This window comes from Oreochromis aureus, linkage group 6 (genome assembly GCF_013358895.1).
Source record: "Oreochromis aureus strain Israel breed Guangdong linkage group 6, ZZ_aureus, whole genome shotgun sequence".
Taxonomy (NCBI): Eukaryota; Metazoa; Chordata; class Actinopteri; order Cichliformes; family Cichlidae; genus Oreochromis; species Oreochromis aureus.
The window spans coordinates 34,339,554-34,394,662 of NC_052947.1; the positions used below are offsets into that span (position 1 = coordinate 34,339,554).

Sequence of the window (55,109 nt, forward strand, 5' to 3'; positions counted from 1 at the left end):
TCAACCCATTGCAGAAACCTTGTAAGTAAGAGTGTCTCACATCGCTTGTTCCTCCAGCCTTTTGAGGATTCTCCTCCATCTCCTGTTCCCTTTCTTCCTCCTAGGGCCTACCAGTCTTTCAGTCCTAACTGCTCTCCAGGATCACCAGCCAGCCAGTCATGATGAATGTGGGACAGGGTCTAGCCCAGGCTCCTGCCATTACCCTGTGACAATTTATTACCCTTTATCTGTAGGCGCAATTAACCCAGGCCCAGGAAATAGGGACTTATCAGTCCTTCATTACTAGGGCCTGCCCATGTCCCCATCCTTCTCTGTCACCTGACACACACACAGAGACACGCTCACACACACATACACACACACACACACACACATGCACCTGCACCTCTCAGCCTGTGTGGGATTTAAGTTTCCCTTTTTAGTATGACTGGATTTTTCTTGTACAATCTCTATTACTGCCATAGACTCTGTCTCTCTCACACTCCCTTAAACCCTGCATCTTTTACATGTCCTTTGTTTTCTATAACTCCCACACACTGACATTTTCTTTCTTTTTTTTTTAGATTTTATTTATTTTTTCGAAGAAACATAATGAGTGCCCGGAGTGATATTGCAGAGCTGGTATTCTGATCTTTGTTTTCTAATCCATTACAAATGTGAACTCGCATTTGGCATGAAACAGAAGAGAAAAAGAAAAAGGCTCTACTGTGGACAGTTTACTACTGAGGCAAAAGAGTCTGTGAAAGTAAGTGATGGTGTGTAGTGAGAATTATCCGGAATAATGGAGACATTGTTTCTGAAAACAGATGTCCCTGTGGATTCTTTTATCCAATGTGGTGAGCATTAGAAATGAAACTCGCTTCAGTTGTACTGTAAGGGCAGAAATGTCCAAATAAGATATTTGCATGTCTAGATACCATTAGAAGTACAGCCAGAAGCAAAAGAGTTTCATTTTGCATTTATGAGATGGCCTAATTTATGTTTTTAAAGCTAAGCTCAAGTAAAGCTGTGGTGGAAGCTGTGAACACTAAATTGATATAAAATGGCTAAAACAGTGACTTATAGCTAACACACAGTTCCTTTTTTCTAGATCCAGTACATACAAAATAACATTTACAGACAACCAGAACAATGAGGCCAAAGATCCTATAGGCTGCTGATAAGAATGAAAAATATAATTCGGTATGCGTTCATCAGTGCAAGAAAGCACCTCTTTGTATTACATATTTTAACTGTTGTCATCATAAACATACTAATCGGATCTACTTCATCAGGACCGTGGGTTTAGTTTAGCTGGCAGTGAAATCAACTTTAGAAAACCCCTCCTGTCACCAGAATCTCACTCAGACATCTCTACATCTTGACTTGTGCAAGGAAAAATGTGATGTCACCTTTTTGCAACAGAGCTCCACCCGCTCCAAACCAATCTGCGCTTAAACAAAAGGACAAATATACAAATCTCTCATATAAAATCAACACTTTGTCAGAAAAATAGCTGATAAATGAAGCCAGTGAAGGAGTGCCAAAAAGCTAATGTTCCTCTACCAGTCACTCGAGGGTTGCTCATAAATTAAATCAGTCTCTGCAGACACCCATGTTAAAATGCCCAATTATACAGTGGAAATAAACATGTTTACAGCCTTTTACAAAAGAAAGATTTTAGTATTTCTTACCAATCTCAGTAATCATGATAATAGTTTATATAATTCACTCATTTAAATTGTATTACCTTAAAGTTATCTGTGATTAAAGAAGTGGCTGCTTAGAGTGACAAAGCAGGTTCTGACCTAGATGGTTGCAGCCTCTACTTATTGGAGCACTTGTAAAAATCCTCTGACAAAAAAGTTATTTGCATGAGAAATTGCATAACCATGAGAAAAGTCTGCTTTCTTAGGGAGTGTAATTCTTGCTTTACTGTAATACATTAGCACTATTTGGCAGGTATTCCCTGGGTGTACCTTGCTAACCAAACTTGCTTGCATTAACCAATAAATTAGCATTTACCTTCCAGTACAAAGATCATCTCTCTTCTGGCTTAAAAAAACTGCTTTAATGGCTTAGATTTAAAGCTGTGCCCAGAAGCCAGGTGCAGTTTATTGTTTATTGTGTATGCATTACACAGAAAGAAGTTGAAATATGCATACATGGCTTTTAAGGTGATAAAAAAAAAAGAATACCCTACATCATGACATTTTAAAAAGCATAATTAGCATGTCGCAAAAGTGATATTACATCAGCGAATTACCACATAGCAGAAGCATAACCTACAACAGCCCCTTTGCATGATTGATAGGGCTAGTCCGCTCGCATTAACCATGCATGTCAAGGTGATATCATCCTAGTGCGCATCCAGGCATTAGACAATAGCCTGCTACAGTTTGTACAGCACAAACCAGGTTGTTATTCTGGCTGACTCAAAGCTAATCAGTGCCAGCGTATGAGTGACTGCTGCTGGCACCAATAACTGAGCACTACTGACATTTTAGACTGCACTGCCGCACTGCAAAATGGAGGGACGTATAAAAAGCCACAGTCAATCAGTTCGGAGATGAGCCAGCTCTCCTGCAGACCAGAGCAGGCTTCGCTGGAAGCTCGGGGCCTCTGTAGACACATAAACTATTGCTTGTAAATATTATATAAGAGCATGAAGTAACTAATGAATGTGGGTCCTGTCCAGTTTGCCAGGAGCGGGAGGATGATGACAGCAAGGCTTAACAATACGGCCATTTAGGAGAGCTGTTATGCATTGGCGTGTGTGGGTGAGAGCTTGGGAGGTGTTCTTCATTTGCAGCTTTAAGCGCCTATAAAGTGGACAAAACTAAATTTATGCGTTACATAAACAAGTTATAGTTAATGATTTATAAATCCACCTCTCCTCTGGTTCCTGACTCAAAATGTCTCCTGGTCCTTTTTAAAATTTCCAGCAGCTCCATTAGAAAGCATTGGGGTTGACTGTGTGCATGTGTGTGCATTGACTTATATCAGAGCCACAATGATATGTTCTGAGATTGATAACTTTCCCTCTAACACAGGGCAGGGAGGGGGTGATAGAAAAGCTGGATCCATCCAAAAGCTGGGAGCTGTGGGAGCTGAGTCAGAAAACACAGATTTATTTGAAGCAAAGAAGGATCAGAAAAGCCAACACTCCAGCTGCCAAATCATAATAACATACACATAGTCCTAGATGTACACCCTCTGCATCTTATATTCAAGTGCTTGGTATACAAAATGAAGATTTCAGAGAACAGATTCTCCAAAAACGGTAAAATGCATCCACCTGTAGTCTCAAATTAAACAGAACTGCTGCCTTAAAGGAATCTTTTCAATAAGCCTCCTACTCTCTGTGGGCTGCAGTCAGAGGCAGAGAAGGATCTAAGAGAGCAGTCAGTCAGTCACTTTGGGATGAAAGGATGATTTCAGCAAGAAAAAATAGTGAACCCCAAAAGGATCTGGAGCAGCAGCAGCAGCTTGTTATTCTAATAGAGATGTTTCCTCAAAGATGTACTTTGCGAGATGTAACTTCAGAAAAATATCTCAAATGTCATCATGAAATGAGCGGAATCAATACATGAAACTCCTCTTGTGGAAACAGCTTTCATAACAGAACACTCTTCCTTTCTAAGAGCTTTGAAAATCTGGTAAATTGACAAACACATGAAGAGAACAAGAGCTCAAGCCTCCTTCTCCCAGAGGCACACAGCTAAAGCTGCAACAACACATGTGTTCCTGATGGTAGCAGCCATCGAGGCATGCTGGAGGTAACATGCCCAAACGATGTCCGCTGGCAGCCACTGCATCCTTTATAACTTACAAGCTGCATCTTTAAGCAAAGATTATCTTAAGGATTATGGGGCTGAAGGCTTTTAGCTCCACAAGAGTGCTCGATCTCTTTCCTCTGAGAGTTATCCTCCCTCGCTTTTCACTCATCCTTTATACTCATTAAACAGAAAAGAAATGTGTGATCGAGCAAGATGGCAGGGAAGGAGAGAAAGACAGAGGGAGAGGGTGAAAGAGAGAGAATTAGATTCTCTGACACCCCGCTAATTGAGCGATCTCCTCTGTGCTCGGCCCATCCTGCCAAGTTTTAATTAGCAACTAATCAAATCAATATGGAGGCTGCCAAGCGAAGGGGAAGGCACCTAGATGGAGGGATGGCTGCATGGATCACAGCTGCATCTGACCTTTGCACCTGGGTTTAGTTTGCAAGGCTGCAAATGATGGAAGGGGGTGGTAGTGGTACTGATACTGGTGTCATCTCTGTGAGAGAAGGGTGGAGCAGTTCAGAGACAGGCAAAATTACAATGTCTGGCATTACCCAGCTGCTTAAGATAATTGAAAAGAAGGATAAAAGCCGGTGTTCACAATGATATGTTGTCTTACATGAGAGGAAATTCGTGGAGTCAGAGTCCCCGTTTGATTGTAGCTGTGTTAGTCGTAACGTAGTTGTAGTTGTAATGAAAGCACAAATACTATTTTTACATCTGCTCTACAAATTTGCAAATTCATTAGGCAATTTTCACATGAACTGATCACACATAGATGCACCTCCTGCCTTCCTTTGGGCACACCTGCCCTTCAACAAACTCTTGAAAAGTGTTAATTACAGAGAAACTTGATGTGATGTGTTGTGCCATCTTCAGAGACATCTACATAAGCTGGAGATGAGAGGCAGAGCCACTTCTGCTCTCTCATCTGCCTCAGGAAGCTGTCAACACATCCTGACCTCCCCTGGAGGCGGCCAGCTGGGTCTGACGTCTTCTGGAGCCCGGGGGGCCCCTTGGCTCCTCCAGCTGCTACCTCTCTCTTTCTCTTTCTGTCAAACACACACTAAATACATAAACACACACATAAAAACACAAACATTCACATGTTTAGAGCATCACCAATGCCCTTCCGGTTTTAAGTTACGTGCAGTGGGCCCTCAAACCACGAGCGTTCTTGAGTAGCAATCAAAGTCAAAGTAGACATTGGCTTTTACTGGCCAGCAACATCTATATATTTATTTTTCTGCAAGGAAGGAATAATGTAAGTGGGAAGTGAGATCATTTCCCAAGGTCCTTGGTATTGAGAAGTCATTAATGGCAAGCCAGAACCACATTAAACAACCATCATTGCAAAAATAACCAGAAATAGCCTCTGAAAGCTGTGCTCTGAGTGGTTAAAGACAGAGTACGTTAAACTAAAGTTAAAAAACAGTATTTGCATATTACTTTTGATGAATATATATTTCATTATAACTGTTCTTGAATGCTAAAACTGCACAATATCTAAACAATATGCTGAAACTTGAAAAAAAAACATATTTATTAATTTCACTGCCTTTCTAAATAAGGTAAGGACTTTATTCCCTAAATTCTTAAATCTCCAGATTGCTTGGAAGAATGTTGAGAGCATTAAGATATTTGGCAAAAATTCTTGGCTTCCACAAGGCTCTGTTTTTTTCAATAGGTATTCCAGTAATCTTTGCAAAGTACATACTCATGTTCAGGGGGCATGAGGGGAAAAAAAAGATTTTGTTTGTGAAATGTCGAATACACAACCTCAAACAAAATGATTCACCACCTCTGAATAATAAACCTACTGAGATGTTGGAGCCCGCAGCAGTGACGACACAGAAAATGCCCATCAAGTATATGATGTACAAAGAATATGGGGATTTTTTTACAAAACAGAAATAATACGCCAATCTTCTGTTACAATTTCATGGTTATAAATTCAAGTATTGCGTGAAATACTGAAATAGAGACAAGATGGGTTGTGAAATGAGTGTTTGCAGCTACCGAAAGGACATGCAAGAAATATGTTGCGGATGTTCATGTTTGTCATGCTAGCAAATGCTGTAAATTAGTGAACTTTTTCTGTAGTGCAGTCATCAGGTCAAAAAGTCTGTTTGACACCAAGAACGTTTTGGCAAAGTTAAAGACTTTCACTTTATTTTTTGCCTTTTCTCATCTACAAATACTTATCAAAGCAAAAAAGATTTACATAGTCTGTAGATAATTTATGGTGATGTTCATGTGGACACCTGGGTCCACTGTACTTTTTGCTTAGTGCTAATGACATATTATCAAAATCCATTTAATCTAATAATAGTCACGAGCTTTTCTTTTTTTTTATCAGTGTGCTTTGCAACTTAGCAAATGTTAGCAAGCTAACACCCAGATTTTAAACATTATAACAGTTAAAAAATGTGCATACATGACATAAAGATGGATTAAATAAATCTCTGTATTCTTTATTTTTATTGTGTCTTTAAGTATTGATTGAGTGATGATTTCAGTGCACATAAAACCCTCTTTGTTCTAAAATACAAGTTAGCTAACAGTTCTCAAAATGGCACACTTGTAACATCACTTAAACTGAGTTAAATGTTTGCCAGTTGGCAAACATGTAGCTGTGTTAAAGTGATAACCAGTTGTGTGCGGGTTAAAAGTTATAATGACATCAAAGTGTTGTGTGCAAATTAAAACTGTAGCTATGCGTGGTCATGCTAGGCTAACAGACTTTTTTGCTAGCAGGTAAAATTAACTTCAGCGTTACAGCAATGCTAATAAAGTACAAACAGCTCGTTTTGGGAGCTTAATGGATGAAGAACTGATTAAAATGTTCAGTGGTTAAAATGTTTTCTGTATGTGATGTTATTAAGTTAATAGGAGCTCACTCGAGTGGTATTAGGGTTGTAATTCAGGTATACTTGGTCATGGCTCAGTCATCTTTTTTAACTCAATAAAGCTCCTTTGTTACTTTGTGTAAAATGTATTAAAATGTGAGAACTGGCCTCACTTTTTAAATTATCTGGGTCTTTCTACTTGCCTGATGCCCACAAATCCATTTTTTGGGGTCCAGTGACACTCGGTTATAAGAAAAGTTGTTATTCAAAAGATCTGTGTGACTAAATATCAAAGCAAAGGAGATTTACATGGTCTGTACATAATTTATCAAGGTGCTCGTGTGGACATGACAATTTATAGCAAGCACTTCACAGCGCATCGGGCTTTATTTCACTCATTTGCTGTGCAATAGCATAAGTCACAAATTAATTAGCAACTTAACATGTGAGGGCTGGCTCCCTGACTTTAGTATTTGCCCCTAAACACTAGTGTTCACACAAGAGGTTGCAATAGTTAACAAACACAGATATGTTGCTGAAATGTTCATTGTATGGTTCAGGTACAAGAACATGAACATTCATGGACATTCAGGTTTAATTCATTGTGCTTCTGTTTCCATTCATTTTCTGCAAATGCAATAACATCTATCACACTGTACTTTACAGTAAGCTGCTTCCTTGGTTAAGGAAGCAGAATAAATCACCCTACATCTATAATGTATAACCTCTGTAAACACTTTCCTACTAGTTTTATCATATCAGTTGCTACTTTCTCTTTTTTTTACAGAATGATGTACACTTATGGTCCCATTTAAAATAAAATAGCTGAAGAAGAAGGGTGAGGGCGGGGCTACGTTGTAGGTAGTTTTTCAGTCAGATTCACTCCTAACTCAGACCAAAATGCAAAAAATCAAGGCTTTAAGATGGGACTTTATTACTTTAACCTGGTGGCAAATAAGAATCAATAGCAATATAACACCTTCAGTATTTTAAAAAAGCAGTTTCTCAATAAAAAAGGTTAAATGAAAGAACAATTAAGATTAACTTAAAACAACATTAAAAAATACAAATACACAAAATCTTTCTTCTTTTTTAATTCTTTAAAAAAATAAATAACCTGCTCATAAAGGCGCATTACAAAAGCTACAGACACTTTTGTTTTTGTTTAGCTTTTAGTCCTTGCCCAGTAAAGTAATATAATAAGTATGCCTTAAGTTACATTACACTCTCACTGACTGTTAATTAATCAGGTCTAAAGAGTAATCGTTCTTATGTGATGATTTATTGCAGGGCATACCGAAGTCTACATCAGTCACATAAGAGGCCAACTGCACTGTAATGCTCAAGGTGATCTATATAGCGGACAAATGAGAGGCCTAATTAATAAAGGCAGCCAGCTCACCGGCACCTCTTGGCCTCCCTGCTATTATATGTACATTAACAGCTTGTGCTCATTGCCTACTAATTAACTATTGCTCAACATGCAGCGAGGGAGGGGTAAAGGCTGCCGTATCGTTTACCTGGACAACCCTGGTGTTCCCCACAGCAGCGACGGCAGCAGCAGTGGGATCCCTAGTGATACGCCCAAGATGGGACCAGGAGGAGCACGTGCCCTTGAGGACAGCCAGGGACTGCAGGACAGAATGGATGGCTGCATCACAGCCATAAATTCACTGCTTCCTAACTATCTCATTCATCATATGCACACCAGACTCCTCGGCACCGTGAATACACCAACACACACCTCCCACCCACCACTCCTACCTCCCTGGTTCGCCCTAGTAAATAAGGCATACAGGCTGAGATAGAGCAGAGCGGGAAAAACATGAGATAAGTGTATCAGTGAGATGACCATATGACAATGCACAGCCCTCTATTTCACCTTGGAATGCATGAATTCATTCAAATTTGGGGAGACAACAGTCCTCCTTTCTCTGTCTCTCTCTCTCTCTTTCTCCATACAAGATACATTTTCATATCTTCTTCTCAGCTGGTCACCATTTATTCCAGAATTTCCTCGTGTCTTTGTAGATACGGCATCAGCCTGAGCTGTGTCGGGTGGTGGAATAAATCACATGGCTGGGAGTAGAAGTGCAATACAGAATATGATCTCATGCAACACCAGTATGGTAATGTGTTTGTGATGGTGCAGGAGACACATTGCCTGAGAATGTGTAACCTTATAAACTGAAATCACTTTAATGTTGTTGTTTACTCCGATGCAAAGGGTATTGTCTGCTTTTGATTTTTGGCCTCTGATTCTAATTTTCTTTTTTTTTTCTTTTTTCCCCGCTATAAATGCAGATGGAGGATGTTGTTTCAACTTTGCAACACCCTTTTTTATTAGATTTTTAGCTGAAACAATCCAACTGGGCTTCACTGCGTCTTAGAGGAACTCTGATTTAATATCCAGCAGACTTTGCTTCCCACATTGTGTTTGAATCTCGATCCCAAAAGGTATATACAAAATGTATAAATTCATAAAAGTGTCTTAATTGAGTTTTGCACATCCATTTTTCCTTTCTAATCATCTTTGTTTTTCTCCCTCATTTCACTGTGACCAGCAAAGTGATTTATGGCAGCAGAAGACATTGTAGGGCTGAGTAAAAAGAAATTTATCTCTTTTGACTGAATCCACATTTCATACTTTTAACTGCTATTTCAATATTAATTCTCTTATCTCTGAATCAATCATAATTAGTCTTGCTGCTTGCCAACCAGCTTGGCCTGAATGTAGTATGAGGACCATGACCGGAGGAGGAACGCACCGCATGAGACATATTTCTACTGCCCCCAAGTGTTCAGGAAGAAAACTGAAAGCACAAAGGAGGCAGAAGCCCAGCTGGTATTAAACACACTGACACCATCCATTACCCGCAGCATGGCCGGGGTCTCTGAAAACTGATGCTATAGCAAGCAGCTAATAAGTTTCCAGACTCCAGTGGTTAGTCTCTCATTTTGCTGTGATAATGGATGTGATGTTTGCACAAGAAGCTGTGTCCACTGTAAAAGCCTTCGCTCTTGCCAGGAATTTGCAGCAATGAATTGCTGCGCTCGACCTCTATCGCCATCGCACTCGGAAAGAACACTGAGGGACCAGATCATTTCACTTCACAGTAGTCTCATTTCTCGGCCCAAGTCGCAGAGAGAATTACTTGAGGCGATGGAGACTTTGTCTACATAATGATAGAGGTTAGCGAGGAGCACAAAAATCAATATGGACAGAACAGCACACAACCCCATTGAACTCCTTGAGAAAATGTAGGCTGTTAGAATTCTTGCCATTACACTAATGTTATTATTTCACACGTGGGTTTGGTTTCACGCAGAAACTGTAGAGCAACATGCTTTGTTTTGATGCCCCGTCCTTTCAGACTTTATAATGATCCCACACAGTATTTCTGTCCTGATGCTCTGATATGTGATCTACCCCTATGTTTTCTTTTTATAACTTCCTCATTTTGTTTGTCATTTTTTCAAATTTTAAAAAAAGGTGATTAGGAACGACCAAACTCATTTTGTATCATAATGTTAAGGTGTTATGGCTTTCCTTTGGCTTATCTATATGTAAATCCCTTTGCACCATTTTACAGTACAGTTGTTTCATTTTCTATTTTCCAGCAGCTCTTGCTGATATGGTGCTTTCCTTTCAATTTAAAAAGGTGATTAGGAACGACCAAACTCTTTGTAATATCATCTATCCCGCTGCACTTTACAGTACAGTTGTTTCACTTCGCAGCTCTTGCTGGTGCTTCCTTTCAATCGGATTGGTGCAACAGGTCATTAAGGTCTGTGTTTTAGATATTTAGATTTGTGCATGAATTTGTTTTAGAAATGCAGATTACAAGGTGAAAAAATCTGATGTTAAGTTACTAATATATTTACTTTTTTTAGGTATGAAGCCAGAGTATTCAGCTATTAAACAAAAAATACTGTTGTTTTTTTCATATCTGCCATTTATTTGTTAGAAAGTTTAAAAAAAAAATCTAATAAACATTCTGTAAATGCGATAATATTATATAAATAAATATAAAGAAAGTGATTTTTTTAAAAGAAATCTCCAAATGAAAATCATCTACAAGAGGCTTAAATTTCAAACAACTCTCACTTTGTCCTGGATTAGCTGCTTTACTGTTTTTAATCCAAAGAGCAGACTAGTGAGCGCTGAAATTCACCACTGACTCTACAGGAAACTCTGGCAACTGTTGAATTCTGCATCACATCAAAGAGCACTTAAAGATAAGACGACATCCAAAAGTTGAAGCTGAATCAGAAGCAGGCCTCTTAGCAGTTTAACAGACTGTAGCACACTGGTGAATCCACCAAGGAGTGTCTCAGAAAGAAATAATGAAATGGCCTAGTTAAGAAAAGGAGCCTACATTTTTAATCCCAGGGAAATATTGTGGGGGGATTTCAGATGGCCAGAAACTCCTCCTATGTGCTGCGAAACATCTCTGTGGTGGAGACACACACACACACACATAAGGACTTGTTTGTGCTAAAGGTGTGCAATGTTAGCCTCCACAGAACAACATTACAACTGTACAACATTTTTGTTCAATTGAATTTTCTTTGTGGTGTTATTCAATATAGCAGCTTTAAACGCGAGAACTGCAATAATGATAATCAGCTGTAGACTCACTCTGGGTCGTACTTATTTTTCACTGTTGTGACTCCATTTACTCATATTTTACTTTGGTCTAACAGCAGGTAAAATGGTTTAACCAAGTTTATTTTTTTAATTTTACACAGTTTCTATAGTAAGAAGTTTAAGGGGAAATCCTCAGTACATAAGCATGTCATCACGCTTTCACAAAAACAATATTTTGTATCTAATACATTCAACAAAGGCTCACAGAGACACAACCTAGTTGCACTCACATTGCCTCTGGCTCTTTCTATCAAAGCAGGCCAAACAGCAGACTTTTTATTACGGTATTAATGTATTCTATTTGTTTAGAGAGCTGCACATCTTCACTTCTCCTCTGCTGCAGTGCTCTAAACCCTTTGGGGACATCTCAGGGATCCAGCTGACATATGGTGAAGACAGGAGAAACATGTTGGAGGCTGCCAGGATGTGGACCCCAATCCCCAGATGTACAGTGACATATTGTCTTCAAACAGACTCTGTCTCTGTGGCAGAAACACTGAGAAAGACGGCTTTTCTAACCGCAGGTGTTTTCTCCCCCAAGCCATTTTCAGTTTGAAAGAGCCCAGGCACTTTATTCTCTTCTTGCTGTTTCAAGGGGTTGCAGCTACTCCTACGGATCATCTGAGGGGTTAAAACGGGTTTATAATTACCATGAAATATTAGTAAATTGCTTAGTTATGTTAAAAATACAGGATGCCATACTCGCATTACAACAAACCAGCAAACTGACTCAGCAGAAAGAATCTGGGCTTTGTCATTGACTTTTTAAAGACAAATGAATAATCTGCCATAATCTTTACAGCCTGTAGTTAGATTTTACAGCGAGGGGGCTACAAAAAGTAACACACTGTGGGGGTTTTATAGGCTAATTGCAGTATTTGGTGAAACCATGTAAGAGGGGGTCCTAAAAGTAGCCCCAAGAGATTACTATGTAACGTCTCGACATAGAAATGACCAAGCCTGAACTGGTTATGACCACTTGGCTTTAGTGTATTAATTTTAGATCCCGCAAAAAACTGGGGTTTATAGGAAAGGGTGTTTAAATAGCACATAACACGTAATTAGTTTATCATCCTTTTCTAAAAATATGCAGATCCCAACAAAGTGTACTAAGTAATAAACTATTTTTGCTTGCAAATATTATTTAAATGTTAACACAAGTTGTTAAGTATAATTAAAATGTGCAGATAGTTCTTACAGAGCTTTTCTGAAAGCGAAACAGGTTTTACTTCATTTTGAATTACTTTTGTAACTTTCTGGGAAACGATTGTAATTCTTATGGTGTTTTGTTTTTTATTATTTTGTATTAAATTTAACTTTATTATCCATTTGCATATTACAAGTGCATGGCCAATGAAATACAGTAGCTTATACCTGTAGCCAAAAAAAGGGAAAAACAGCATTTATTGCTGATTCTTTTGAACGGGTATGTAAATGCCAAAAATCCATAGTGAGCTAGGAATTGGTTTTCAAATTTTTACCAAGTCTGTTCCCAGGGGAGCAAATTTCCCTGAAGCCCTGATGATTTGTTGAAGTGCTCTTTTAGAAATTGCTTTAAATGTATTTCTGCATGATTAGAAAGTTGTGTTTAAGTAGCAGAGATGGGAGAGGAAGGCATCTGAGGTGGCAAAGCTCTCAGACTGAATTCATAATTGCAACATGACCAGTGTCTTTCATCAGCTCACACTGGATGCTGCCCTGTGGCATAATTGGTTCTGCCTTTGAGTCCGTGTGTAATATCAAATTTTTTGCAAGCCATCCAAACAGTTTAACTTCTTCCTGACAAGTCCATTTGTTTTAATGTCAAAACACCAACTCCTAACACAACTTTAAAGTCGTACCTTTCCAGCTCATCTTTGCACATTTCGCCTGATGTCCCCAACCTTTAAAACATGGGCCAGCTCAAGTTTGTTTTTTTCCCCCGTTTTACAAGATAGCAGTTAAGTGCTGTGAACCCATGAGAGGCATTCAGTTTGTGTGCTCTTTGCACACAAGGAGCACTTGAACAGAACTGTTGCATTAGCAGGCCTGTTACCTTGTCTCTTCAGAGTCTTATGCAAGGTCAGCAGCCAGACTCAAAGAGGATGGGGACGAGACCAAATACACAAAGGATTCTTGGGAAAAGTCTCAGTGGTAAGACGTGTGCAAAGGCAAAAGGAGGAGGGCTGTTTTTTCCCCTCCAAACAAGCTGTTATCTCTATAGCAAAGATTCAGCAGCTTCTAATAGCCACTGGGGGGAGGGGGGCACAACATCTACGGCACAGATGTACTTATTTGAGGTTTTTCCTGAGCCCAAACTCAATATCTACCCACTGTCAGCGTATAGCTTTATGGATGTAGTCCTCTAGGGTCTGTTCCCAGGTCACAACAAAATCCGACCACTTGTACTTTGTGTAAATGGTTCCTAGTTGTCTCAATAGGCAGCCACATGCTTTCAGATGATGCCTGTGGGCAGACTGATCAATAGATCATCACTTTCTCAATTCTCAAACCAATTGGAGCTTTGACCGAGGAACAAACTGGTTGAAAAATTACTTTGTCTTGTCTGCACTGCATTTATAGCAGTTACTGGTTTCTTTGCAGACTTTCAGGCTTAGCTGTTATCTCAAGCCGCTTTACTATACATCTCCAATTTATGGAGTTGATGTGGTTTGTGTCAGATCATACTTCTTCATGCGGTAGTTCAAACCTTTGAATGTGATTCATGTTCTTGTCTTGCTCATTGAAGCTACTTTTGTACAATTATGATTAAGTAACATTAGTTGTAGTGCCACAATGACACTTTTGCATTGTCAAGTTATCAAAGAAATCAAACCATTAACCGCCAACATCACACACTTCAAGTAGCGGCTCAAACACTTCTCTGCACGTAAGAAATCACAGTAGCCTGCCAGCTTTCCTCTGGTTGGTTTTTTATTTGCAGTTCTTTACATTTTAGAAAAAGAATCCAAGGATTTTGCCTCCTGTGTGTTTTCGTCTGGCCTCTTCATGATCCATGATGCCAGCTGAGGTGGTCAGCACAATGTATCTATGGAAACAAGAGTCAAACAGAGCATTAAAATGTGCAGCATTAAAATGTACTGCATCTTCCAAAATATTAAGTGAAACTGCTGCCAGCTATGGGAGTGTTTAACAAGAAAAGTACCAGCTTCTATATAGAACCCCCAAAATTAGATAAAGCACAGAAGGGTAAAATATAAACAGAAGCTGCAAAACATTCAAATAAAGCTATTTAAAAAAAAACAAAAAAAACAAAAAAAAAACAACCCCACATTGAAATATTAACCCATACTTTAATAGCGACTCAGTGACTGATGCAAACTGGGCCCAATATGTCTGCAGGTTACTATGGATTTCATGCTCCAAATGCAACCACATTTAACACATCAAAACTTAACTACAACTCTCACAACAATCTCGATCCTATTCACGCTCATTTTGGCATTTCCATTCAAAAACAAAAGGATCTCCAAAAAGAAAGACCTTTATCTACCAAATTAAAAGCTTGGGCTCGATTCAGTGTCCACATATGAAAATATTCTAATCAAAATTTACCAAATATTTCTTTGTAAAAACAAGTTGTGTCTGCGTATAGTTTGCAGTAAAATATGGGAGACTGAGGTGCTGCTGTTAATGTTGCATTTCCAGCAAAGTATAAAAATATCTTGCTTCACAGTTATTAGCCATAGTTGTCCCAAAAGCTTTATGAGCACAGGTCTTTAAAAGTTAAACAGACTTTCGTTCACCTCAGAGCTGGTTGAAATTTTGTGAAGTGCTACAGTGTGTTTGCGTTGCTGGAGTTTAGTGCTAAAGTCTGCTAAAATTAATCCGTTGTTGAGATTTTATGGCGTAGAAAGAAAATACTTCGTTCTTTCCTAATTAAGTCCAAATACACCCAAGAGAGCCGACAACATTAATATGTACAAGCTGTACACCATCCAGGGCACGCACCATGCCCTTTATTTCCAACGGCAACCACTCGAACCCCTACAAAGGAGCGGAGTTACATTGGTAAGTATGTAGACAATCGGTGCAGTGTTAATTTGTTCAAACATAGCTCCTGTTTAATTCCTTACTGTCCAATAACATAGGTGTAAAACACCCACATTTTAATACTGATGTGCTTTTACAATGTGTACTCTCCTGTCATGCTTGACAGAGCATAATAATCACAAGTATATTTGCCACATTTATTGACATTGTCGCTAAAAGCAATTATACTGTCTGCAAAAGATGTAACAACATCATACATCTACATGTTCAACATACATGTCTGAAGTAGTTAAGTATGCTTGGCTGCTTTAGCGAAGTGTGTGCTCTCGAGTCTGATGCTGATGGAATTTGTCAAAGCAAAATGTTAAATGATGCCTTAACCTCAGGATAAGGTAACACACTGCATCATGTCTCAATGCATGCTCAATCATCCAGGTAAATAAATCCCAAAAGGTTGATCCTCCCACTGAAAACACTACGTCCAGATGAACAGACTCAACCTTTTGGGACATTCCATTCCATTCATTCGCTTCCACTTATCCTTTTCAGGGTCGCGGGGGGCGCTGGAGCCTATCCCAGCTGTCATAGGGCGAGAGGCGGGGTACACCCTGGACAGGTCGCCAGTCTGTCGCAGGGCTAACACACAGGAATAGACAACCATTCGCACTCACATTCACTCGCACATTTACACCTAGTGGCAATTTGGATTATCCAATTAACCTATCCCCACAAGCTGCATGTCTTTGGACGGTGGGAGGAAGCCGGAGTACCCGGAGAGAACCCACGCAAACACGGGGAGAACATGCAAACTCCACACAGAAAGAGCCCGGCCTGATGGTAGAATTGAACTCAGGACCTTCTTGCTGTGCGGCAACAGTGCTAACCACCGTGCCACCGTGCTGCCCCCTTTTTTGACACTGCATCATATTTACCATTAAAAAAAAAAAAAAAAAAGCTGTAATTATTAGTTTTGGACATGTAATTCTTTAAATGTAGTCTTTAGAGAAGCTGCTGCCTCATCAGTGGACAGCAGACAGACACCAAAAAAGCCAACTCATTCTCAGTTGCTTCATTAAAAACATCAACAGTGATGAGATGTCACTCAAATTGCAGGTGTGAGTGAGCTGCAAAACGTATTAAGGAGCATGTGTGGGAATCAAAATTGTTATAAAAATTCAGCCAAAGTTGTTTCTGTTCTTTTCCAGCAACACATATGATAACAGCTGCAGCCTCCCTCTCTGTCACAGACAGAGTCGAGGAGTCAAGGTGGGTAATGTTAAAAAAAAAAAAAAAAAAAAATTCTATAATTAAAAAAGTTTTTATTGCTTTGCTTTCTGAAGCCATTTCTTTGATCTGTACAGTCAAAAAAGAAAAATTAATTTAAAAGTGGCTGGTAATGCTGTTATCTAGTCGCGAGTTAGGCCTTAGAGATGTTCTTAATGATCAAGCTGGTGTCGCAAGGACAAATTTCTGGCCTGCTACCAATGCAGGGCTGAGGGTGAGGGTGCAGACAAAGGAGACGACACAGCCAAAAGTACATTTGGATACCTCACAGGACCACCATGGGGGAGAACAGCTCAACTATCAGCTAAAGCTGAAGGCCAACTGTCATTCGCTACTGAAAGCAACACCAACAACATCAGTGACCCTGAGCAATTTGGAATCAAAGGAAACTTAAGGATCCTTTGACACGTTCACCCACAGAAACCTTGTTTTACTTCACCCAGCTAGATCTTCACAACTGAAACTTTTCTTTTAGTCATCTTGATTAGAGTGAGACTAAACTGTGAGTGACAGAGTAAAATAAATGTACACAAGTGATTTATAAAACATGGGGAAAGGAAGCAATAATGAATGTAAATAATAAAGTAGTCATTTTATCCTGTTTTCATAGCCACTGGAGACAAAATTGTAAATAAAATTAATTAAATTATAGCCCTACTGTAAGCACAAACTACATCAAAACCTTTGAGTAAAAAGACAATTAGTGTACTTTATCACACCACCTGCACAAGAACCATTAAACGTGTGTGTTTAATGCTTCTTAAAGCTGTTTTTTTTATGAAGACACTTCAATCAGCTGCATATCTTCAAACTCAGCTACAGGCTGAGACAGCAGCAATGTCCTCTCTGCCCTCTAGATCACGACTGTAACAGATCATAAAATGATCTTTCGGACAGATCATCCAACCAACAGGGAAACGCATTAACAATGTAATGTGTGCAGCACTACAGAAACAGTGATAGCCACCTGATCAATGGACCTAGTATAGTTCTGCACTAGTCACATACACATCTGTCTGAAAAACTATTAAGAGTGCAATTTAAAAAAAAAAAAAAAAAAAAAAAATCCACTTGTGGCTGCCTTATACAAAATAAATCTTTGTCCAGTTCCATTGTGCCCAAAACAGCGACAAACAACGATAATTAAGCTACAGTTACTCATAACAAATCGAGACACATGGATCCACACAGTTAACCACCTAAAACACTAACCAACTACACCATTTTGTCAGGCAGGGCCAACAAAGAGAAGGCATCAGAGGAGCAAATTGTGCACCTTTCAAACCAGAGCCTCACTCATCATATAGAGACATTTATGGGCCAAAATGCACCTAAAAATGTCTGGTTGCTCATTTCCAGTTGGTTTTTGCATACATTAAAAGTGTGATAACATTTCATAAATAAATGTGATGACAATAAATAGTTCTCACCCAAACTGTCTTGAGGGCAGCAGGTTGTTCTGCCACTTCTCCAGGTCCTTGAGCTGGAGATCAAAACGTGGACTAATCACGCCACACTGACAAGAGAGAAAGAGTGGTTTAGACTCCATTCACAAACCAGTTAAAGCTACACACAAGCAAGGCTAGACAGTGATAAGAGTTAAACAAAGTTTAACATATCTGAAATGAAAAAAATGACCACTGACTTATTTGTACATAACTTTAAAGACTGTATAGAAACAGCTTCTCTGTCGCCATTATGACTAGAAACCCTTTCAGATCCAAGTTAACTTAAACGGCACTAACATAAAATTATATTTCCTTTAGTAATTCATAGCAAAAGAAACAAAGCATGTGTTTAAAACTATCAAAGCAGTGACATGAATAACTGCACAGGTTGGTCATATTTACCTTGTTCAGCCTGCCTGTGAGATTGACAACAATTTTTCCGGCTCTGTGGTCATCAATGATCTCAAACTCACCAATATAACCTGCAAGACACAAATGACAAAAACCAGTAAGTTAAACACGTTATTAATGTGCATAATTATTATATACATTAAGTTAAACACATCAGGGTGCTTCTCTTTGTAAACCAGAGGTCTCAAATTAAACTCAAGTTATACTTTTACCAACTGTACACACAAACAAACCAGTCAGACCGTCAAGATGCCTTACAACTGCACATAGTACATAAAGTATCAACTTGGAACACACACACCTTTAACATAATGACACTCACCGTGCTTCATCATGACGGTTAGGAAGCGCACAATAACCTTGGAGCAGGGCCTGATGAGGACCTGACGTTTCCCACGCTTCTCAGCATTGTTGATGCTTTTGAGAGCATCTGCGAGAACGTTCATGCGCACCATGATGCCTGTGGACACAAAAAAAGACTTTTAGCATTAGATCCAAAGGCCTGGACAAAGAGGAAATTAGTGAATATCATCACCATCGATGCTCTACAGACTACAATAGAACACTGATGGTGAAACGTTACAAAAAAAACTCAGTCAATTTGACAAAAATGCTCACTACACTACAAAGAAGGACTTAAGTAAAAGAAAGCCTAGTTAGCAAAACCTTGCTAACACGAATCATGGCGAGCTTTTTCTTTCCTTCTACAATTATGAGCCACCTGGCTAAAATTTTCCAGAGATCGCAGGTTAAATACTGCTCACACTTTACTCTTGACAAGTAATGCTGTGGCTTCAGTTACACTAAGAGAAGAAAAGCGGAGCCTTCCACTGAAGCATGGTCATTCATGAGCACTCAGAGTAGCTACTTAGCTTATCCGCCTGCAAACGCCACAGTAGTCTCCTTAGTTCTGCAGTTATAACGGTCAATATAATATCGACAATATGTACCACATACAGACCTGTACGGACAGCTAAAATGCCTTATTTGTTGGACATTTGAAACTCGCATAACTGAGAGCGAAGCTAACAGCTATCAAGCTATCAAGCCGCCCTGAACGCACCAATTCCCGGGGCCAGGCAGTGCCGCTAACAGAGGACAAAAATTATGAATCCGCTACACTAATGGAAACCATAATCAGCCCAAATCATTACTACCAACTTTGACTTCGAAATGGACTCAATTATGGATTATTTCACAATATGATGCTTTAGATACTTAAAAGATTGAAGGTGACGATGTAAAAAGACATCTTACCGGTTCTGCAATATGGCGGAAAGAGGAAGTACGAAGTTCCTGCAGTGCATTATGGGAAAAAAGGTCGAGACTTTTTCAAGCCGAGATGGCCCACAGCGCCAAAGCCCAAACTCCTCCAACAATGCCCACATACCGAAAAATTCACGTTTATTTTGTCCCTGAAAACTGCAAGCCGCGGAGAGTAGTCTGACATTTACAAGTAACTAATATTTTATTTTGTTCGGCAGGTTTAGAAAAATCGTCTTATTTTGTATAGCTGTGGGCTTAAATGGACCACTTTCTTCGACCTCAAACGAAGATTAAATTAAATAAAAATAAATAATTTTGCTGTCAAGTGTCCCTAAGCGCTTTGTATAAATATGAAATTTAAAGCAGTGTCCCCAAGTGATGATGAGTGTCCTGCATTAATATCCAGGAGCTTAACTATGAGTGCTTTTAAAAGTGAAAATATATGAATTTGAAAATATACATGTATGTACACTAGATTATTATTATTTCCAGTCGTAAACCTGGCTAAGGGCATCCAGCATATAATAAAACATGCATCCATCTGATCTGGCCACCCTTTAGGAAATACGAGAGGAGCCAAAATTATATTTTTGTTTGTTTGTTTGTTTGTTTTGGCCAGGGAAAACATTGAAGTTCAGAATAGATATTGTAACCCAAATTGAAAACTTTGTAAAGGCAATTAACTCTCAATGTCATGTCTCAGTGAATATGTCTGGTCATGGTTGTATGTTGACAAATTTGTGAATATTCACACAAACTAAAAAAGACGCCATTTCCTGTTCTTGTGTTTACTTAGTAAGATTTGTTGACCCCGTTGCAAATAAAATTTCAAATTTCAAGGAACACTTTTTTGGTCATTAAATAAGACTCTGATTTTTGTTTTTTAAATATTATCAGAAATGAGGACTCAGAGATCATCTTAGCCTGGAATTTGAAGGACAGTACAGTCAGTGTGCTACCTTGGTGGTGAGTATAGAAAAGGGGCCTGTCTGAGCTCAGATCTGATGGAGGGGTCTTCATGTTAAAAGGGAGTTTTTTCTTCCCACTTTTGCCAAAGCACTTGCTCACAGGGGGTCATCTGATTGTTGGGGGTTTCTCTGTATTATTGTAGGTTCTTTACCTTACAATAAATCCTTACAATTTAAAGCTACAAATAAAACTGAACTGAATTGAACTGAACTGAATTAAACACCATTATTTATGTAATTATTTCATGTTGTTTCTGCTGTTCTCACATTTGCTAACAGTCTCTATGGGCTTGGTGCTCCTTATAGAAGGAAACTGTGAAATATACTTTCACAAGTTATTTAATATTCTCATTGTGTATTCTGACTCAGACCCTGTGAAGAGTATAATAAAACAGATTACAAAGTGCAAACTCTCAGATCCACATCATATTTTTTATTCCACATTTTGACACGTGCAACACCCTTATTGCAGTACCTAAATGAAATTAAAACATACAGCTACAGCACTGTCTGTAAATGCAAAAATAGCACAACATTATGAAAAATCATGCTTTAGCAACAATGAAGGACTGCAATATTAAGCCCTATGCAATACTAGTTGCATTATGTCTGTGTATGTAACTAGACATAGATTGTCACAACTGTGCAGTGAGTAACTGCAGCGTTTTTCTTTATATTAATAATTTCACATGTCAAAAATTTTTGTTTTTTCCTTGAATAAACTCACAAATTATTGTGGTAGGTCACTGATCACCTTTCTCTGCCCTACGCAGAAATATTACAAAAACGAGTCACATTTCTATTTTGCATGCATAGAAAGTATGTATAGATACTATGTAATATATGTATATATATATAAATATATGTATGTCAGCATAGCATCAAAATCTAAACACTCGAACTAAGTCGCCAAAAATCGGTAGTGTCTTTGGAACTAAGTGCACCAAAAATTATTGAGTAAGAGTGAATGAAACTTTTTGATATGTTTTCTCCAAAACAGTTGAACACTTAGCTGATTTGTGTATTATTATGTAGTAATCTGATTACTAGAAATTTGACAGATTCTGTATCTTTCAATGATGCATATTGGAAATCAGTGAATAACTAAAAAAGACTGTAGATAAAGAGTATAAAGCAAGTTTAACTGCTAAAAGCTGCATGAACACAAAAGCATTTCTATCTTGTTTGAGCAAAATGTTTGTGTTTCCGTCAGCTTTCAGCTACTTTCTATTCATTACCATTATAACTCTACTACCATGCTCTGATGTTACATGTTCCTGTGGAGTGATCAGGCTGAAAGTGTGTTGTAGGAGGTTATGCACAGCCATCTGCTAAACACTGAGCTTGTCGATCAGTACAGCTGCAACACCTCTTTCCACTGGTGTCCAGTAGAGGGCCCACTAAACCATTCAAACCCAGATGCAGTGACATACCCTCCAGCCAAGTCTCAAAGTGAACAGTCATGTGGAGCATAATGGAATGCTGAGTAGCACAAGACATAGTAACCAGATTTCTACAGCATTTCTATGGTTACGTTAAATTTTCAACACATTTGTTTTCATCTATTTATTTAACTTTTCATGTACCCTAAATTTTCACACTTAGCCACCATTCCTGACCATGCTGACAAGAGAATCTGCATCTCCCTGGGGATCCAGGCCCAGCCTCTGGAGGTCCAGACCCATGGCTACCAGCATCTGGAGCAAGGTAAGCTCCTGCTGGGTGGTCTTATCCACCAAAGCTGGGCAGGTGGGGTTACACTGTGGCCACTGACAGGTATCCAAGAGGTGAAAAGGACATCCTTTAGCCGGGGTCCTGTTGTTACGTATTGCTTCCAGACTCCTGTCCCAGCATTGAAGGGCACGTGGCAGAGACGTGCCTCTAACTTGAAAATTTGTCCAGTTACTTTAGGAACAACAAGACGGAGAAGTTATGAATTAGAAATAAAGAAAGAAAAATGGGAAGGTTGTCAGAGTTAGTAATTAAGGACCAGGAAAGGGCAAATGGCAGGAGACTGTTTTACTTTAAGTTTTGCAACTGCAAGTGTTGCAACATACAAAGCTACAAAAGACCTTGAACTTTCAGCTCCTGACTTTGATTACACCCCCTTCAGCATAACTAAGTATACTTATATAAGACTGCAATGACCCATCAATGTCCATGTGAACAACTAAATAATCTCTATGTTAAAGTGGTACTGGGACGCTAGAGAAAGTGTGAAGTGGCATTTGGTGACAATATGGTTTGATGAACAAGCAAAACAAAAACAGCAGCATGAGCTCACTGGGTAGAGGTGACTACTGGGGAGAAAAAACAAGGGTGCCAGGTGTAAAAGTATGTTGACACCAACTTGAATATCAATTCTTACCTTTTGGTAATTAGTGTGTGGGAGAGGCAGGATGGAGCAAATACAGCCCTAAAAGACACACAAAGAGAGAGCATTTGTTTCTGGGAGATGTTAAAATCCATCTTGATTTATTTTTCAACTAGCTACAATAAGATTTGAATCTAGTCACTGCGTGATGACGATTTTTCACAGGAATGCATAGACGGCACAGAGAACTTCGAGGAACTGTTGGATGTTAACACAGAATTTGATTTTCTGCTGTTTTAAATGGCTGGCAGTTCACTCAACAGTTACAGGCTTTGACATGTAAATGCTACTCCTGTGAAATGTACAAATGGATAGTGGATAGCAGCTCACCACCCTGCTCTGCAAGCTCTAAGTACATTTTGTTAAAGTCACCAATTCCATTTTAAAATCTTCTCTTATAATTATAAATTGTAGCTTGAATAGATTTCCTAATCTATTAAAATGAATGGTTGTATTTGCCACTATCAATGGTCAAGAATATAAAAAGAAAACACTAAAAAGCAGTTCCACTTTGTCCCAAGGGCTTCATTTCAATTTCAGGTCCATTTGAACGAAGATGTTACGGCTTGTAATGGCTGGAAATCAATGAGTGCTAAACATACAGTTTTTATGTTCTGTTAATGTTAGTAATGATTTGGACATCAATATATGATAAGTTCTACAGAACTTACGTGACATCTCTCAGGGAGTTTTTGAGCTCCAAGCCCAGGTTCTGGATGTACTGCCACTGCTCCTCAGACATGCTCTGTCCCCCTATATAGATGTTTTCCACCCTCAGCTGTTCCTCATCAAACAGCCACTGTACAATAAACACAGGGGCTATAGGGAAAATAACATTTAGTTGATCAAATCAGTAAATTCAATCAAGTCTATTAGTCACTTCCTGCCAGTTATTAAGCTGTATCCACATACACACACACACACACACACACACACACACACACACACACACACACACACACACACACACACACACACACACACACACACACACACACACACACACACACACACATATGTACTCCCCTGGATGAGTAAGGGTCAAACAAAGTTAGGAACTACCTGAAGAGCTACATAGGTTCTTGTGGGTTTACGTTCACCACCATGTTCATGATCTTTTTTTTTCTGTGTGTACAATTTCATAAGATCTGCAGTTTTTTGTGCTGGCCTCAGTTGGTGATTAAATTTGTTATTTAGACCAGTCTCTAAAAAGTTTTTATATTCAACAGCCAAAATGAAAACTCCACCAGTTAAACATACTGTTACTAGCCACACTGGCCCCCTTTTCAATGATTACAGTGAATACAACTCAGGATGTCATGATCTAAAAGTTTATGCACCAGCGTGGCAGTTAGAGTTTCAAGATTTACATAGAAAATTTCTTTTCTTTAATTTCAGACCCTGATTTTGAGATTTTGACTAAATATGTGCTTTTATATGCTTTGCTGATTTTGCAACTTTAAAATTCCATATATGTGACAATAAAGATCTTAAAAGTTTGCAACGAGGGCTGTAACATTCAGAAGGCTTCTATAAAATAGCTGCTGTCCAGTTCAATCCAGTCCAGATGAACACTGGGTTTATCATGTCTTCAGCGTGGGAGTCAGTCTGCTCACTTTCAGAGTGAATGAAATTCACAGTTCTAATATGTCGGTGCTCATTATTTCTGAACTGCTCAAGTCAGTTATATGGTGTGCATTTAAATTGAAAACATCATCATAAACAAAGACACCAGTCAACACTCACAGGTCAAAGTAGAGTATAGTCTATGACCAAAGAAGCACTTCCACTCTTCCCCTCTTTTAAAGAGCTGCCGACATCTGTCAGGAACAACCCCGTTCCACAGCCTGAGATAATAATGCACAGTTAATCAATAAAATTCACGAATGATATGATTTTCAAATCCTACATCGGGCATAGGAAGAGATCTAAATATTGTCTTCACCTGAGTCCAATCTTGATAGCATCCTCAGGTGAGCAGGAAACTGTCTCAGGGCAGTTTGGTGATCTTTGCTGCTTGCTCTCCAGAAACCAGCCTGAGTCCACGAGGCCTCGGACCTGAGCTTCTGCACCAAGCTGCTGGAGCTGACTGGCCACCCTCTCAATGTTGAGCAAAACACCTGTTCCACCAGCGCTGCAGGGGAGCCAAGAAAATTAATAAATAGTTTGGCTTTGAGGGTGACATTTTTGTTTAGGATATCAAACTGACAGCGCATGCCAGCTCATAGCGGGGAAGTAAACATTTAGCAGGTTTCACATTCAGTTGATCCTGTTTTAGGGCCCGGGGACGTCTCAAGAACCATCCTGCTAACCTGGGAGGAATGTTCACCATTACAGGGCAAGGCCCTTTAATAAACATTATGTCACTGATCACAGTTGACTGTAAACATCTTCATTGTTGACAAGAGGATGCACCCAAAATAGGACTTTAATGGTTGATATGGAGACGATCCAGATGGTACAGAGACTCTTGTCCATCAGAGCACAATAAAACAAACTCACCTGCTACCAGACAGCATGACAACCTTGGCCTGCTTGATTCCTTTAGGGATGAGATCTTTGATGACCTCACGGATGATTAGGGATCCCATGAAGTTATATTCAGCTGATAATAAAGACAAGTATGAAGTGACTTTTATTCTCTAATTAACTGAACATTTAGAGAATACATGTTTTCTTATATCCAAAGGAGCAACAGTTACCTTATTGTAAAAGATTTGAGGAAACTTACTTGCATTTGTATTCCTATCTCTGACTTTGTCCCTGCCTTGTCGCGGCCTGGAAGGGGGTGTTGGTGGAGGCCCAGTGCCGCTCCACACGTCACTGGAACAGTAAGGGATGAATCTGCCATAAAGAAGACAATCACATTTGTTAGACTAAAGCTGGAGGCCCTGAAGTTGGTTTCTTCCCTCCCCCATAAAGATCACCTCAGGCTGGAGCTGACAACTTCTGTCATATATCAGAAAGTGGCAAATCTCTATTTTGATCACACAGCCTGCATGTTACTGAATTTCAGAAATGAAACTCTATCATTAAAGATTAAAATTGCTTGCATGGATGAAAGCAGAAAGTTAAAAATATCACCCAAAACACTAGACGCCTATGCAGCCCTAAGATGCAGCCTGTTCACCACGCAGTATATATCCTGCTGTGCCACCAGACTTTTCAGACGTTTCTTTCCTCAGGCTGTGCGATCACTAAAGTCATCTTCGACATTTCAAAATAAAAAACAATCTTCAAAAGAAAGAAAGGAAGAAAGGAAAAAGAAAACAAAATAAATTATTTATTCGTCATTAATCGGTGATACAGTTTTGTTGTTGTGCTGCATAATTAAGTTATCTTGTCTGACATAAAAAGGGTCACTGACAGTGTTGCACGCACAAAGAATTGTGTTTTCAATCCTTTTTATCTTATTTAAGGTCAAGCATATTTCCAGCTGCATTAAGAAGATATGTTTGCTGAATGCCTGATTATGCAACCTTTTTGCTGTTGTTGTTGTTTTTCAATACAGTCATTTTAAGAACTGTAACATTAGACAATTTGTCCAATGTTTCACACACAAAAAAAATCACCTAAAACAGCTTTAGGAAGCGACCTTACAGCTAAAAACAGGTTTTATTTATAGCATTTTTCAGATTAGTGCACAGAGAAAAATGCACATTTATCTGTTAATTTAAGTTAATTTAATTTAATATAATTTCTTTCAGTTTTGGCACGGATGTTTATGGAAATTTGTGAATATTTATGGAGCATATTTTTTCTTAATGTAAGTAATGAACTGGAGAAGTTTTATGACATCCAATAAAAATATCTACAACTTTACTCCTTTAAAGAATGAGTAAAGAATCCATAGAAAATACACATACTCAGTAGCACTTACACGTAGAAAACCTTATAGTTCTAGTCCAATTTTTTAATTTTGAAGGTTTTTACAAAGACATTCTTCATAAATGTTACCAATCATATCTTGATTTACTGAATATTCTTTCCTAAAAAAATATTTTTCTGTCAAGAGGGTTTTAATATATACAAAGTGATAAAAGATCTTGATGTAAAAACATTTCATTCTGATGTACACTATTTAGTAAGATAACACTTCATTTACATATTCTAACATCAAAGTTCAGAAAATGTACAATACAAAAAAATAATAGTCTTCATATTTGTAAGTTGAATGTTTTATCCTACTCCCCTGCAGTGTCTCCCATTATGTACAAACATTAATTAATACAACAACTATGGGAACAAAGAAAAAAGTTGTTTTTATATGTCATATGACACCTTCAGTAACCGCAAAAATACAAAGTGCATCTATGCAGGTACTTACACAATATTTGCATTATGCCAGTGTGGGTTTTCCTCAGCTTGAGAAGATAATATTCCACTTCCTGTAAATCCAACAATCACTCATTAAACAGATGTCCACTTGCCTCACTAGTCAAAGAAAGCAACTCTGTGGAAACGTGTAGGAAAGGCATTCTGAAACACTGTCGGCTGACTAACCTCTTTTGGTTTCAGGCCACCCCGATGAGCTCATTAGTCGGGGGATATTTTGGTACCTGTAATCACAGGTCTCTCTGCTGTAGCAGCACCAGCCACCTAAATATAATAGACACTAATATTAGACAGTCACATCCAAGATAGGGACACCCTTGTTATCCCATCACACAGGCCTGTGAGGAATGGTGAAAGCAATGGTTGCACCTGTAGGCTGGTACACTAACATGACCATAGTATGCATTAACTGTATTATTATAGAGGCTTTACCTTACATTATAAAGCACCTTGAGGCAACTGTTGTTGCGATTTGGTGCTATATAAATAAAATTAAAATAATAATAATAATTCACAGTTGAGCAAAAGACTAGAATGATCTCTTTAATTTACAAACTCTCAGCATGCAGATAGCTCATTTTTGCTGATTTGTCACTCAATAACATGCAGGAAAATTATTTGTGTTCGATATCAGAGTACAAGTAAATTTGGAAGACACTCCACCGGTGTTAACCTCATTTTAAGTCTGTGACACACAGCAACCAAAAAAGCTGACAGGACAAGATGACATCCACATTAAAATTCCAATGGGCGGGTGTCACGCTAAAACAATCTGACCTTAGGGGACTAAATTAACCATATGGGGTTTTAAATACTCACCTTCCAGAAATAACAACCATCGGCGGCTTCCTCTGAATTCCTTTAGGTAAAACCTGTAGAACAAATGAATGAGAATAAGGAGAAAGGGAAGATAAACCATCTTTGTAAAATCACTGACTCAATCAGCAAGCAGACATTAAAGAGCAAAAACAACCAGAACTTCTCACCCAGCTGCTGTCCCATCATTACATGTAACTTGTGTGTTTGTGAGGTAGTGCAGCCTCATATCATCTGTCTGGTGTCCAGCTCCACGAGTCCCTGCACCACCTTCCTGTCTTGATTCGGCTGAGCCTCCGGTGTTTCTGGAGGTGCTTCCAGTTCTTCCAGTACTTCCTGAAGTGACATCAGCTGCAGAGGCAGACTGGCCAGCATCACCTTGTTGGCTCCCACTAGACTTCTTTGTGGACTTTCCAGTAGCTTTAGCATTACGGTTGTTCTGACACCACAGTCCCCCAAGCAAAAGCAAGAAAACAAATGGACCCAGTATCTTCATATCTAAAGCAACATAAAAAATTAGGGACATGCAGATTAATTCATCCAAAACATGAGAAATATTCAAAAACTTTCCAACTTGCAAAGACTTTACCTTTCGAAGAAGAATCGGTTTTGAAGATTGCTGCAATGAACCCCTCACCCCAAGGGTCAGGCTGATAACTGGTTCTGCTGGAGAGAGAGACTGGTGAGACATTCAGTGCGCTGTGACAAGGTGCGAGAGGAGGGTCCCAGTCATGAGTAAGTGATGAAGTCTTGACCAGGTTTTGATGAAGGCTGCAAATCAGCGACGACCTTTATAGTGCCACCATATGGATCAGATTTCCTCCCATTTTCTCTTGCAGCTCCTCTCAGGCCCTGAGATCATCTGCTGACGACACACCGCAAGGGGAGGTACTGGATGGTTAGTGGTGAGGAGAAAAGATAACACACGCATCTCTTCAACATGTTTCAATTCTTTGCACACACCCACCTTCAAGCACTTTCCCAGCTGACCGTACTTCATGCTCAAGCTCTTTTTTACTCCTAACCTCTTTCTTCTCCCCCCTCCATCCACTACTGATTGCCATTTTTTTCTTATTTAAACATCTACATGGTCAGCATGACCGCAGTCACTTTGCACGGAATGTGACCCAGAGGTCATTCAAGCGCCCACCTCAAACATTTTCTGACATGGGAATCAGTCGTACCGTAAGGTTCCCGCATGGTCAACAGTCTCAAAGCACAGGTGGAGGACACTCTTCTTGGTTGTAGCACCATACGCATTATGCGCTGCCTCATTCTTTTAAGTACGTTCAGTTTTACAAGAAAAACAGAAATGTAACAATTCATTTACTGGGATAAAGTCATTACATAACTAATATAAAGTATAGGAGTGTGGTTTAGTCCTTTTCAAAGGCACATTAACAGAAAACCATATTATAATTAAAAAATAATAGCTTCTGTTCCTTTACTTTATTTAATAAAAAAGTGTTATTAAAGAACTTAAGATAAAAGGTCAGGCCTTTGTGGCACACAAATTATTCTTTGTACCTGCACTTGTTTTATTTTAAAAAATGGGGGGGGAAAGTTGAAATCTCTACAAATAGAGGGATTAAGGCCTTCTACTTATCAAAATCTCCATTAAGGTCATTCTTTGGAGCTTATTATGTCATTAGACAATCTGACTATTTAAGCATATTGTTTTTATTAACTCAAATGCAGGAAGATTTGTAAAGTCCTTGCACAATTTTCAGTTCAGTTTAACTTTCAAGCACTTCTTTATGCAGATGATACCACTTAACACTTAACAGCTCCACCGTAAGACCTAACTTTAACTATTCTGCCATATTTCTGTGATCTACAGACGCTGATTACAATTAAAGGAGGACTGCTGAAGCAGTTTTATATACTCTAACCCCCTTTTGGTTCTTGTCTTGGGCTAATCACTCAAGCTAAAAAAGTTCAGCGATTTCTATCCTGCAGAATTAAAGGTTTTGTGCAGTGATGGTAACTTTACCCACAGCTTTGCAGACTTCTGTTTGTCAGGTTAAGTTAGTTTGCCTTTGGTGATGAAAGCGACAGAGTATTTGAAACTGATCTGTAGCTGTCGCCCCTGGGATGGCTGTAGGGTGACGTACCACCGATCACTAAGGATCACGAGCCCCAGAGCTCTAAAATTCTCATCAATGAAATGCACACCATCCCAGAGTGTCAATCAAAGCAAATAATGATCGCTTGGAAGGCCAGTGGCTACACAAAGCAGTGCAGGGCTGTATAGGGTAGTCTGGGCTGAAAAGACTGCAGGGTGCACATTTCAGAATGATAAAGCAAAGAAGAGAAAAATAAATACATTATGCCAAAGGCAAATTGACATCTCTATTGGAAAACTGTACAAACAGAAACTTAGAATCAATGTAAAAGCATCAACTAGATGCTTTTGGAATGATTTAAATCTTAAAGGTGCATCCTTTCTATCAACATTTCTATCAGGATACAGCCAAATGTCTGAATGCATTCTGGGTGTACAGAAGAAAAATCAGGTAATATAATATGTTGTCTGCAATAATCACCCAACCATTTAAAGACTTACAAACAAGGCAGACAGTTTTTCTTGGGTTTGTCTTATTGCTTTGGCATGAAAAATGGTATTTTTGTCTCATTTTCAAGCACCTCGTGCTATTTTATCTACTTTCAACTATGGCCAGAAACAAAACAAAGCTACTCAAAAATATGTCTGAGATCGTATGTGCCTACACGCAATAAAAATGTAGCCTAAGGCCTATACCGAATTTGATCTACCGAGCTGAACAATTCTTCATTCCTTCAGTTGTCTTGAAGCATGCACACCACCATCTGTCTTCCCAGAAATCAATGCAACAATCTGTTTAACAGATACCTCAAATAGCTGAAAAACGAAAGAAGTTGCTGTAAATCTATCACCATTTCGCGAGAATGTCACGAACAGAGAGATGGCATTGCTGCTATTTTGTTATTCTTTCATATGGGATTGGACAGAATGATACGTTTTTTAGTACAGGCCTCAGATCAGCGGATCAAAATGAATTTGTGCTCTAGATCTTGACTGATTCAACTCCCAGAGCTTGTCAGTCTTGTCCCTTTGTAGCTTCTGCAGCAGACACTACCAGACCACCACAATCACACACTATTAGTGAGACCAGACATGCTTCTGGAGCCTATCACATGTGTATTTTTCCTTTGAAAGACAAACATTGTAGATAACACATAAGGGGCTTGTGTGACATGCTGAACTTCACCCTGACCGGGACAACAACTTGACCCCTTGTGCAGCATAGAAGGCATTCTTTCTCCCCTTGTGTTGTTATGTTTCACAGCGAGCCTCCAAGGTCAGGATACCTCAGGCTTCGGGTGGTCCGGGCACTTTGTCTGCTGTGCATGTGTGTCATCACCAACCACAAGAGCTGAGGGCTCAGCCATGAGCGAGAATATTTGACGGCTGATAGCTTCAAAGAACAACGATCCAGGGACGGCTGTCATGATCTAAATTCCATTGCTTACACTAAAGCACAGAAAGGTTGCGACCCATGCGTAACAAGTATAAAATCCAGCCCTCCAACTTTTACAGTAAACCTTTTTCTTTAGAATAATTAGAACTCTCATGGGCTGCATCGATAAACCAACAAAACTTTAAATAAGCTTATGATCCAAACCTAATCGTAGCTTGAAGCCTCCCTTTCATGTTGCATGTAATCTGAAAATCTGCAAGAGCATCACTTTGAATCTGTGTTGTCACCAGCAGTGGAGGCCATAGCTGGACATCGAGGGCCGTGATTAATAGGTGATAAGAGTGGCATCTTTACAAGCGACATGAAAACGAGCCTCAGGCAAGAGATATGAGACTTGGCCAGAGCACTACTGCCAGAGCTCTCCGTTCAATCAGTGAGGATGACAGAAAGAGCCTTAGCGGGATCGGTGTAAAGCGCTGAGCCACTGCAGGAGGCTAGCAGGTGGGGTGGGAAAAACTATTCCTTAAACCAGGTGTTAAGAGGCCTTGCATGGTAACCTTCTGCAAGCTGCTTATGCATCACAGTAAATTGAGGAGGGGTCAGCAGCAGCAATACAAGGTGTTGAATTCTGGGGGATGGGGGTGTAATGTAACATACAGAAAAGGATAGATGACTAATGAATAAGTCTTGTTTGCTTTGACACACTGCAGCTCATTCTGCTGATCCCTTCACAGCCTACTCTGTTCTGTGTGCACTTTATTCCGATTTCAGACACAACTTCATCCAAGTATGTTCCTTGAATTCCACAAGGAAAATTTTGATGTGCAAAGGGCAAACAGAGATCAGAACACTAAAAGCCTCACATCATGAAAGCATGTGCAGATTTGTATTACTGAAGTTCATACTGATGTTGCACAACTTGCACACATTCTGTTTTCCCCCAAACAATTTAAATCAGTGGAGGTACAATTTGGAAACGACACTGGGAGAGAGGAACCTTTTTTATTATTTTTATGGACTTTTACACTTTCTATATATTCTTTTAGATTTGCATTAATTGCTGAAGATGTTTTAAATATTATATACAAAGTAAATACTAAAATAAAGCGACGTGCTGCTAAGTTCATACCCAAGCAGCAATTCCAGGGCTGAAAAATTAAGTCAATATAGACATCACAAAAAGAATAGACAGTTAACAGTTCCTAGAATGACCACTTAAGGTTAGCTGCAAGAGCAACCCGTCCCCATCACCCCCTCGTAAAATTCAAAAACTGTATATGAAAGTCCGATGTAGACTCTAGGTCTAAAACCCAAAAGTTTAACCTGTTCTTTTCTAAAAGCCGGCAAAAGCAGACCCTTCTGGTTCAATGCAGACTGTGGCGATGGCTGTGAGAAAATGATCATTTTGTAATTATGATTTCTGATTTTAGTCAAAAAGGACAATAAAGAAGGTCATGCTTTATGGTTTGTCTTTTGTAAGGTAGCGATTAACCAGACCTTATGCATTCACACTTTTGTTCATCACATTCTGTTTCACTAATACCAAGACTATGAGAGCCAAAAGTGGACCTGCTGGTGGTGGAGTGATTAGCATGTTGACTGACAGAAAGAAGGTTCTGGGTTTGAACTCTTACCTCGACCTTTCTTTAAGCCTTTCAGTGCAAAGATATGTATGCATGTTAATTGGTGATTGTCTGTTCTTGGCAATAAATTGCAAATTGCTGTATGAATTTACACTTTATATATAACTTGTAATCTACAGCCCTTTGAATGGTCAGTAACACTAATAAAGTATCATAGAAATGTGAGTATCCATAACATATAGATACAGTCTATAGTTACACATATTTACAGACTTTTTTAAGCTATGTTCTCCTTTTATAAAACCAGGTTTTATAACTCCTGGATTTGAAAACTATAAAGGCTAAAATTGCGCATTATCAAGGTTGTAGCCTGTCTGAGTGACAGGTGGTTGCAGGTTAAACCCGATTAGCCTGGTTGTCTGTTACCACCACAGCTGATTTGAAACAGGTTTGGTTTGGTGACTTTTGGCGGATTAATACTTTGGGTTTAGCACTAATTAGCAGCTGTGAATGCACCTTTCTAAATAAGATAGCTAGCATTAGCTGTTCACTTAGCACCGCTCTCTCATCCAAATATGGTCACCTCTGGTGACAGGGAAGACATGACGAAAAAGCTCTAATGCAAATTTCAATTATTGAAAATGGATTTTCAATTTTCACAGTGGCTACGCCCATTTATATTTATATACAATTGTTTATAGCTTTAATTACTGACTTTACACTATGCAGTTCAATGGCTTTGCTCGTGTCTTACCTAAGTGGGGCACTGGTTCTGATAGATGGATGGTTGTGTTGGTGCGGGACAGGGAGGGTGTCAAGCTGCGCTACAGTCAATAGCTTTAAGCATCTTTGGAGCTCATGACATAGTGGAGCAGCAGCGTGGCCTTGGAGTCATGCTGGATGAGCCACCATGCCTGTCAGTATATTGATTGATACCAGTGGAGGGGTCACGCCATGCTCAACTCCGGCACTCAACAATAAGTCCTTCACATAAGTCCTACAACTTTATCAACAAACTATCACACTACCCCAAGTGTAGGTCCCATCTGAAAAGAAGATGGGACCTAGATGTCCATTTTGATGTCCATTTTCCATTGATTCAAATACATTTTCGTTAAATAAAAATAGTTCTACCTTTATTAAAGAAATCATATATTTTATACCACAATGAAAAGGGATCATTCGGTGCATCCCTAATTAAAATTCCCAAAGAATTCATCTACTATAGATTCTCTGTGGATACTAAAGAGAAAAGGAGACATGTAAAAATGGTCTAAAGGTATGTGCCCCAGAAATCAGTTTTCCAGCTGAGGATTTTGGCTTTATTTGCAAAGATCATGATGAAACAGTTAAATCACAAAAGCAGCATAGTATTATGTTCATACTGATACTACAGCCATGCATATACGCACAAAATATTCTGCCAATTCATGAATCATATGCACTTAGCAAGGTTGCTGGAAATGCTATAGGGATGTCAAAACAATCCATTTCATTTTTGTTGAAGGGTCTCTTACATTTTACATGAAACATTGCTTGATAGCGAGTTTTCATACTTTTACTGTCTGATTCAGTGGATTTGACAGAACAAAAGATTTGTTGCACTCACAGACACAAATAGATCTATACTCCAGATTTAACTTCACCTAAACGTTCTTTGATGTTGCAGTTCTATATATTGAAAATCATTCTGAAATTGCTAAAATAAAATGTTTCTAATATATGTGGTTGAATATGGATAACAGTTTTTCATAATGAATTAGAAATTTTTAGGTTTTGCACAGTTTAACCTTCCTAGAAGACTGACCTTGATGTGTTTTTCTCTCACCAAAGCCGTTGGTGGTTGGCACTGCACAACAGGCCATAAATCAGAAATTCCAGCTTCCAGTGATGTCAGTCCTTTGCATCTTGTGTTGTCACTTCACAGTGTGAAGATGTGAACACGTGGTCACTCTTTCACGCCACACACCCCTCAGTAACCCAAAAGATTTCCAATATGTTTAGGCATTTCGATGCATTTGTACATACACATATGCACAGGGCACACTACACTCATTTACATGTCGTTAAAAGGGTGGAAAAAAATGAATGTGTTACAGCTCAAACTAAAATTGACATAAGTTAGTCCCTCAATGCAGAACAGAGATCTAAAGCATATAGTAACATCACACCACAGGTATTTACTGTATGTGCAGACATACCGCAGAACAGTAAAATGTTTACTGTTTGCTATTTATAGAGCATGGCTGTTGACCTGGAAAACCAGATGTAGATGAAAAGCTCCACTGAGTCCTCTTGATTTATAAAGCCCCCCAAAACTTCAGGTGGATATAAATTTAAAATATATAAACAGAATCCAATGACTTGCAAATTATTTAAATCCTATATTTATGTAAAAATAGTACAAAGGCACGACATTAAATGCTAAAAAATTAGATTTTATTTTTAGATATTAATGCAGCATTTTGAATTTGATGTAGCAACACATTTAAATAAAAAGTTATAACAAAAAACACATGAAACATGGTGAAACATCTCACATTTAACTAGTTTAATCGGTAACAGGTTAGTAACCTCACTGAATATTGAATAGAGCATCTTCAGAGAGTCTTTCATAGCATATACATATATGTATATCACCTCTTGAAAAAAAAGTGATTGTATTTGAATGTAAAAGAAAGAACACATGTTGAAAGCTGCCAGACATTCATTAAATCATATCAAACTACTAGCAAAATTCTGTCTACTTAATTCCTTGTGCTCTCAGTTCTAGAGAAGTATTTTTTTGCTATTAGTTACCATAAACCCCAGAAAGGCCTTATTACTGGCAAACACCAACTATTAAAGCCAAGAAGTAATAAAATCTGTATCCGAAAGATTTTATGACTTATAGGGATTTGTATTTTTCGTGCTGCTGAAGATTTACAACTGCAATTATTCATGGTAGCAAGACAATCCCAGTTTAGTAAAGTTTTATTGCTCTCTTCAAATTCTTGTTGCCAATTTCTGAGTCTGTGTTTCAGCAAATTCCTTTTGATACTGAGAAAAGAACCTAAACAATGCACATGATCTCCTGATGGTTTTAAATGATTGAAGAATTGACCAGAATGTGCAGACATTGTTATCTCTCTCTGTCTCTCATATATATATATATATATATATATATATATATATATATAGCACACCATCTGTGTTTACATATGGTAGATAATTTAGATGTAGTCTATAAGGTTAAAGGTTATTAACACCAGAACTGTGACTAAGTCATCACTCGTCTTTTTATATACCAGTAATTTCATCAGCTAACATTACACTATAAAAGGAGCTTTACATATGTTGCTTTATTTAAACAGTTACACCTTGCGATAAAACTGTCAGCACTATTAATCGGGTTCAAAGATAATGTATGATGATCTACCTTTGATTTGCAAAGCTGCCTACTGTCTCGTGTTTCTGATCTATAGTGGGTGACCTGTGATTATGAAAGTGAATGTCATGCGTTTCCATCCTATCCTGAGATCGTGAGAATACTCCAGGCTTTGCTCACAGTAATTACTACTTGGTCACGAAAATCAAATAACATGCAGTCAATAAAGGCAAGCAGGTACAGGTAAAATGGAAAAAGAATTAGTTATAAATACAGTTCACCCTATGTATAAAGTGGCTGTAGCGAGCATTCATCCACTGTGAGCCAATTCCTTTCTTTTCTGGAGCATCGAATTAGCTTTTTTTGGTGATTCTTTGCCAGATTTAACTGTATTCGTATGAGAGGATGAAGTGCTTAGCTTGGTTCACAAAGCGCATCCAACCAGGACTCGAATGTGATGCATTCAAAGGTCTTGAAAGCTGCAGTTCCTCAAGCAGCCACTTGAGGCTGGTTTCAAAATATGATCCTCACCCATAGACTACCAAACTAAAATGACTACCAAGAGTCAAAGAAAAAGGCACAAAGTTATACTGGTGCTTTCCTTTTACCTCGGACGTTGGAGCTGGAAATGACGTCATACCCGAGTTGACAGCGTTCCAGTAGCAGTAGTCAGAAAAACTGGCATTCAGTTTTCACTGGAATATAACACAAACACTTTTTTCCCCTCCCCCCGTTAAAAACACTGCTGTAGCGCATTCATGAATACACCCTGGTTTAGTTTCTGTAAGGCTTATTTAGTGAGTCACAAACACCTAACAGTGATAATGCAGACTACAAATTATTTAACATTATTTAACTTGATCTTTTACTGATGGACATTAAACGATTCTTTTTTTAAGGAATGAAGGATAAAACTGCATATTAACTCCTGAAGTCAGGTCTATTATTACAAAAAACAAAAACTCCTCTGACCTTATGCTAAGGTAAATGGATCTCCACACAGGGCTGCAATAGCATGAAGCAAATGTAAAGATTGACCTGCAGTCAGGCACCCACCATTAAAAAGCAGCTGAAAGTGAAATCTGCATATTTCAATATCTAATCTAACATGTGCAGGCTGAACCTCTTATGATGGCACAATCAAACTGAATATTTTACTATGACTCTGTCTGTTGTTTTTATTTTTTTATATTTATCAATTCACATACAATGAATAAATATCAGATTTTCAGTTTTTTAAATAACATTATTATCTGCTCAACCAACAAGATGATTAATACCCCCCACTACTGGCCATGAGTCAGCATGTATCATATGCTCATGCTCAGAAAATGCTAAAACTAGGAGAAATCAGGTTTGGGTCACAACTGAATGGACATATGGACAGAATGATACTGAGTCAGGGGGGAATGAACATTTGGCTCAAGCTGCACAACCTGATGAATATTAGGGGCCCCTGGACAAGCCTTCTTGCTCAGTGACCTAATGTACCCAGAACAGCTGTGTGAGGCTGCTTAGCAGTTAGGCCTGGATGACAAGTCATTGCTCAGCTTGATATATGAACTATTACATGTGAAACAGGAGTTGAATGGTATGGTGGTGGTAGTGGTGGTTGTGTGTGTGTGTGTGTCTGTACTTGGATTAATATGTTCTTATCAAGTGTGTTTAGGGAGTCTAGCTTTTGGTCAAAGGCAGCTAAAAGTTAATAAAATATTGGTCTTTGCAGCTCTTGCCGATAAGAGAAACACTGAAGCAACTTAAGGCACAATTATATGAAAAATATGTTATGTATGTGGGGGTCACTGGATACATGTACACATGGAAATATCTCAAGTCCATGAGTATCTTTATTTCACCAGTTTCTCACTTTCTCATCAACACTCTGACACTTTTCAGACAGGCAGACTGACCTTCCTGCAGCAAGCACAAAAGTAACACAACACAAAAGTAAAAATGTGCCTTCAGAAAACAGAAGCAAGACCTGACATTTATTATAGAAATGTTTGCCTCCCAGAGCCTGTGTATGTACTGTAAACAACACCCAAAGTAGGTAACACCAAGTGTCTCTATTTTAACAGATATGATCAGGTACATTGTGTTGAAGTACTTCATTTACATTTACAAAGATGCAGAGTGAGAACACAAGTCCAAATTAAGTCATTTACAAAATTGAGTCAGAATAACAAAACAATTCAGTTGCTTTAAGAACAGCGTTAGATACGTTGGGAAATGTATATTGCAGCTTTGCAACCTAACTGTATTGCATTTTTTAATAGCCAGTATCCAGGTACCTAAAACACAAGAGGAAAAACACACACACACACACAAAACACACATTTAGGCAGCAGTACTTTCAACAACTTAAAAATTGTAAAGACAGCTAAATACTCTAATGAAGCAATATTTATTTATTGTGTGGAGTCATTTTTCTAATTGATATAAAAGTTATCAGTGCTGTCAACAAAGCAAAGGTGGCTATTTTAAGGAATCTAAAAAATAAGACATGTAAGAGTTATTTATCATTTTTTTCTTTGCTACATAATTCCATATATCTTGCTTCATATATTTGATGTCTTCAGCATATATCAGGGTTCGTACACTTTTTTCAGGGTCAAATTCAAGCACTTTTTAAGCACTTTCAAGGCCCCTTTTTAAGCCCCCCCCCGCCAAAAAATAAAAAAGAAAGCATGTTTCAATTTGCATCACCTCAGTAAGACCATGTGAAAAGACACCATAGCTCCCCTTTTGTTAGGACATAGAAAAACGTGAAGTCCTAAATGATCACTTTTAAAGTGTTTGTGCTAATAACATCATGTCAGACAGGCATGGAGAACAGCACTGACTGTTTAAGTAGTTTAATGCGTAGGTGGCGATAAACACATTTTGAATGAAAGCCGGGGAACTTTGGTAGCACAGAAACAAGTGGCTTTGTGAACATATGGATCACTCATATTACCATTATTTCACCCAAAGGCACCAAGTTAATACTCAAAAAGCTGTAGCAATACACACAAATATAAACAGTACTTGGTGACAACTTTGCTTTTAGCCGTTAACCCTCTGGGGTCCAGGGTATAATTCGCCATTTTCGACTACTTTTGATTTGGCCTCTATATTTCACCTTTAAAAACTGTTTATCTTGCCAATCTGTTATTTACTCATTTTGTCATAATGTGTCAGCACAATTTATCTAAATTCAGACAAAATTTAAAATACAAGCAGAAAGTGAGGATTTTTTACCGTAAAACCCACAAGCATGTTTAACGAATCATTTTCATAACTTGAAATGGAAATAGAAATTGGACATTTAAAAAAAAAATATGAACAAGTTTTGCAAACAACAACGTTACATGGTGCTATTTACCTGTCAATGGAAAATTGTACTTAGTAGTCAGTATAAGCTTTTAATGATATAAGTTTGCATATGATAGAATACTGTATGTTGACCTTTTGATGACTTAGACTGTTGTCCACTACAAGACTGTTTTATAAATTCTTTCTCACAGCGATAATAGCTGAACAAGCAGCAGGAAGAGGAGAGCTGGATACTTTTATCTGCGCTCTCTAACAAGAAGAAGGGCTGCGTCCTTCTGAATCTCTCACAACACACACACATACACCTCAACCACTCTTATCTTCACTCCCACGCACTAACATTCCTCTGCCTATGAATAGACGTATTCACTGTTGTCACCAGTGACTATAAATGCACGAATAAAGAAGTACACTGTGTGACTCTCTTCTGAGACGTTCACCCATGTACATGTGATTGATTATATTGTCTCACTGTGTCTCTGTTTTACTTTGGCAGCCTTCTATTTGGGAGATTTCCCCCGACATTACCTAAAAATGCATCCAAGGCTCAGACGTTTTTTATATAACCATTTCAAACTATCTACAGAACAATCAGCTGTGCTGCATCAAATAAGAAGGCACACACACAAATTATTTATGCAACTCCAAAACATAGTTTGTGTCACTATAACACAGATGAGAACAGCACAGGGATAAACCTGCAGGTCTGACAGCAGGTGTGTCACTCGGCGTTTACACTGCAATCTGCCTTTGGTGGCTTTAAGGCAGCAACTGTGACGTTCACTAGTAGAACTGACACACAAAACAAAACAACTACACCACACACTAACTACACAAGACAACACACTAACTTGAGACTCCAAACAGGGTAAACGTCACAAATCTCTCACGTATCAAAACACTCTCTCTCTCTTTCGCTCACTCGCTCTCTCTCTTCCCTTTCTTCCCAACAACCAAATACCACATGTTGGCGTATCATTTTTAAGTGGTCGACATGGTACATTTTTCCACCAATAGGGAAGGAGTGTTTTTCTTTTTCCCCAAGCAAAGCGTGTTTGCTAGCGCTCTCCATAAAAAACGCAGTTTTACCGTTTCTTCCCAGAGTAAACGCCACTGTTTTATTCAGAACCCCCAAACAAAAACATCGGTTTTACGTGACCTATCAACACAATTTAAAAATTGGTATACAGTTTGAAGTCCGCACGTTTGACCCAAGTTGAAATGGAGACTCTGGGTCCGTCGACCCCAGAGGGTTAATCAGAAAGCCTTAAGTTAGCTAGTTATGTATCGGGCTAATGTTTAAAGCGTTCACTTGAGTAAATTAACTCATATTACTGCTAAGTAATGTTAGCTAAGTTCACAGCATATTCCGTAATAGCGCTGCCATACTGCATCACACTCAGTGCATTTCAATCATTTCTCCAGCGAGTTTGATAGCTAGCAAAATAATAACCATAATTTAAAAAAAAAAAATAGCATGTGTAACGTATACGTACTGGAAAATTATTTACTAGGACTTACCTATCATGCTACTGGAGAAGCATAAACTCCGCCATTGTTGTTTTCCATCAAACACTCATTAAAACAGCAACCTACAGGTATGTTAGCGCACTCATCCCCGACTGTCCGAGGGAGGGCGGGGTCTATATTGGAACAGACGCAAGGCAGCCCAGGCGGGGACATTTTGCTTTTACATTTTGTGACTCATTTTATTTCTCTATCTGATAAGAAAACTATTCAATCATAGTTATTTATTGTGAATGAAATACAGTTACATTCTCAAGCACTTTTAAGCACCACATCTGAAATTCAAGCACTTTCCAAACCTTGAAAAACGACATTAGAATTCAAGCATTTTCAAGGATTTCAAGCACCCGTACGAACCCTGATATATCTATAATGTAGAAAGTAATAAAAATAAAGAAAAAAAACATTGAATGAGAAGGTGTGTCCAAAGTTTTGACTGGCAGTGTGTATATATTACATTTAAAGACATAAAATACACTTACATTTTCAGCATCGTGCTCCAGTCCTGTATCATGATGTTCCATCTCATCATCTCTAAATTCCTTTATCACCTGTTAAAAATATGCATGATAAAACAAATTAATTAAATACATTAATTAATTAAATTTCACTGCACAAAATTCTCAAGTTATTTGGTCTTGAGTTGGTTACATTAAACCCATTTTCTTTTCAAAGTAACTGCAAATAAATCAGTCATGAAAAGTTTTATATACCATGGTCAGAAAATGTGTATCTAATAAGATCTGCTTTGTGCTGAAAAGTGCTTTGTCCCCATCTGGAAAACATCCAGAGAGTCAGTCTTGAGCTCTTGACAGTATATATGAAAAAGCCACTGGTGAAATGCCAATTTTATTCCATGTTCTATGATCTGTGAAGCTGCATTGGTGTGTGGAACTTGTCCAAATTAGAAGTTAAATAAACTTCGACCTGCATCAGTGCCCAGTAACAAATGTCAGTAGCCATTAAGTGATGTAATTGTGTAATGGCGAAAGCACTGAAGTCAAAAATGTCAAAAATCATGCTGCATAGCCTTGGAGAAATTGCCTATAAAACTGTAAAACTCTCCAAGTAAACCTGAACTGTACTGAACTGCTTAAATAAACAGAAAAAATTCCACCCACGAATAGATTTAACACTGAAAGTCAACAGTGATCCAGGAAGAGAACGAGGCTGTGCCAGAGGTTTGACTGTGGCTGGCTTACATGCAAAAAAGAAAAAAAAAGAAAATGATCCAGCTGCTAGGATTACACTTAAAAATAAATGAGTGAGGTAATCAACAAATACAGTTGTAATTTTTTAATAAATGCAATTAGAAATATGCACAAGCTAACTATAAAAGAACGAGACCATTTCAGACTCATATTGGGATTAATGGGATACAGACATCATTGAATTAAATTTTCCTCAAAGTTTGGTCAAACACAAATTAACGTGGCTTCATTTATTTGCTGGTCAGATAACTCTTACTTAAATGTAGTAATGTTAGTAACAGGCGATTAGTGAATAGGCACAAAGCTGTATTAACTTGCTTGACACTGAGTTTAACTGATTAATTATTATTTAGCGTGGCTTGTAACAATCACCATAATCAAAAACATTCAACATTTATTTCCATTTTGGTATGCTAGACTCTAATCCCTTTTTTTGGGAGTGGCAGGTGCCTAATATTATCGCATTTGGCACCTCTTTAGACTCAGCTGTTGCCACAATCTCATAATGAACAATATGAATTTCATGCACAGTAAAGGGCAACCACAGGGCAGAGCTACAGAGATAAGAGACTCACTTGTAACAGTTCAGTGTATCTCTCTGGGTCCTTCTCCATCAGAGTTCTTATCTGGTTGTTATAGTGTTCAGTGATACTCTCTTCCACTGCCACAGTACAGGCCATGGCCCCTTCTTTTCCCAGTAATGCAGATGATGCCCCTTCAAAAGAGAGAGATGCATGCTGTTAACATTTAATGAAGAGATTTCCTACTGCTTACTGTTTATACACTTGTTAATGACACGTCAGGGAGCCATTGTGAAATTCAATAATCATTACCCTTTGATGCATTTGTTTATCTTCTCAGCAAAATTGTGTCTTTATGTGCTGTACTGACCTAATACAAACCCAGCAATATTCCAGAAAGGTAACAGTGCTGTGGGGCGAACTCTGTTCTCAGCAAGAATTTCATTGAATTTCTCAAGGTGTTTCTTTTCTTGATCCCACATTTCCTGTAGGGAAAAAAGCACACAGTGTCAACATTTATGGACATATACTCATGATGAAAACATACGAACACTTTTAACATTTTTATAACTTTATTTATATGGAGAGGACCAAGTACGTACGCATGATTGGTTGTTATACAAGAAAGGTAATACGTTTGTGTTGATAGAAATGCATTAGATTTCTTGTTATGTCTGATCTTTCTATAAGCATATACAATTTTATAACACTGCTAAGGCACTTCTTTAGGCTTTTCCTAAACCTGGTAACAACAAAGAACATGTTTGATTTACTCAAAGCCTTCTGTCACTGACATTTTTGCAGTGCATTCCATTAAAAAAAAAAAAAAAACGGGGTGGGGGGGAGTGTACAGCTGTCTACAACTTTTGAGGTGTGGAGATATGAATGTCACTTTCATTTATATTAAATGACAAATCAGGACCATGAGGCTAAAGCGCAATCTGCACACAGAAACAGCTATCCAATGCAGCAGCTAACATGAGATAAGTTCTTTCAGTGATGAGCAATAAGGCCTCTGTTAGTTTAGCCTTGATTTCTAACCATTCCTAGTTCTATATGCCATGTCTAGAGAACTGACTGTGAAGGAAAGATCTTGTGTATGTCCTCGTTAGGATAAAGATCTGTGGCAGTCAGTGGGAATTTAGACTTTTTATATGGTTAACTGGTAATCATGTGACAATTCTTCTCAGGTTGTAGAACCAGGATGTAATTTGCAGGGGAGTCTATATGTCCCTGCCTGGGCTAAATAAGTTTTATTAAAGTTTTTTTTAACTAAATAAACGAGAAATGAACTGGATTCAGAATGTTGGGAGACTCAGAAAACCCCTAGAAATTCTATTTATCAACCGTGTGCCTGAGAATTAACATCAAACAACGGTGAGATCTGACTGCTGTCTGCAAGATCCTGCAGAAATCACGGGCACGGTTTACTGGCTTTACGTGATGGTGCTGCAGCTGCTGTGACAGGCTGATGGAGAGGATCAACCCTAATACGGGCATCTTTCACTGCATCATTTGGCTTACTTCATTTTAAATATTGTATTTAAGAGGAAGGAAGAAGAAGGAAGATTTAAATGGATTGTTACGTTCGACTGGATCGCATTTGTCCAAAGAGGCAAACATGACACTAGGAATACTGTGCATAATCATTTAATTAAAAGTAGATTTGAGTATTCTTGTAAAAGCTGTGGTTATGTTTAAATTTATAATAATTCAATAAACTTACCCACAGCAACAACTGGGGGCTGAACCCCCCTGTTATTTTATTTTTTTTAATAAATGATAATCTTGACGTGACACAGAAGTAATGAAATTATCAGTTTATATCAGTTTATTTGGTTAATACCTGAATGAATGGCCCAGTCTTCGATCTACCCAACACTGCCATCTGGCCGGCGTAGATGCGGTTGGCTCCATATTCTCCAGCATGGTCCACGCGCAGCATCCGGTGCACCATCTCCTTCTCCTCACTGTCGCGCGGGGGCGGAATTACACCGTAAGCGCGAGAGCTCTGCTGCAGAGTTAGTGCTAAAACAAAGTAAAAGACGTATGTAAAGCTCCTTCAGTCAACCGCCTTGAAGCTGAAACATTTATAATTACACGACTCTTAAGTTCCCACTATGAAGGTCACGCATTTACTTCACTTACAAACTAAGTAAATGTCAAGAGTTTGAGTTGAGAAAACTGACAATGACGAGTAATCTATCAAACGTTTGATTTAGGCTACATTACGTTTACAAGTGTAGACCCAGTCTAGTGTAACACTGGGTAACACTAGTATGCACTGATAGACGTTACATACTGTGAGGGTTAGATAAGTGTTTTTAGCATGTAGCACTGTAGCTCCCAGGTGTCGCTGCTTACCTCTGCATTTTAAACACTGACGAATCATCGCTGTGCTGTTACTCTGAGACCAGTGGCAAAAAACTCTAAGTGCGGCTGTCTGCATGATAGTCCGGTAATGGTTTAACTAGATGTGTAATTTTAAAAAACATGCATCAAACTGACATTGAACGCCAGTAACTGCACGTAACGGACGTCTGCTCTTCTTCTTCGTTTATTTAATTGCGGGCGCCAACTAGCGTTTAGGATGTGTTACCACCACCCACCGAGTTACTGGTTATTCTAATGTATGAAGCACAGAGATAAATTTATAGGTTTTGCTATAATTGGTTGGGTGTATTGCACAAACTAATTAGTAAAATAAACTGAGAAGTAAAAGAGGTTTCTGAACAGCCACGTTCGGGATAAAATAACATTGTTTCACTACAATGTGTCCAATAATCTTTGAGGAGTAGTGATTCTTGTGAGTTGTCTCCTCACCTCAGCCTTCGTATGACTGTTGCTCTCTAAAGAGGACTGCTGTGGTTAAAAAATAAAAATGAAAGTTCTGAAAATTCTTCCAAATGGCATTGAAACGAGCTTGGGTGTTTCAGGCTGTTTTTGCTGTGCGTGTTATACTAAAAGAGTATGGAATACTAATATGCAGTAAATGAAAGTAGCAATACAACAGTGTTAAAATACAAGTTAAAGTCCTGCATCCCAGCCTATCTAAGCCTATCCTAGCTGATCGCCACTCCAACTCAGGGCAAATATATAGAGACAGAAAAACACTTAAATGAGCATGTCTTTGAACTGCCAGAGAAAACTGGAGTACCCGATGGAAACCTACGCAGGCACATGGAGAACATGGAAAATTCATTTAAATTCAATTTTATTTATATAGTGACAAATCACAGTAACACTGCCACCTCAAGACAGTTTATATTGTAAGGTAAAGACCCTATAATAGTACAGAGGAAACCTCAACAATCTGATGACCCCCTATGAGCAAGCACTTGGCAACAGTGGTAAGGAAAAACTCCTTTGTAACAGGAAGATACCTCTGGAAGAACTGACAGAAAAGGGGCAGCCACTCCACACAGAAAGGCCCCAGTTAACCAGAGGACTCAAACTCAAGATCTTTATGTTATGTGGTGACAATGCTAACCACTCGACCATGTGCTGCCCAGACTCAAACTTCTGTTTATCTGTACTAAATACTAGTTAATGCCTCAAGAAGGAAAACTTCATTATCAGAATGGCTAATTTCAGGATTTTACATGTTGTACTACAAGATATTTATTGTTGATTCATTGAGAAGTACATCTCTTTACATTCCCCAGCTTGTTTAGCTATTTTATCCCCTTGTGATTTACTCCCCATATAAGCCTGACCTATAGTTCTATAAGATGTAGTTGCACTATTGTTTAGTGTGTTTAACAGAGTGTATCTGGGCTGTTTAGGTAGCCAGTTTGAAAATAATATGTCCCTGTGTAGTTTATTTTGTTCAATCCACTGCAATACTGTTACAATGCATTTAATTTTGGAAACAAAGAACACCTTAAAAATAAGGTTTCCTTTGATCTGTCAATCATAATCTATATCTGCCTTATTTCCTTTTGAAAAATAGTTTCTATAACTGAAATAAAACCTAATTTTCTTTCAAATAAAGACCAGAGAGAAGAACATGTCAGAATAACCACTAGAAAATGAGCTAAAGACCTCTGTGTTTCCTTATGTAACACTATTTCTTTTACTATTTAGTCACTTCCCAAACAATTCTTTCCCTCCTGCCCCCGTCCAAAATTATAGTGCATGTATTTTTGCATATCCAAACATGTCTCTTTGTTTGCACACAGATCAAAATATCCTTAAAGGTTCGTCACAGGATGGCATGCTTTTTAACAATCATTTTATTAAAACAATAGCGAGAACCTTAAAGAGAACTGATTTATATTAAAATTTTCTGTAATTATTTTTGTCAGTACTGGAAATCAGAAATTCTCTTGACTTTAATAAAGGTCTGGAAGCAGTGGATCATCAATGAAGCTACCTTGTCTTAAGGTTTGGTTTGTTGATTTTGAATGTGAGGCTTGCAGTCAGCATGAGCAGTTTAGAATATTTTTATTAAAATATTGCTTAGCTTACAAAGATACCAGCTCATATTAAGAAAACACACTGAGCTTTGAAGTACTTTATTAAAAATCATTATACCTAAAATATTCAGCACAAAGCTGCAGGCAGTTCTTTGGTGCAAGAAGAAAGTTGCTTCGGTATGACCAGGAAGGACTCAAAGTGATCTGTTGTATAATCCTCCACTGAGTCACTAGCTGCTTATTGCTGTGCAGGTTCACAGGGTCAGCATCCTGGGCAACTAGTCACTAGCCTGTCGCAGGATTATATCACAACACAAACAAATCCACACTAAACACGTAATTTAGAGTTCAACCAGTTCACTCGGCCTACGTATCTTTGCCCTGTGGGAGGAAAACAAGTATTTAAAGAAAAAAGTAAATAGAGAAGAGAAAATTACCTTCTGGTCGCACATGCTCATTTTTTCTGCGTCAAACAAATCATGAGTTTGCCTTTTGTTTAGGCTTGTTATATAAGGGAGCAGCCGAAAGTGACACAGAATTTAAGACTAAACATTCAAGCGACAATAATTAGGGGTTTTCAGGAGCAACTAGAGATGTTGTTGATAGTCAACAGATGGCAGTGTTGCACAGATTAAGACATTTAAGCAATCTCTGTCCTCTCCAGCTGGTCCCAGATTTTATTGGCAGTTTCAACTTGTTGATATGCACTTCAGTGAGGCCTTCCCCGCATTTTTTTTTTTTTAATTTTATTTTAAATTAAAAAAAATAAAATTGCGAAAGTCACCGCCTTAAATCATAATAGCTGGTCTTGGCCTAACCCACCACCTGTCAATGTTATTCCCTTTCAGGATATTACTTCATACTTTTATTTAGTAAAATGTTTCCTGCTTTTGATGAGTAAAAAAGAACTACTTTGACAAAGCACATAAAATAGTTGGGACAGAGGAATCTGTGGAATGATGAGGTCGGCTGCTGCATAGCTGCGATGGTCATGAGTAAACAAGGCCAGGATAGTGAATGGTGGGGTGTGTCGGTTTTGTCTGTGTGTGTGTTTGTGGTGAGACGCCCGGTTATGTGTTTCCCTATCTGTCTGTCTGACTGTGGGTGGCTACATATGTGTGGCTGCACGTCGGTAAATGTGGTTTGCCTTTGTCCTTTCTGCTGGTGTGTCGGCCATAGGTGTGAGCGAGGCTAGATTAAAGTGAGCAACTTTCCCAGGAATACAAACCCAAACAGGTCCTGGGTTGATTCTGTCATTTCTTTTTTTTTAATAGTTGAAATATAATTGTCTATATTTCTTTGTGAATTTACACTATAGCCTAAATCTGTCCTGCATTAGTATAATTTTGTGCTGATCCTTTGGAGTTGGTTACTAAGGATACAAGTTAATATCTTGTTTTATCTCGATAATGTGGGAGGGCTGATAAATAAAGCAGGTTTAGAACTGCTAGGAATGACTTCTGAAGCTGCCTCCAAAGCCAAGTCAACTACCATAGACACCCATGTTAAAATGCCCAAAGTTTTTAATTTTATGACTTTTATGGAGGGGTGAATTTTTATAGAAATTCACGAGTTTAAATTATATTGAGGTTTAAACTTCTGCTTAATTATGTGGCCGTTTTATATCATTTTATATATCCATTTTATATCAGGTGGGTGGTATTTACTCATGTTCAGCATTCAGCTGTGTTAAAAGACAGTATATGGAGCTTTGGGGTTTATCCAGTAAATAGTTTTCTGTTAGCCCAAACTAATTCTTCCATCCACCTTCTCCCACTTATCCAGTTCAAGGTTTGGGGGCAGTGGAGGCTACCCCAGTTACTATATCGTGAGAGGTGGGGCACCCTGAACACGTTGCCAGTCTGTCGCAGGGATAACACCAAGTGATACCCATTAACACATATGGCCAATTTAGAATCACCAGTTAAACCCTATGCATGTCTTTGGACTGTAGGAGGAAGGAGGAGTACCCAAAGTGAACCCACACAAACTCAGGGAGAACATGCAAACACACAGCCCCAAGCTGTGAAGTAAAGGTGTGCTGCACTGTTGTGCAATTTTCCAAATTTAGCTTCCCTTTAATATCACAATATCATATTAATAACGAAGCTACATTCAGCTGATAAGTTCCATCGTCAACTACGGTCAAGTTCAGCTAAAAGACCTTTTATGAATCTACAGAAGGACGTAGCTACCATCTATCTGCATATGGACTATTGTTTTAGTTTGCTTGTTTATTTTCTTTGTGGCCTCTTAGGGAAAATACAAGTTGTATATTAATATGGCAACAAGACGTTACCATCTCTTGCCTGCTGGTCAATGCAAGTCAGACATTTAACTCATTTTTGCTCTATTTTTTGGTATCTTACAAATTCTGAAGCTATATTTATCTTATAGGCTCCTAAATGCACAGCACTAAAACAGCTGCCCGCTATAGTTGAAAACAACACACTACACATAGCAATCAGAGTAATCTAAAACAGCATAGCTGTGGGCCAGAGAGGTAAACAGAAGAAGTTCTTTTCATATTGCCACGTTGTTCTCACATCATGAAAATGATTTGATCCTTTATGAACACTGTTTCTTATAATTTATTATACTTATTATTACATCTTGTTAAACAGCTCTTTGGTGGAGAGTAGTACTAAAGTGCTGCAGACAATGAAGACCATAATTATTTTAGTCTAACTTTTCTGACATCTTGCACACACCTAATAAAACTGGTTTCAATCAAAGTTATACATAAAACTATATACATCAACTAAACTGTACTTCATTGTTATTACAGCATGTAAGTGATATTTGTATTCTGGTTTTCTGGGCTAGAAAACCCAGGCCAAATGTTTGCCTGGGGCAATGTAACAGAGGTGTGAGGCATCACAGGATAAATCAAGTGGCTTTTAGATCATCTTTAAGCAAATGTCTGACAGATGTACATTATTATGAAGGCATAAACATTTTGTTTCACTTAACAGTGCATACATGAACTAATTAACTTTCAGTTCAAAACTTCAGCTGCACAAAAGAAAGTACAGACCAATAGAAAGTTTTAAATCCCCAGGTGTGACCGATGAGGGGACTGAAAAACAAACCACAGAGCAGCAAAAGAGTAAAACTGTCTTTTATGTGCACCTGTATGTATGTGTGTCTCTTTGCGTAGTGTGTACATGCATCCAAGGATGTGTGTGAGTCTGCACACCCTCGCTCCGAGGCTCTGGTCAGACGGTGCATAACTGTGGTTGGACGCAGGCTAAGCGCCTCTAGACTACAGTGAGTCAACAATGTCTGCTCTCAGCGAGAGGAGACATGATAGGTTTTGTCTCATTTGGTCCCTCACTCGTGTGGTGGGACTCCCAAAATGTGTGTGTGTGTACGCACGACTTTAAAGTAAAATTAGCTATTTACTCAGATGTAGAATATATGACAGCAGAATGCGTCAGTGTCTGTGTTTACATAAGTTATGTTGTACATGATGCCCCTTTAAAAAAAGATGAATTTGGACAAAGGTTTTTAGAGAAGGGCCAAGTTAAGGAAAATTCTGAAGCCAAAGCATTAACTGTTCCCTTTCCTTTATGAACCCTCTCCTCAGTAGGTAGTATAATACCTTGAACCTTCTTTCTTATGCTTTTTCCTGGTTGGTAGCCCATTTTAAGCACAGCTTCTGCCCAATTCTCAATGTCTCAATCTCAGTGTGATATCCTATCACAGCTAGACACCCTATGACCCATAACTGGGCAACTATAAGAAAATGGACAGATGGATGGATAGATGGAATTCATTAATTAACTTAACCTAACCCTAACCTTAATTGTCACCTAAATTAAAGAGCAAGTTTATCTGTTGGGGCAGATATTGTGTACTGTAAAAGATGCTGCTTAATTTGATGTGATATGTGTCAAGGGGTTCCATCATATTGTGGTGGATTTTTGTGTGATATGTATAACTATGTAACTATATACACTATATATCTATGTGCACTGAACATATATATTTTAACTTTCATATAGAGTCTTAAGCACAAGACATTTTTGCTTCATCGAGGTTTATTAAGTTGGTACAGTAACAGGGCAGTTAATGCTGTTGAGAGTTCGCCTGAATAACTCACTCTCCAGCTCTGGTAACTAACCTCCTCCAATACACACTCAACGTCTTTCATGCAGCACAACCAAAACAGTAACATTGTAACAGAGATCCTGAACACATCACAATAAAATATCATACGATATAAACACACACACACACACACACACACACACACACACACACACACACACACACACACACACACACACACACACACACACACACACGCACACAATAAATGTTACATGGTAGCAGAGATACTGAAAACAACATAATGAGATCACTGTCATGTACACACACACACTATAAACCTACACTGGAGTGTTTATTTTTATGTAATGCATTTAACTCATATATTTGATGTAGTTAGGCCAAGTATTATTCACATTAATATCATAAGATTATCACAAAAACTATGCTATTTGCTGTACTAATGTGTGACCTTTGACCATGTTGTGACCTATTGTCAGAGGGTAAAGCAAAGGGTTAACCTATTGGTGTCACTTTGGACCGGGCCCTCAGCCAGCGCCAGGTGTGAACTCTGGCCGGTATTTGACCCTGCACCTGCTGTTCCTGGGTGCGTGGGAAAGTTACCCAGCAGCAGGGGGCGGGGATACTGGTCCCTATATTAGGGGACCAGAGGACGCCCCCAGAGCTCTTTTCCTCCTGCTGCTGCTACCTGTCCGTCTCTGTGTTGCTCTACTGTCTGTGCTTAAGGCTGTACACCCCGGGGTTTCGCTTTGCTTGCTTTCTGCTATGTAATTCTCTTGCTAAATGTCTGTATGTATTTTTCCTGCTCTTCATATGATTCAGTGTATTAAACTCTGTTCCAAGAATTCTACTCTTTTACAGAGCATCTTTTTGAGTGTCTTGGTTTTAATTGGATTTGGATCTCCACATCGTTGGTGGAAGAAGGTTATCAGGATGGCTTCAAAATTTGCGACCACAGTATATCAAATCAAAATAAGGCAGATACAGATTAAAAACTGTTTGACAAATAAAAGGTTGCTGGTTTGATTCCAGCTGGAGACACAAACTCCTTTGGGGGTATCTGATGTACCTGTTGTGGTGATCTCTTGTGACAAGGGAGCAGCCAAGCGTAGCTTTTTTAGATTTGTGTGATCTACCTCCACTCAAAACTGAAACAAAAAACCCCATATTGAATTATTTTAAAACATTTGTACTTTTGGATAAATCCAGTAATCTGTAAAGTTCATGTTCCTAAGTATCTGATCTGTGTGGATTAGTTTATTAAAATCAATTAATTCTTTTAATTCAGTTTTACCCATTAGATTTACTTTTTGTTCAAAACAACATGTAACTTAAGGTGGTTTATAGTGTAAGGTAATGTGCTTAATAGAGCAAGAACACCAAAGATCGGACTATTATGACTTACTTAAGAAGAAGAACTGCCTTTCAACAGCAAGAGACCACCTGCAGAACCACGGTCAGGGAGATACAGTCATCTGCCATGACCAAATAAGAGGAAAAGAGAAGATAGAGAAGAGGAACGGTACTGTATGTCAGTGATGGTTGCAGACTGTCAGTGTAATTCTTCTTGTGACCGTTTTATTCTTTAGAAAGTTGAACTCCAGTGTTTGAACTTTCCAGGTTGGTGGTTGCATCTACATGCCTTGTCTGGTTGCCCAGCCTGGCATTACACAGATACAAACACAAGTGAATTTCCAAGAAATCAAGAGTGACATAACATAGCTGATGTAATACAGGGTTATACATTGTTATTTACAGGCATAACTCTTATGTCACTAAAAAAAAATCACTGGAAAGTTTGAATATCTGCTGACTACACAAAGGACTACATATCATTCAAAATAAACACACTGCTTTCATGCAGCTTTTAATTTAGAAATCATCTGAGGCCTTCTTCCACGCACTACAGTCTGTATTTGTCTTGCGGTAATGGCGTTAAAACCGTAAAATGCGAATAACGCTCTAATCTCACTGTCTTCCATAGTTACTGAGCAGTGGATGTTTAAAATATGATAGATGAAAATGCAAAATAGAAAGTCCAAATATAGTTTCTAGACAGTGATGCAGGATTCATTATGTGGTGTAGAAGCATACACACAATGCTCCACTTCTCCACATCAGTTATGCGTATTGCATAACATTGTTTGTAAAGCATCATTTCTCCTCCTACTCAAACAGAACAGTTTCATCAAAATAGATGAAAATGCAATAAACACAGTCCCAGTGACGTGAAATTGAAAGAAAGCACATACAGTTTAAGGTAAGTTGTTCATTTCTATGCATAATGCGGAGCGGAACTAATACTTGTACAAGAAGATCATGCTGTAGGCTTTTTAAAACTGGACATTTAAAAAGAAAATCCTAACACTAGAAGCCCTGTAGTGGCTTTTCTTAACATATTGGGCAAATTTCCTCAATATTATATATTCTGAATTTTCATAATCTAATATAAAATCACAATTTGCAATGTGTTTTTTTTTTAATGATATTTTCACTCGCATGTATAAAAGCTTTTGCATATTTTGCATATATATTAGATTTATTTATTACAAATTTATTACATACTTTCCATTTTCTTCTTTCCTTTTAATGTAGTAATCCCACTCATAGATAGATAGATAGATAGATAGATAGATAGATAGATAGATAGATAGATCAATAGAGTAACTCAAAATTGTTGTAAGTGGTGCTATGCCAGTGCGCCTCTGTCAGTGCGCCCCAGGGTGGCTGTGGCTACAACGTAGCTTGCCATCACCAGTGTGTGAATGTGTGTGTGAATGGGTGGATGACTGATAGATGTGTAAAGCGCTTTGGGGTCCTTAGGGACTAGTAAAGCGCTATACAAATACAGGCCATTTACCATTTATGTTGGTCTTATTGCTTTTGTCTTGATCTTTTTTTATTGTGTTCACTCACACACACTGTATTGTGTGTCAGTTTTTTTCATTGTTAATTGTATTGAGTGTGTAACAAAGTCCACATAAAAGACAAGACATGAGCTGTTGATGTTGATTCCAAAGCAGCCTGCAAGGTAAGGTGTAGTCTTCTACAACACCTCCTTAAAAACCAAGGTGAAAGGTCAAAGTGCAAAGTGCAAAATCACTGCCCTTAGATGGCCTTTAGAGTTGTGGTTTTAACGCCTACTGTTGTGCATGTCACATTGGTTTTATTTATGATCTTCGAGAAGAGTTGTTAATGGTCACAAATATAGTCTGGTCTGTCCTTAACATTGTAAATTCTTTAAAAGTACGGTATTCTCCCTGAAAACAACACTTAGTCATCCCAGATTGTTGCAAAAGTAGGTTGAGAAATAAATTAAAGTTATGCAACTTTGTTTTAAAAAGCCAACCCTTTTAGGGTTTGGTGGTATTCCTCTGGAAAAGGCAAGATGTCTCATAAAACAAAAAGAGATTCATTTTCTGATTCAAATTCACCAAGTCTCCTAAAATCCCTTCTAATCCTTTTTATAGATATAC

General features: G+C 38.5%; 3 protein-coding genes across 3 annotated transcripts; all 3 read right to left on the reverse strand.

Moving 5' to 3' along the window:
* Nucleotides 1-14,153: 14,153 nt before the first annotated feature.
* rps15a (ribosomal protein S15a) lies at nt 14,154-19,763 on the reverse strand. The gene is made up of 5 exons (XM_031753865.2): nt 19,655-19,763; nt 18,720-18,857; nt 18,389-18,468; nt 17,969-18,054; nt 14,154-14,289 (listed from the first exon to the last, which is right to left on the reverse strand). The coding sequence occupies exons 2-5, from the start codon at nt 18,850-18,852 to the stop codon at nt 14,196-14,198; spliced, it is 393 nt and encodes a 130-aa protein (XP_031609725.1). The 5' UTR covers nt 18,853-18,857; nt 19,655-19,763; the 3' UTR covers nt 14,154-14,195.
* A 1,281-nt stretch (nt 19,764-21,044) lies between these two features.
* Nucleotides 21,045-29,175, reverse strand: notum2 (notum pectinacetylesterase 2). The gene is made up of 12 exons (XM_031752824.2): nt 28,746-29,175; nt 28,327-28,654; nt 28,160-28,212; nt 27,509-27,604; nt 27,333-27,393; nt 25,737-25,849; nt 25,508-25,610; nt 24,951-25,139; nt 24,752-24,852; nt 23,677-23,824; nt 23,000-23,047; nt 21,045-22,536 (listed from the first exon to the last, which is right to left on the reverse strand). The coding sequence occupies exons 2-12, from the start codon at nt 28,650-28,652 to the stop codon at nt 22,233-22,235; spliced, it is 1,542 nt and encodes a 513-aa protein (XP_031608684.1). The 5' UTR covers nt 28,653-28,654; nt 28,746-29,175; the 3' UTR covers nt 21,045-22,232.
* A 9,221-nt stretch (nt 29,176-38,396) lies between these two features.
* Nucleotides 38,397-45,724, reverse strand: coq7 (coenzyme Q7 homolog, ubiquinone (yeast)). The gene is made up of 6 exons (XM_039613655.1): nt 45,506-45,724; nt 44,988-45,169; nt 43,512-43,626; nt 43,196-43,335; nt 41,892-41,960; nt 38,397-38,858 (listed from the first exon to the last, which is right to left on the reverse strand). Exons 1-6 carry the CDS (start codon nt 45,588-45,590, stop codon nt 38,781-38,783), a joined length of 669 nt encoding a protein of 222 aa, XP_039469589.1. The 5' UTR covers nt 45,591-45,724; the 3' UTR covers nt 38,397-38,780.
* Between the last annotated feature and the right edge of the window lie 9,385 nt (nt 45,725-55,109).

Excerpts from the sequence above, each read along its gene's own strand:
- rps15a (XM_031753865.2), bottom strand. The coding sequence starts at position 18,852 with ATGGTGCGCATGAACGTTCTCGCAGATGCTCTCAAAAGCATCAACAAT. Across the intron at positions 18,055-18,388 it reads TCACAGGCAGGCTGAACAAG|TGTGGCGTGATTAGTCCACG; the intron begins GTAAATATGACC and ends CTCTCTTGTCAG. Across the intron at positions 14,290-17,968 it reads CTGCCCTCAAGACAGTTTGG|ATACATTGTGCTGACCACCT; the intron begins GTGAGAACTATT and ends TTGTTTCCATAG.
- notum2 (XM_031752824.2), bottom strand. The coding sequence starts at position 28,652 with ATGAAGATACTGGGTCCATTTGTTTTCTTGCTTTTGCTTGGGGGACTG. Across the intron at positions 25,140-25,507 it reads GTCATGCTGTCTGGTAGCAG|CGCTGGTGGAACAGGTGTTT; the intron begins GTGAGTTTGTTT and ends GCTCCCCTGCAG. Across the intron at positions 23,825-24,751 it reads ACTATACTCTACTTTGACCT|CCCCTGTGTTTATTGTACAG; the intron begins GTGAGTGTTGAC and ends TTTTCCCTATAG.
- coq7 (XM_039613655.1), bottom strand. The coding sequence starts at position 45,590 with ATGCAGACAGCCGCACTTAGAGTTTTTTGCCACTGGTCTCAGAGTAAC. Across the intron at positions 45,170-45,505 it reads TCAGTGTTTAAAATGCAGAG|CACTAACTCTGCAGCAGAGC; the intron begins GTAAGCAGCGAC and ends ACTTTGTTTTAG. Across the intron at positions 43,336-43,511 it reads TATTGCTGGGTTTGTATTAG|GGGCATCATCTGCATTACTG; the intron begins GTCAGTACAGCA and ends TCTCTTTTGAAG.